Here is a 72089-nt window from a genome sequence, read left to right as displayed (position 1 = left end):
GCAGCTTGGTTTTATACATTTTAGGAAGGTATGAGACATCAATCAAACACAATTAAGAAATACATTGGTTTGGTCCAAAAAGGCGGGACAACTCGAAGCGAGGGAGGGGGAAGGGGGAAGAGGGATAAGGGGAAAGGCGAGGGGGACTTCCAGGCTATAGGCAAATTTAAACATTTTCTGTATGACAATAGGTTGAGTTTGTCTAAAGACCTGGAATCAATAGAAAGAAAATATTCAGGGTGAGATGAAAGATTGTGGAGACCAAGGTTCTTTTGAAGTCTCACAGTGGCTGCCCTTAGAGACAATAGATGACAAATGTTTCCTATTCAGACCTTTAAAAGGTGCTAGACTCTGAGTTAATCTCTTCAGGATAGGGAGGGCCTAGAGAAAAAGATCTAGCTATGTTAGAGATTCTTTACAGATGCAAATTTTCCCCCTCAAAGGACAGCTTCACAGGGCGGTTTCGAAATATGCCAAATAAACATGTTTTGGGGTAAAATATTTTGATTTTCTTCTTTATCACGTAATGTTATGCCAGAGTCAGACTGGAAAGTAAGTCATGATATATAGGGTTAAATAAAACTCATGTGATGAGAATTTATGGTTTGTAAGACATGACTCCCCAGACCCCTTAGGAATTTGGGCAAGATTTTTTTTTCATCAGAGCTTAGTCCTCAAAAGCAGTATCTAGGACTGGGTAATCACAAAAAATAAAGGTTCTATTTGGGTCATGATTCTGATTTCCGGAAAAGTTAGGTATTGGGCATCTACCTATATCTGTGATGGTCACAGAATGCTTCCACTCATCAGGGATGGTGATAGGGAGCTGGTGTGTGCAGAGGTCGCCTGGCAAGAGAGAAAGCAAGACAGAGAGGCAGGAGGTGCCAGGCTCTTTATAACAACCAGCTCTCTGTGAACTAATAGAGGCAGAGCTCACTTACCTCCCCTCACCAGGGAAGACATCTATCTATTCAGCAGGGACCCACCCCCATGACCCAAACACTTAGCATTATCCACCCCCATGACCCAAACACCACCTCCAACATTTGGGATCAAATTTCAACAAGAGGCTTGGAGGGGACAAATATGCAAACTAGCACCTACCCTGGCATAGTCTTTTCATGGCGAACATCCGGGATACAAACAGACAAGCAGAAACATGCAAAGCCCCTTGAGGACCCACACCTGCCACAAGCACTCACCTCCCGTTGTCCAAATGCAGTATCAATGGGGAGGGAAATATACAACCCTCATGCCAGTGGAAAGTGCTTAGAATCATATGGCAAACGATGTGGATGACTAATTCTAACTCAGGGAGAACTGGAAGAACTGCAATCCATGATTCCGTCTTCCATAGATAACCCTTGCCTTTTGGAATCATCTGTTTTCTCACAAGCAGTTTGCACATCATGGTTTTGTAAAGAAGCTTTACACAGTGGCTCATGCCTGTAATCCTCAAACTATGGGAGCCCAAGACAGATGGATCGCTTGAGCCCTGAGCCCAAGTGTTTGAGACCAGCTTGGGTAATGTAGCGAGACTTCATCTCTACCCCAAAAAAAGTACAAAAATTAGCTGGGCATGGTGATGTGCATCTGTAGTCCCAGCTACTCTGGAGGCTGAGTTGGAAGGATGGCTTGAGCCCAGGAGGCGGAGGCTGAAGTGAGTCAAGATTGCACCACTGTACCACTCGGCCTGGGAAACAGAACAAGACCTCTGTCTCCAAAACAAAGCTTCTCTGGTGCATGATTTTGTTCTTTCCTCCATAAGCATACAATAAATGCCTGTGAAATGTCCTGCTGTTCACCCTGAGGGCTAAGATGTAGGGGACTCCTCTAAGGAAAAATGCTGGTGTGCTGGCACACACCTGTAATCCCAGCTACTCCCGAGGCTGAGGCAGGAGAATCACTTGAACCCAGGAGGTGGAGGTTGCAGTTAGCTGAGATCATGCCACTGCACTCCAGCCTCAATGACAGAGCAAGACTCCGTCCCCCGCAAAAAAAGAAAAATATAGTAATGGAAATAACTCACACCAACATACTTGGTACTGTTGGTTGATAATACAAAGAAGCATATGATTAAGAGCCAGCATGAGGATGGAAAGGTAGGATTTTGATAGGTATGAACAGAGCATTTTCAAAAGGAGAAGTACATCTCAGGATAGAAAAGTCTCACATGGGAATGACATAACCTCAGACGTATGTCATCCTTTTACCAAAAAAAGAAAAGTGAAAAATGGATAATTATGTTTAACAAGTCAGCACGCTGGTTATATTTTGGCCCTGTTTCTATACTCCTAATTTTTAACTAATGAGCTTTCCACTATTTGGGTTTTTTAGATAATAATAATAATAAGGCCTAGCATAGTGGCTTACACCTATAATCCCAGCACTTTGGGAGGCCAAAGTGGGAGGATTGCTTGAGCCCAGGAGTTCAAGACCAGCCTGGGCAACATAGCCAGACCTTGTCCCTACTCAGTATCAAAAAAATTAGCAGAGTGACACAACAAGACCCTGTCTCAAGAAAAAAAAAAATAAGCCAGGCATGGTGGAGCATGCCTGTGGTCCCAGCTACTCAGGAGGCTGAATTGGGAGGATCACTTGAGCCCAAGAGATTGAGGCTGCAATGAGCTATGATAGCACCACTGCATTCCAGCTTGGGCAACAGAGCAAGACCCTGTCTCAATAATAATAATAGTAATAATAATAATAATAACAAATATAGAATAGCACAAATGGAGGTATTCTTCAGAATTCATTTGTAATGCAAATATTCATAGCCCTAGTTGATTTATTTTATAGATTTAGATTTCTTTCCTTAAAACCAGAAATGCCTTTCTACTGAGACTTTTATTCATACGTAAAAAAAATAACACCTAAGGAAACAGTGACTGAAAGATTTCATTCCAGGCAGCCTGGCAGGAAGAGACCTCGGTCACTCAGTTCTGTGATTCCCTGGCAGTGCTGGTGCATGAAGAAATTGCACTTTTATCTGTTTCAACTGCAGAATGAAAGAAGAGACATTTGAGCTCTGTACAGGTTCGGATTCAGTTCCAAAGCTTGCTTCCTGGACTCAGAAACTAGCCATTGGTCTGAATTAGACTCTGAGAACTGGCAGGTCATTGAGCCTTCCTTCATTTTTCAGAAGATGAAAGAAAAATTGGGAGTTCAATAAAACTGGGATTAAAATCCAGGTCTCCTGATTTTCCAAGTGAAGGCAAGATTCTGCCAGTCACCTCCTGCGTCCCTTTTACATTCCTAGAGCATTTGCTATAAGCCGTCTCCTCTCCAGCTTCTGTGAAACTGACCCTCCAGAACAGCCTTGACCCGAGACGGAAGAACTTGATTCATATCACAGCTCCCACTTATTAGCTGGGTGTCCACGGGCAAATTGCGCGCTCTCTCTCTGTTTCCATTCAGTCCTCTGCAAAATGAGGCTGATGATGTCTAATGTACAGTGGAGGCAGTGGAATAATCTATTGTACCGTGCCTGACACACAGGAGCAGAGTGACAAACAGCCATGACGATGGTGACAATGAGGAAAAATGAGCATGGTGGACTTAAACACATGTCCAGAAATAGACCTGCACAGAGAACTCAGAGAAGAGATGTGACATGAACTTGCCTGAGACCCACATGCGGCATCTGTGGCTTTTCTGCCCTGGGATAGTAGAAGCAATCGTTTCCCTGTCCTAGGTGTTGTCATGAATTTAATGAGTTACTGTTGGATCAATGCACCTTTGGGGTTGGATAGGGGAAAGTAGTAATGGATCTTGAGATTCTGAGATTTCCCTGAGGATAGGGAGATATTAAGTTGGTGCAAAACTAATTGCGGTTTTTGCCATTACTTTTAATGGCATTACTCTTTTTTTTTTTTTTTTTTTTTTTGAGAGAGAGTCTCGCTCCATCACCCAACCTGGAGTGCAGTGGCACAATCTCAGCTCACTGCAATCTCCACCCCCCAGGTTCAAGTGATTCTCCTGCCTCCACCTTCCGAATAGCTGGGATTATAGGTGTGTACCACCATGCCTGGCTAATTTTTGTATTTTCAGTAGAGACAGGTTTCACCATGTTGGCCAGGCTCATCTCGAACCCCTGACCTCAAGTGATCCGCCTGCCTCGGCCTCCCAAAGTGCTGGGATTACAGGCATGAGATACCATGCCCAGCCAAATGGCATTACTTTTAACGGCAAAAACCAGAATTAGTTTTGCACCGACCTAATAGATTTCCCAAAAGGAAAATGTAGATACACTTCATGAAGATTGGAAGAATGAGACAGTTGATGGAAAAAGAATCCCTGAAGGTAGAGAACAGCAGGGAAAAAAGAATGTGCCACAAGGGACCCCTGTGGAGAGTTTATCTTCCCAGGGGCCTTCCTGGTGAGCTATGGGGAAATTATCCTTGACAGTTTTAAGATTTTCCCTCCAATGTTGCAAGTCCTCACATCCACAGCCTAATCCAAGCTTGAGGGGTAATATGACAGAGGACAAAGTGCAGGAGAATAATGAGAAGCGGGACCTGCCTGTACCATTCTGGAGTTGAAAGTTGAACTATACAAACTCAAACTACGCCACTCCCAAGGGCAAACACTCATTGTCAGTGATAGCACCGCTGACGTGCAGAAGGAAGACAGATCTGTTTTCCTGTCTCGCCTCATAACTTGAGAGGTTCTTCTCTTGCACAGTGGAGACCATCCTCTACTTTATGACAATGACACAGAGCCCTTGTAGGTCCTAGCCTTCATCCTCTCTTCTGAAATGGCCCTTGTGTGTGGCCCACTGGAACTGAGAGAGGGGAGTGTTGCTTGGCCACATGCCTCCCAGTGACCACACAGAGACCGGAGGGAAGCCCAGAATTACTGCCTGTTGGGATATCATGACTCTCTCTTAAGGACAGGTTACCATAAGTCTCAGTTTCTCCAGCTGCAAAATGGAAAGAGTAGGTCCCACCTTATATGAGTATCACATCACCTCACCGAGCAGCTCCAGTTTTATTAAGGCATCCTCTGCAGTGCTCGGCACGTGGTAAAGACTCACATGCCAAGCACGTTGTTAGTTTCTCTCCTCCACCTCTTAGTAACTCTCACCGAAGTCAACTCTCCCAGTTTTTCTGGAAAAAATCAATGCTTCCAATAGCACTGTGGCAGGACCTTAAAGTTGGAGACCCAAAAAAAGGCTTTGCACAAGGAGACGTACTGAGCCTCTTCAGAAAGCCTACTCTTCCAAGAAATTGTTTATAGGAATATGATCTAGCATTATTTTCAGGAAGAAAAAGTGACTCATTGGAAAATGTGATTAGACATTGTTCAAAGCTCCCCCTCCCCTTCCAAACTGGGTTCATTTCTCCCTAGGTGCAAGGGGCTGGTTAAAATAGACTAAAAGAGGCTTTAAGGGAAAGGAAGTTCCAATACGTCAATCTGAGGGTTGTGCAGACAGAGAAAGTGCAGTTCACCATTGGGGCTTGGTGATGAAGGGGTGGGGAGGGCCTTGGGGGTCTCATGGGAGGCCTCCGCCTTCTAGGTTGAAGCAATTCTCCTGCCTCAACCTCCTGAGTGGCTGGGTTTACAGGCTCCTGCCACCATGCTTGGCTGATTTTTGTATTTTCAGTAGAGTTGGGGTTTCACCATGTTGGCCAGGCTGTGTTGAGCTCCTGACCGCAGGTGATCGACCCACCTCAGCTTCCCAAAGTGCTGGGATTACAGGTGTGAGCCCATGTGCCCGGTCAGGTGTTCTTTTTTTTTAGAGACAGGGTCTCTGTCACCCAGGCTGGAGTACAGTGGTGCAATCACAACTTACTGCAGCCCCCCAACTCTTGGGCTCAAGTGATCCTCCTGTCTCAGCCTCCTGAGTAGCTTGAATTACAGGTGTTCACCACCACACCTGGCTACTTATTATTATTATTATTTTAGAGATGGGAGTCTTACTATATTGTCCAGGCTGGTCTCAATCTCCTGGGCTCAAGTGATCCTCCCACCTCAGCCTCCCAAAGTGTTGGGATTATAGGCATGAGCCACTGTGCCCAGCAACTCAAGTGTTCTTTATAAAAACCATTTGTAGTGACGTCGGTCTCTTCAACTTCAATGATTCCTGACCAGACGCCAGTGGGTCAGGAACTCAGGATGATTACCTCACTTCCAGGCCACCCAGGGCTGCCAAGGTGGACAAGAGGTTCCAGATTCCTAGGGATTCAGCCTTCAGGTATCTCCTTTCTGGAATGACTACTGCCAGGTTCCCTCGTGGAAGACAGCATGCTGTCCCCCATCCTCCCTCCTGGTAGGTCTCTGTAGATTGTCGAAACACCAGCTGGTCCTCCTCGGCTGCTACATCTAGGAGAGGAAAGAGCAGAGGAGTTACGGACATGGTTTTGAGGGTTTTTTCATCAACTAAGGGTTCAATATTTAGAGCAATATTGATTCGATTTATCTAGTGTTGTAATGTTCCATTGGTTGCTAGGCAACGGAGTTCTTTCTGCCGTGTACTCTGGGTGGCTCATGGGAGTCTGACTACCAAAGAGATTACTTTGTGTATGTGGGACTAAATGGACCATAGGTGCCATATATAAGTTGGGGCAGGGGGATTCTGTTTTACTGGGCAGTGTTAAGACCAGGTTTCCTATCACATTTCAGTAATTGCAATTCAGCCTTCAGAACAATACGGCCATTCATATTCACATTCCCCTACAAGATACCCTTTGAGAACAATTTAACACAAAGTTGTGCTGATGCATAAAACCCTGTGTTGTGTGCTTACCATTCCATCCTCATAAACTTCAAACCTGCACTGGTGCAAGGATGGATTTATTCCTCCCCTTTCCATCCTCCACAAGCCCATTCATAACCAAAAATAGCAATGTGGATTACAAAAGGACACATCCTGGTTGTGCTTCAATCCTAGTATGGCAGGGTCTTTCTTCATTTCTCTTATCCCACCTTCTCCCCTGCTCACCCCAAAATTGCCTTCTCTGTTTTTTTTTGAGGCCTTTTTGTAAGTCCTTGACAATGATGCTTGCTGTGACTTTAAAATCCCAAGTCAGAACAGCAGGTAATGAGGCACTGTCAGCTTGGGCTATATGGTTCAGTGACTTGGCATTGATGATGTTTATTTTGGAAGCTGCATGATGGCCTGACCTATTTTAGGATCTCTGCTTTCACCATACCTCCCTCCTCCAATTTTCCAATTAGAAGTAAAGATAAAGGGGATTTGGGGGAGACTGGAGAGGGAGGGAGAGAAGAACCTGGAAAGTGATTCCCCGGGAGTAACACGTGAAGCTGCCCACATTGCCCGTAACATTGGAACCACTGTCATAAAGACAATTTCAAGTCCTACTGGAAAGGCAAGAACTAGAGGCTGTGTCCGCAAAATGGGAAGGAACTCCAGAGGCAATTCTCTGCCTGGCTGCCCGGTGCAGCCACAGTTGGTATTGTTCAGCACTTTTCTCTGAGGGAAGACCTGTTCAGGAGAGAAATGATCCCATTCTTCCTAAGAGAAAAGCTATCTAGAGGAGAGAAAGGAAGGGGAGGGGGCAGGGAGAGGCAAGTGCAGGCAAGTGGCCAGCAACACACATTTACAGGGAATAGAAAGGGAAAACAGATGTTAGGCAAGAGTATAAACCATTGCCCTAGGAGCACCATCATCAGCCTCTGGAGAATAGAGTTTTTCAGATCCAGGCAAATCACACAGTAAGTGGTTGGGAGCTGCAGATTCATTGTAAGCAGCTCTAAGCAACACCCTCCTGGGCTGCCTGGTGCCCTGTCTCAACATCTTTCTAGTGGCTGTGCAGTAGCCAGCATTCCTCTGATAACCACTGAGTTTTTCTTGAGTTGTCCACAGTATAGCTGCCCTGGATCGTGGACCACTGACTTTGACTTCCTTCTTTGCTCCAAGAGCACTACAACTCCTCTGTTAGATTCTCTGAATAGTGGCCTTGGTCCTTTTGCGTCCTTGTAACGCCTACTCTCTTGGAACAAATTCCACTGGGGCCACTAGAAAATGGCTTACAGAGCCACCATGTCCCTCTTGGAGGCTTAGGTCTTGCTGTTCCTGCAAGGTAAGAAGCTCTGCTGTAGATGAGAACACCTCATTGCTAGTTAAAGAGACAAGAACATCTATTCAGAGGAATGCTGGCTACACAGAAGACTCAGAGAAGGAAAGAAAGAGTGACTAGAAAAAGGATGACTTCTGATTTTGTTAATCTATATAGCAGCTCATAGAAGTTGTTGATTTAAATTATCTATTATAAGACTTTGTGACTGGGCATGGTGGCTCACACCTGTAATCCCAGCACTTTGGGAGGCCAAGGCGGGTGGATCACTTGAGGTCAGGAGTTCAAGACCAGCCTGGCCAACATGGTGAAGCCCCCATCTCTACTAAAAATACAAAAATTAGCCGGGTATGGTGGCAGGCGCCTGTAATCCCAGCTACTCAGGAGACTGAGGCAGGAGAATCACTTGAACCTGGGAGGCAGAGGTTGCAGTGAGTCGAGATTGCACCACTGCACTCCAGCCTGGGCAACAGAGCAAGACTCCATAATCAAAAACAAAACACACGAAAAAAAAAAAAAAAGACTTTGTGGGCTCTGTCTTCAGGAAACAGTTTGCTAGCTGGACTTATCACTACATTCAATTTTATTATTTATTTATTTATTTATTTATTGGTAGAAACATAGTCAAGTGATTCTACTGCCTTGGTCTTCCAAAGCACTGGGATTATAAGCATGAGCCACTGCATCTGGCCATTATGTTCAATTTAGTGACTTGCCAGAGTGGACACATTTCTTATGTGTATTTCTCTGCTTATGACTTGCCTGGGCCCTTTATATTCTTGGGACCCATCGGTAGCACTGTGCTTTGTCTGTTCTAATTGACTTGCTTCCTGGGCTCCAACCTGGTCAGAGAAGACAGTTATACCTCTAGCTTTCTACCTCCCAGAATGCTGGCACCCCACACCTTTTACATTCTTTATTCGGTCTCTTTAACTGGGAATGAGGTGTTCTCATGTACTCCAGAGCTTCTTACCTTGCAGGAGCAGAACGGCCTGGACCTCTGAGAGAGATGGTGGCTCCTTGAGCCTTTTTTCTAGCAGCCCTGATGGAATTTTTTCCAGGACAGTGGGGTTATAAGAAAGCAAAAGGATCAGGGCCTCTCTTTGGAGAGTCTAACAAAGGAGTTGCAGCATTCCTGGAGCAAAGAAGGAAGTCAAGGTCAGTGGTCCACAACGCAGGGCAGCTCCATTATGGACAGCTCAAGAAAACGTCCATGACTATCAAGAAGTGTCTATGCTTGAACCACCCGGGACCTGCCAAGGGGAAGAAAGGAATGTAAAAGGTGTGAGTCTTCAGCATTCCGGGAGGTAGAAAGTCAGAGGTATACCTGTCTTCTCTGACCAGGTTGTGGCCTAGGACACATGCCCATTATAGCAGGGATCCCCAACCCTTGCGCTACAGGCCGGCACCAGTACCGGTCTGTGGCCTGTTAGGAATGGGGCTGCACAGCAGGAGGTGAGCCACGGGCAGGCGAGCAAAGCTTCACCTCTATTTACACCCGTTCTCCATCACGAGCATTCCCGCCTGAGCTCCGCCTCCTGTCAGATCAGTGGCCAGTGGTGGAGTTCAATTCTCATGGGAGCGGGAGCCCCTTGTGAACTGTGCATGTGCGGGATCTAGTTTGCTTGCGTCTTATGAGAATCTAATGCCTGATGACCTGTCACTGTCTCCCATCACCTCCAGATGGGACCGTCTAGTTGCAGGAAAGCCAGCTCAGGGTTCCCACTGATTCAACTTGATTCTACAATTATTTTGTTATATATTACAATGTCAGAATAATAGAAATAAAGTGCACAATAAATGAAATGTATCTGAATCATCCTGAAACCACTCCCCCCCACCCCCGCTGTCCATGAAAAAATTGTTTTCCACAAAACTGGTCCCTGGTGCCAAAAAGGTTGGGGACTGTTGCATTAGACCAGACAGAACACAGCTCTGCTGAGGGGTCCCAAGAACATAAAGGGCCCAGGCAAGTCATAAGCAGAGAAATAAAAGTAAGAAATGAATGTCCACTGTGACAAGTCACTAAAATTGAACATAGTGGCTGGGTGCCGTGGCTCACGCCTATAATCCCAGCACTTTCAGAGGCTGAGGCAGGACTCCTTCTTGAGGTCAGGAGTTTGAGGCCAGACTGGACAACATGGCAAGACCTTGTCTCTAAAAAAAAAAAAAAGCCCTGAAAATTTTAAATTGATAAGTCAAGTCAGCAAACTGTCTCCTGCCAACTGAGCCCACAAAGTCTTGTCATAGATTATTTAAATCAACAACTTGTATGAGTTGAAAAATAGATTGACAAAATCAGAAGTTGTCCTTTATCTAGTCATTCTTCTTTGCCTTCTCTGAGTCTTCTTTTAGAATTTCACATGGCAGGTAGGCATCGCAATATTTTGGGTCCAAAAATATTTTTCAGGAAAGCAGCCTCAAAATATCAACCTGTCAGACTTTGTCTCAGGTTATTAGCCTGTCTGGTGTCTGCCTTGCAGAAGCTGGCTAGAAATCTGACCAGGTGTGTTTTTCCCCCCTCTTTCTCTATATATTTCCTTTCTTTACCCAGCATATTTTCCTAGGATTATGATTCACATATTTAAAATTAGAGCAGAAAAAGGGGGGAAAGAGGTGATTCATGTTCTTTCCCTATTCCTAGCAATGCTTAGCCTCTGGAATCTAGATTAACAATGTGATGTGCTGAAAGTCTGAAGGAAAATGAAAGAGAGAGGAGGAAGAAAAGGAGGAGGATGAATTGGAGAAGATGGAGCTCACTGCAAATTATATTTCCAGTTCCCAGACTTAGAAGGACATTGCAACTGAAATTGCTTGTGCTTGTAAAATTCTCTCATGCTCAAAGAACCTCTTTTTATAGATGAAATCAGGTTTAAGAGAGGAATATTGTGCCTTAAATTAATTAGAAGAAATTAGTTCCCTAATGAAATATACCATCAAGCATGAAAAAAAAAAAAAAACCTAAAGGGTAAGAAGTATTAATGTGTCGATTAAGAGGAATGATGATAAGTATGTCAGTTTATAGAAAGTAATGCTGTGTCTATATACACAGATGGCTTTGAAAGACATCGACTCTTCCAACTGTTGGATCACAACAAACCAGTTACAAACTGCTTGGTTGCTTGACTGAATTCAGCTGGTTTGTTTTGAAAATAACCCACACTCTGCCTAACATCATCACTTTCCAAAGCACTTTGCTGGGTGCTAGCTTCACATGTCTGCCTTCAAACTGTTGATGGATGACACTTGGGAATTGGCTTAAGAAGAGAGTTAACAGAACGTCCTGAAATCAGGAGAGACCCAAACAAGAGCTGCTGGCAGAAAGCCAACTTCAATCGAGGAGCGATACCAAACCGAGAGAGTGGAAGTGCCTGAGAGAAAACCGGGCAATTCTAGAAAATTCCATCCTAAAACATGTCAAGGGAGCCTAGTTTTTCCTAGGCACCAGTGCTCAGGAGACAATCCTTGAAAACAGGAAGAAGGAAGCAGCTCGGTGATCCAGTCTTTCCATATAGGAATTTAGTGAGGTGGGAGTATTAGTCAATGACACGTTGGCACTCTCCCACACATGGAATATCATTCCTATTTTCATAATTCAGAAGTTTTTAAGAACAGAACTGTTGATGTACTGCTCAACTGACCTTTAGTTAATTCCAAGAGAAAGATGGAGAAGTCCACAGAGAGCCGGCTCTTATTCTAAACAGCTGGGATGGAGTTGGAATGACACAAATGTAGACATTCATTTCTAGCACCTCGCAGTAGTCACACAGCTCCAGAGAAAGGCAGGGGCACTGATTCCTTTCTAATTAGTCACAGAAGCTTTCGATAAGAGCCCCAAGAGATCCATGCCCCCAAATATCACTTGACACCTGAGCACATGAGTCCGCTAAATGCATCCTGGATGAGATGGACAGGTGGTGCCAAGTCCTAAATCTCCTATGGGGTTTCCCTTGACAGCCCACTCTCATGATTTAGGGCACCATCGGTGGCCCTGGTTTGATTCATCACTTGGTAATTCATCTGCCCCAACAAGCTATGGTTCCTGTTTCGTAACGCCCTTCCATTCTTCTCCTTTGAAGAGAGAGAGAAACAGTGATAAAAGCCAGGCTTTGGAACAGAATTCTAGCTTTTTCCTTCCAGAATTAGCCCTCGGCAGAAACAATCAGACAATGAGATCAACTTAAAGAAAAACTGTACCCGTGGATGAAACAATGACCATTTACACATCAAATATGTCACCTATACCATTTCACATGTTTGTAGAAGTCCCCAGATCAGCCATAGCAACATATGAACAAGTGAGTGGATTTTTCCATCTGAACATTCTATTTAAAAGTTAAAAAACATATGGTTTTGGGGTTTTGTTTGTTTGTTTGGTTGGTTGGTTTTATTTTTGAGATAGAGTATCACTCTCTCCCAGGCTGGAGTGCAGTGGTACCATCTCGGCTCACTGCAACCTCCAGGTTCAAGGAATTCTCCTACCTCAGCCTCCCAAGTAGCTGGGACTACAGGCGTGCGCCACCATGTCCAGCTAAATTTTTTTTAAAATTATTTTAGTAGAGATGGGGTTTTGCCATGTTGCCCAGTGTGGTCTCGAACTCTTGAGCTCAGGCAATCTGCCTGCCTCAGCCTCCCAACATATGGGTTTTTAAAGAAAAATTATATTTTGACTCTTATGTATATAAATTTGTTAACATATTACGTCTCACAATTCTGTCCTACAAGTTATTACTGCCTTTTTTTTTTTTGAGACAAGGTGTGGCTCCATCGCCCTGGTTGGAGTGCAGTGGCATGATCTCTGCTCACTCCAGCCTGGCCTCCTGAGCTCAAGTGATCCTCCCACCTCAGCCTCCCCAGTAGCTGGCACTGTAGGTGCGCACCACCACATCTGGCTAATTTTTGTATTTTTTGTAGAGACAGGATTTTGCCATGTTGCTCAAGCTGAGCAACAAACTCCTGAGTTCAAGCGATTCTCCCACTTTGGCCTCCCAAAGTGCTGAAATTACAGGTGTGAGCCACTACGCCAGGCATTACTGCCTTTTGAATTTTGTTATGAATTATATGCTTTGGCAATTGTAAGTTTAAGTCCCTACACTTCTTGCTTTTACATTTGTAAGCAGTACTTACTGTGCTTTTGTTATAGAAGCAATGCATATGCATTATAGTGAACTTAGAAAAATGACATTTCAGGCTAATATAAAGAAAAAATATTTAGTATACTACTATTACTATATACTAGAAATAATTATCATTCATAACTTGTTCAATTTTGTATATTTACATTTAACATACATATTAGATAAAACATATAAATATTAGGGTCATCTAATCTAAGGGTAACATAGTATCATGCTGCTTTTCTCTGTAAAATACTCTCATCCTAGTTAGCCCTAATCAGCCTGTAATAAATTCTCTCTATCAGTCTTAAGGGAGTTTATTATGGAAAGGAAGCATAATAAGGAAACTGAAGTAAAATTCAGCTTTTGAAATCCAAAAATGGGATCCTGCATCAGACAATACCTTGCAATCCCAGGTATGTTCTTAAGAAAGCTTTGTCTGAATCTCATAATCTCCCCTGCCCTAAAACCCAAGTCAACTATTTTTATCATTTAGATTGCAGGTTTTTATTTAAGAGACATACAGATAGAAAGAGGAAAGGGGAAATCTCAACCTCTAATATAGATGTGCCAATTTCCCCCCTCCAGCCTGAGAAGGACAGCTTTACAGATGAATGAAGGTGTTACAGGAGGCAGATATACGGATAAATGAAGGTATTACAGAATGCAAAGGAGACCCCAGACTCCATTTGTCATCCACAACTCTACTGAGTCTTGCGTCTCATATTTCCCCAGCTCCATCTTGGGGTGCAGTCACATGAATCTGGCTGCAGAGCATCAGTCAGACAGAGAGACACCCTGAGACTTGGCTCTCCTGAGCTGTCCTGGGATCCCGGGTAACAAGGATAGGCAGTAGAGAACCAGATGGGCTTCCCAGGGGTATGACAGAGCACGGTGGGTGTATTAGTCTGTTCTCATGTTGCTATGAGGACATACCTGAGACCGGGTAATTTATAAAAAAAAGAGGTTTAATTGACTCACAGTGCCACATGACTGGGGAGGCCTAAGATGTTTAGATCCACGGATTTTAAACTTGCCTGAATTTTTATTTGTGGTTGAAGGTAGAAGCAAAATATTCTAGAAAATGTAAGGATCTAGGAAATTTACCAACTACTCTCACTTTGTGGGAAAAAATGGTTTTGGAAGACATTGTCTAATGACCTAGAGCTAAATCAGTATTATGAACTCATAAAAGTCGGTGCTCTGACACACATTGTATATAAAAATGAAACTTACAATCACGGCAGAAGGCATCTCTTCACAGGGCAGCAGGAGAGAGAATGGGTGCTGAGCAAACACGTAAGTCCCTTATAAAACCATCAGATCTCATGAGAACTCACTCACTATCACGAGAACAGCATCCGGAAATCCGCCCCCGTGATTCAATTATCTCCACCTGGTCTTGCCCTTGACACGTGGGGATTATTATAATCCAAGGTGGGATTTAGGTGGAAACACAGGGCCAAACCGTATCAGTGGGCCTTCTGCAGAGCTGAGATGCGCCCCTAGGCCAGCAACTGATGGAGGAGGAGGCAGAAGCTCCAGGATCATTTTTTTCTTGAGACAGGATCTCACTGTGTTGCCCAGGCTAGAGTGCAGTAGTGCAATCATAGCTCACTACAGCCTCAAAGTCCTAGGCTAAAACAATTCTCCTACCTCAGCCTCCAGGTAGCTGTGACTACAGGCACACACCATCATGCTGGGCTAATTTTAATTCTTTTGGAGGGACAGGGGTCTTGCTATGTTTCGCCATCTGGTCTCTAACTTCTGGCCTCAAGCAATCCTCTCACTTCAGCCTCCCAAAGTTCTGGGATTACAGGAATGAGCCACTGCACCTGGCTAGGGATCATTTTTTATACAAAGGGTATCAGAGCACTGACTTTCATGAGTTCATAATATTGATTTAGCTCTAGGTCAATTAGACAACGTCTTCCAAAACAATTTTTTTTCCCACAAAGAGCAAGTAGTTGGTAAATTTCCCAGATCCTTAAATTTTCTAGAATATTTTGCTTCTACCTTCAACCACAAATAAAAATTCAGGCAAGTTTAAAATCCATGGATCTAAACATCTTTTCTGTAAAACCTGGGGGACATTATTCCATCATCTTTCAGAATTTCATGTTAAAGAGTAGAAGTCTGAAGCCAACCTGATATTTTGTTGCCCTGTGGTGAAACTGATTGTTTTCCTGCCTAGATATCTGCCAAATCTTGTATGATTTTTTTCTTTTCTTTTCTTTTCTTTCTTTCTTTTTTTTTTTTTTTTTTTTGAGACAGGGCCTCACTCTGTCACCATGGCTGGAACAGAGTGAGCAATGTCACAGACATAGCTCATTTCAGCCTCCAAATCCTGGGCTTAAGTGTTCCTCTGCCTCAGCCTCCTGAGTAGCTGGGACTACCAAGCACGTGCCACCATGCCTGGTTAATTTTTTAATTTTTTGTAGAGATGGGGGTCTCACCATGTTACCCAGGCTGGTCTCCACCTTCTGGGCTCAAGCTATACTACTGCCTCAGCCTCCCAAAATGCTGGGATTACAGACAAAAGCCACTGTACTGGGACTGTGTGACTTATTTTAATACTTAGAATTCTTTTAATTGCTAGAATATGAGTGAGAGAGACAGAGAGAGTGTTTTAACCTGTAATATAACAAACCATTTCAATCTTTAAATTCAGATTCTTTTCCAGATTCATATAGATTCCTTAAACATATATTTTTTACATTTTGTTCCATTTGTCCTGTTTCTTTCCTTAGAAATCTCTGGGCCGGACGCGGTGGCTCAAGCCTGTAATCCCAGCACTTTAGGAGGCCGAGGCGGGTGGATCACGAGGTCAAGAGATCAACACCATACTGGTCAACATGGTGAAACGCCGACTCTACTAAAAATACAAAAATTAGCTGGGCATGGTGGCGCGTTCCTATAATCCCAGCTACTCAGGAGGCTGAGGCAGGAGAATTGCCTGAACCCAGGAGGCAGAGGTTGCGGTGAGCCGAGATCGCGCCATTGCACTCCAGCCTGGGTAACAAGAGCGAAACTCCGCTTCAAAAAAAAAAAAAAAAAGAAATCTCTGTCATTCTTAAGTTTTCTCTGTATCTAATCCGTATCTGTCTAATTCTTGGGGCTTTTATCTATTAGTTTTTTCTCCTGAACTCCGAGAGCTTCTCAAGTTTGTCTTCCATGTCATTATGACTTTTTTCATCTTAATACTGTATATTAGTTTCCTTGATTCCTCCTGTTAATTTCTTCCTGTTTGTCTTGGCTGGCTAAATCTGAATCTCATCCTGTTAAACCCTTCACCTCTTCTGTTTCCTTTTTATGATTTTGCTTCCTCTCTCATCAAGGCAGTCTTCCTGCAACGATTGTGGTCACCACACAGTTTTCTAAGAGGGTTTCTTTGTTCTTTCAGTAAATATTTCCAGAACTATCTTTTTCTCTTAGTATACCAAGAGCTTCTGCCCTTTCCTTATTCTTCAGCATTTTTTTCCACCTAGTCTATGTGAATTATTTTTTAATGTTCTCATCCTGAAAATAGGAAAGTATGCCTATATTTGGGGGTTCTCAAGCAATTTCATGAACTTCTTTGGGATCTACTCACAAGCCCCATAAGTGCCAGGATGTCCCCTTCTCTCTAGATCAGAATTATCTAAATGAGGTTCCCTTAATCAGTGGCTACTTTTTTTTTTTTTTGAGATGGAGTCTCACTCTGTTGCCCAGGCTGGAGTTCAGTGGTGCAATCTCAGCTCACTGCAACCTCTGCCTCCCAGGTTCAAGCGATTCTCCTGCCTCAGCCTTCCAAGTAGCTGGGACCACAGTCGCCCACCACCATGCCCAGCTAATTTTTTGTATTTTTAGTAAAGACAGAATTTCACCATGTTGGTCAGGATGGTCTCGATCTCTTGACCTTGTGATCCACCCACCTCGCCTCCCAAAGTGCTGGGATTACAGGCATGAGCCACCATACCTGGCCAATCAGTGGTTACTTTTACATCATTTAGCCTATTGATTTAATATATTGAGCCCCAGAAAAATGCAAAACATGTTGGAAGCTACTTTAGGTTATAGTTCTTAAGAATAATTATAACATTAGTAGTAAGAAGACTCTCTCTTACAACGCCTCTTGACATCATCTTAGGTCATCTTTACTTAGGTTTAGATCAGAGAAGGTGACATCCTGGCCCTCATGGGGCTTGTGAGTGCCTAAATGATCCCAGCTCATTCTTAAGGATCTTACATGCATTAATCTAGTCCTAATTGTCTGTTTTCTCTCATCCCCACAGCTTAGTCCTCTACCCTTAAGAAATAATGGAGGCCCAGTGCACTGGGTCATGCCTGTAATCCCAGTATTTTCGGAGGCCAAGGCGGGTGGATCACTTGAGGACAGGAGTTCGAGACCAGCCTGGCCAACATGGCGAAACCCCATTTCTACTAAAAATACAAAAATTGTCCAGGAATGGTGATGCACACTTGTAATTCCAGCTACTTGGGATGCTGAGTTAGGAGAATAATCACTTTGAACCCGGAAGTGGAGGTTGCAGTAAGCAGAGATTATGCCACTGAACTCCAGACTGGGTAACAGGGCAAGACTCCATCTCAAAGAATAAGAAGGAGGAGGAGGAGGAGGAAAAATTAACCCAAATAGTTTACAATGGATCAAATACAGCAGACGTATATTTCCAGTTTGTGTAAGAGTTCAAGAGCTACCGAACGAGAAGCAGCTCTCCTCCATGTGGTGATTCAGGGACTCGGGCTCTTCGAGTCTCCATCCAGAAGATGGAGGAAAGGAAAGAGAACAAGGAGGAGACACACCTCCTCTCAAAAGTCTTGGCCTAGAATGAGCACAAATCACTTCCACTCATATTTCACTGAAAATGACTAAATCATGACCATATTTAGCTTTGAGAGAACTCTAGCTGTGTGTTCAGGAAAAAGAAAAGAATACTGATATGGGTGAACAAGTCTGCCACAACCCTAAAAACTATCATTACCAGTACATACTGCTATGCAGAATTTTCCTGCCTTCTACCCTTGTCAACATTGCTTTTCTTGGTTGTAAAAAATACAACTCCCAAATTCATCTACTGTGACTCCTCTGGCTTCTTCTCCTGGTTATTTTGAGTAAGATGATCCATCCATCCCAGCCTCAGCCCCTGGGATGAGAATTCCATAACCAGCCCAAGGAGCCTCAGATCATACTAGAAATTAATCAGAGGAAATAACAAGGAGAGAAGGAAGTGCCTAAATGATCCCAGCTTATTCTTAAGGATCTTACATACATTGATCTAGTCCTAATTTTCTGTTTTCTGTTTCTGTGTGCTAATTCTTCTTCTCTACTTGTTTCAGAAGACTCCTATTTTCTCTGGCAACAGAGGCAAAACAGAGCAAGCCAACACACTCTCAAATCAACAGTTCTCAAAGTGTGGTCCTCAGGTCAGAGCCTTAGCATCACCTGTGTACTTATTAGAAATGCAAATTTTTCAGCGTCCACTCCCGACCTGCTGAATTAGAAACTCGGGAATAAAGACTAGTAATCTGGTTGAACACGCCCTTCAGGTGATTCTATTATACACAAAAGTTGGAGAACCACTGCTCTAAACAAAACAAGGCTGTCACCTGGGCCCTAGCTAAGACTCCCCCTCACCACCGATGTGAACTAGTAGCAGTTTATTTTCATTGTAAGCAAAACATACAAGAGAAATGAAATTCTAATCTTATGAAACTGAAAGTATAGAATGATCATGGTAAAACTAAAAGCTCTATTCCGACTTACGAGGGAAACTTTTAAAATTAAAGTCTTCATTAAATAGGAAGATTTCATCACTCACAAATGGTTGCTTGTTTGTCTTCTTTAGGCTAATTATCTCATTCCCTGTGCTAAATTAACGTGACCATTGGTGATAAACACAAAGACATAAAATATCTGATGTGAAAGGAATTTCAGTGACCATCAAGTCAATCAACTTTATTTTATTTATGCATTTTTATTTATTTATTTATTTATTTATTTATTTATTTTATTTATTTATTTATTTGAGATGGAGTCTCACGATCTCTCCCAGAATGGAGTGTGATCTCGGCCACTGCAACCTCCACCTCCCAGGTTCAAACGATTCTCCTGCCTCAGCCTCCCAAGAAACTGGGATTACAGGCATGAGCCACCATGGCCAGCTAATTTTTGAATTTTTAGTAGAGACAGGGTTTCACTATGTTGGCCAGGCTGGTCTCAATCTCCTGACCTCAAGTAATCCACCCGCCTTGGCCTCCCAAAGTGCTGAGATTACAGGCATGAGCCACCACCCCCGGCTAGATCCCTTTTATTTTAGAAACTTGAAAACTGAGGTCCAGGAAGAACAAGTGGATCTGCCAAGGTCCCACCCCTTGGGTGCAGGGATAGCCAGAACTAGTGCCCACAACTCCTGATTCTGGACCCAAACATTCATTCTGCCTACATCATCTCATGCAATCATGTTTGTGAAACCCTCTGAAACATACAAAGTGCAAAGCGGTTGTATTCTGTTAATATTGAATGGGGTTCAGATAATTTGAATTCCAAATCTTAAAGAGCCAAAGTTAAACGTGTGTGCAAATTTGTTCTCTAAGCCCTGTCCAAACGCAAATAAAAAATGAATGAACAGTACCGTCATAGAATTATAGAGCACTTTGGGGCATTCATGTTGATATTAAGAAATGTAATGGAAGAGCATCAGGCAGCACGCTCTGATATCTCTGTTTAATGTTTTCTTCTAAAATGCCTGTGGTATCATAGAGCTGTCAGAGAAATTTCCACTAACAGACCAACAGGCCTGAATGGGGAACAGTAATCTGTGGGTTCCATAGACCTCACTTCACAAGGAGAAAATCCTAGGCATTGTGAAAGAACGTGGGAAACGTGATTTTTCTCTGTCCCAAGAAACTAGAGCAAAAGCAACAAGAAATCTGGACCGCACAGATAGGACACAAAACACTCTTTCCTGCTACTTTTCCCTGCCTTGTCCTTCCCATATCATTTCAACAACCCTTCAGAAACAGCGCCTGCTAAGAACCCACTGGCTGACCTGGTCAGAGATGTTCAGTTTCCGAAAGCAGTAAGAGCCAGAGCTGTGCACTGTGGCAGAGCCAGAACATGTCAGAGACGGAGAGCAAGCGAGGCAGTAATGGGCTCGTGTCCCAGGTCATGGATAAATGGAGTTGGGTGACCCTGAGTTGGTTTTATGGGTGGTCTTGCTGTCTAGTTCCCGGTTGGCTCAGACGGAGCTGGAATAGCCGTGGGAGCCCTGTTTACCCTGCAGTTGCCTTTCCAAAGAGCGATGTTCCTTCCTGTTTATTTTTTAGAGTGTGAGCTAAAATAGTTGTCTCTCTGCCTTAACTTTGTAACTGGCTGAACTGGGTCTTTGACTTGGGAATCATTTTTTAATAACTTTATGTATAATAAATTCTAGTCTCTTGGTAGGATATATTTTCATAGGGAAGAAATCCCATCAGAACCATTTTCCATAACAATTAAGGCTTTTTCAGCCCTAGGTTCTGAATCAGAGACAAGCCTATTTCCCCTCTTCTAAATTCCATTATCTCCTTTTCTGCCTTGTAAAACATCACCTTTCGCCTTTTATCATCAGATCTATGTTTAGGGTTATTCTCTTTGCCTATAGTCCACAGGAGAAAGACTTCATAAGAAGTCCTCTGAGATGGCTGCCAGCCCTAAAGGTTCTGTAGCATCTTATTCAGAGACGTGGAATGATTCCACCATTAAAACATTGTCTGCGGCTTTCCTATCAGTGGTCCCCACAGAAAGTGAGGCTGGGTAAACCCAGTAGAAATGCTGGCCACGTAGACTCATGCTGGGTGGATCTGGAACTACAGGAAGCCAGGGTCTTGGCTACAGGTCTCTGTAGCCAGAGAGGGTCACGTGTTTGCTAACAGGAATAATATCACGAGAAACGGAGATTCCCACCAGAGCAGGGAATGAGTAAGAATTCAGAAGGCAAAGAGATCAGTCAGAGGCTGGAAATGGAAAGAAACGTAAGATGAGTTAGGCCTGTGGATGAATCAAGGTAACTGAAGTCTTAGTTATGTTGTGTCTTTGTCTCTTGCTAAAAGGCCGAATTGTCTAACAACCTAAATGTCCATGAGCTGTGACAAATTAAACTATGGTAAATCCATACAATGGGTAAATCCACATTATCTGTTCTTTAAACAGTAGTAGATATTCAAGGTATAGTATTCAGTAAAACAGATACACCATGAATATAATGTCATTCATGTAAAAATGTATGTGTATGTATATACGTGTATGCAATTATGTGTGTATATGTGCACTTGTGTATATAATTTATGTCTCTAAGTATAAATGCACATAAAGAGATTGCTGGCAGCTTGAATGAATATTTACCAAAATTAAAATTGCTTTCAGCATAAGAGAATTTTCTGGTAATTTTTTACTTTTCATTTAGCTCTTTTTATATTATTTTGCCATTATCCTTTCCTTAAAACTTACTAAATGCTCAAAATCTAGTCTACTTTAAGAAAATGCTATTAACCATTTACTATTTGCTAGTGACATGCATTATCTTATCAGAACTTTACAGCAATTCTCAGAAGGAAAATACTATTATTTTTTGAATGAGCAAACAGGACTTTAGAATGTTGAGAAATTGACCCACAGTCACATAGCAAGCAAATGACAGAGCTGGAACAGTAATGTCAGACTGTCTAACTCCACAGTAGTTACCCTCAATCCCTGTACCGTGCTGCTATAAAGAATGCAAGAAATACAGGCCTTCTCTAGTAAGGACCATTACAATCCATGAGCATAATTTCCCTTGTTGCTTCTTCTCCAGGGACACAGTGAGCAGATCGTTATGAACTCGAATCAGCCTTGACAAGGAAGGTTCAGCACTCACAAACCTATTCAAAACTGAGTGACTTAATTGTCTTCATATACCAATGTGATTATTACTTTTATGTGTCACCTTGAGTGAGCCAAGGGTTGCCCAGATGGCTGGTAAAGCATTATTTCTGGGTGCATCTATGAAGATGTTTCTGGAAGAGATTAGCATTTGAATCAGCAGACTGAGTAAAGAAGATTGGCCCTCACCAATATGGAAGGACATCATCCAATGCACTGAGGGCCCGAATGCTACAGAAAGGTAGAGATTGCGCAAATTAACTCTTTCTTCTTGGGCTGAGATATGCATCTTTGGCTCTCAGACATCAGAACTCTGAGTTCTTGGGCCTTTGAATTCTAGGACTTACATCAGCGGCAACCCCAGTTCTCAGGCCTTCAGATTTAAACTAGGAGTTAACATCATCAGCTCCCCTGATTCTCAGGTCTTCAGACAGACTGAGCTATACCACAGGCTTCCCTGGGTCCCCAGATTGCATGTGGAGGATGGTGGAACTTCTCAGGCTCCATAATCATGTGAGCCAATTCCCATGATAAATATCCTCTTATATATAAATATACACATATATTATATATACATTATATATAATATATATTCCAGGTGTGGTGGCTCACGCCTGTAATCCCAGCACTTTGGGAGGCCGAGGCAGGCGCAGCATGAGGTCAGGAGATCAAGACCATCCTGGCCAACATGGTGAAACCTCATCTCTACTAAAAATACAAAAAACTAGCTGGGTATGGTGGTGCATGCCTGTAGTCCCAGCTGCTCGGGAGGCTGAGACAGGACAATCACTTGAACCAGGGACGGGGGGAGGTTGCAGTGAGCCAAGATCGTGCCACTATACTCCAGCCTGGCGACAGAGCGAGACTCCATCTCAAAAAATATATATGTATTATGTCTATTACAATTACATATTATATACTATATCTATTATAATTACATATTACATATTATATATAATAATTATATATTATATAATATATAAGTACATATTATATAATATATGCATTATATATTCTATATAATATATATACATACATTATATATAATATACATTATATATACACAGTATATGTTATATATACTTTATATATGTTATGTATATATAATATAGCTAACATAGATATATCTATAGATATACTATATTAGGTTGGTGCAAAAGTAATTGCAGTTTTTAACATTAAAAGTAATGGCAAAACCACAATAAACTTTGCACCAACCTAATATATAATATGATATGATATAACATAATATACAGACATATATACAGACTGGAGTTCAAAGTCCTTGAGCCCTGGAGCCCCAAACCACCTAGGGCCACCCTGATTGAAGATGCTTAGGGTATGTGGAGGTTCCCTCATTGAATATCAGAGTCAACTGCCACACTTGAATGAAGACATCTCTGTATGACTTTAGCCTCCAGATGACAAACCACCCCCAGCTACTGTGTCTCTCCAGCTGAGGCCGAGACACCATGGGTTAAGGTCAAGCTATCCCTGTCTAATTCCTAACCCACAGAATCCATGAGCATGATACAATGGTTGTTTTATGTCACCAAGTTTTGGAGGATCCATTGTACAGCAATAGTAAACCAGAACAGATAAGCATGTCTCCAGCTCCAACTCCATCTCCTTCCTTCAAGAACTGTCCATTTCGCTGAATTCTTCCTAGTTGAATTTCAGCCTTGGGGGTTTTTTGGATAGGAGTTATTGACTGTAATCTCTTTCTCCATAAAGCTCAGACAAGTTGCAAGCTCCCTGAAGGCAGGAATGAGTTTGTCATTTTGACTATTATAGCTCAACACCAGCCACGCTGCCTAGAGCATAAGAGTAGGCCATTTCAGTTATCTATCACATTCTTGAAGCCATCCCAAAGCTTATTGACTTAACACGGGGGTCAGCAAATTATTGTCCACAGGCAAGTCCAGCCTGCCAGCTCTGTTTCTAAATAAAGTTTGATGGGAACACAGCCACATTCATTCATTTACATATTGTCTCTAGCTGCTTTCACTCTACAGTGGCAGAAGTGAGGAGTTACGACAGAAACCATAAAGCCCTCTTGCGTCGCCTAAAATATTTATTATCTGGCCCTTTACAGAAAATGTTTATGGGTCCCTAGCTCAACACAACAATAATTTATTATTTTTACAACTTATGTGGTTGGCTGGGCTCAGCTGAGCAAGCTTTTCCCCTCTGCACGGTCGCTAATGAGACTGCATTTGTCTGAGAGCTTGGCTGGTGCTAAGACATTCAGGGTGGTCTCCCTCATATGACTGGGGCCTTGGTGCTGTTGTCTGGGTAATCTTGCTGGGGCATCTCAAATCTCTTCCACTTATCCTTCCATTCTCTGTCTCTCTCTCTCTCTCTGTGTCACTCACCTCTCATTATTCATTAACTCATCTCAAGTTTTTCTATTAAAGCTTCCAAGAAAGAAAGCAAAAGCAGAAGCTACCAGCCCTCTTTAGATCATGCCCAGAATTGCTTGAGGATCGCTTGAGCCCAGGAGCTCAAGACCAGCCTGGGTAACATAGCAAGACTCCATTGATACAAAAAATTTAAAAAAAAATTTAGCCAGGCATAGTGGTGCACGCCTGTAGTCCCAGCTATTTGGGAAGCTGAGGTAGGAGGATTGCTTGAGCCCAGGAGTTGAAGCATCACTTCCACTGTATTCTATCAGTCACAGCAAGTCACAGGGTGAGCCAAGATTGAAGGGGGGTGACCGCCCACTCCTGGCTGGGTGGAGCAGCATGGCTACACAGAGAAGGTAGGAACCGTTGGGTTTCTTTGCATCTTTGGATGCAATCTACCACATAGAGCACATGGTCACTATTTGCTGGGTGAATGCAGGAGAGCTCACAACGGCATACAAGTAGAAAGAAAAGTCAGCGAGAGAAAGGCAATGCCCTGAATGATACATCCTAGCTTATCACATAGAAGGCCAAGTCTGCACAAGCTTCCTCAATAGGAAGGGCCCAGTGGAGCCAAAGAAGAGAACAGCTTCCCACTGAGTATGGAAAGGACATGAAACAAATCATATGGTCAATGAAACCATCTGGGGAGGGGAAGAGTTGCAGGGGTGAGGTGGAGGGGAAATTAGACTGGATCTATACAGCAAGAAACTCCAACTCTCTCCAAAAAAGTGCAACAACCAGACTTTAGGTATACCAGCTTTTTCTTTTAAGAATTGTCTAGAAGATTTTCCAGCTTTCACCCAAACCCTCCTCTTTCTCTCTCTCTCTCTCTTTCTCTCTCTCTCTCTCTCTCACACACACACACACACACACACACACACACACACACACACACACAGAGAGAGAGAGAAATAGACTTCATAGGTCAATGGCAGATAAGAGCTAATAAGAATTGAGAGGGAGGCAAAGCAATGAACTGTTGTGAGAGTCTGCAGCTTCTGGATGAGTGTATTCAATGGCCTTCTACAGTACTGGTCATGTGTCAGACCAGATAGCTGATCTCAGTGGATATGACTTCTCAGGCTGTGAGTTCTGTTATGACAGCATCTGACCCAGGCTGGTTAGTTTATAGGCTTCCAAGTACTTGTTACAATCCAAGGCAGGAATGTGGTAGTCTTCAACAATATTGGAGCATTATCCAATGCTGTTGGATATTATCTTCCAATAGTATACGTAGATTGCAATGAACAAAGCCAGCAACTCAGCAAGTGAAATGACTAGAAGAAAATGATTCCTACTTATTATTTCATTGAATCCTGTGAAGAAGTTAAAATTTGCCCATTTCATAGAAGAGAAAACTGATCATTCATGGTGGCTTACACCTATAATCTCAGCGCTTTGGGAGGCCAAGGTGGGAGGACTGCTTGAGGCTAGCACTTGAGACCAGCCTGGGCAACATAGTGAGACCCCCCAGCTCCACAAAATGTACACTATTGGGGTGATGGGTACACTAAAAGCTCAGACTTCACTATACAATGCGTCCTTGTCACACAATTGCACTTGTGTCCCTAATTCCATAAAAATATAAAATTAAATACTTTTTTTTTTTTTTGAGACGGAGTTTCACTGTTGCTACCCAGGCTGGAGTGCAGTGGCGTGATCTCGGCTCACCGCAACCTCCGCCTCCTGGGTTCAAGCAATTCTCCTGCCTCAGCCTCCCGAGTAAAATTAAATACTTTTTTAAAAGAACACTTTCTTTGGAACGTCTAGCTCCAGGCTTGACTTCTCACAGAAACTCCAAGCCTTCATTTGGTGGCCACACGTACATCTCAAAATTAATAGGGTTGAACAAAACTTTTGACTCCCCTACAAGTTTGCTATTCGCATTTTTCCCATCTCGGTAAATGGCACTGCTATTCACGCAGCCGCTCAAAGCTCATATTCCTGTGAATCCTCAATTTTATCTTGCCCTTTCTATCCAGCAGCCCCACAGTGCTTTCCCATATCAGTGAATACATATGTAACAAGATGGAGAAAGTGAAATGTTCACCAGGAATCCTCTTGGGGTCAGCAGACCATGTGTTAGGAAGAAATAGCTAATGGCACATTTAGAGTAGTTTAAAACTCGAAAGGTAAGTTCAAGGAATTAAAGATGATTTCTCAACTATCTTTGAATAATGGATCCTGTTAAATGGCGATTTTTTTCAAAGGTTCTTCTTGAATATGAGAACACAGTTCAGGGTCAGAAACTGTGACAGCTCTGCTTAAGCTGGTGAGGATGGGGAGAAATGGGAATATTTGTACGCTGTTGTGATAATAAATTAGCACAACCTCTATGGAATACAGTGTGGAGATTTCTCAAAAAGCTACAAATAGAACTACTGTTCAATCCAGCAATCCCACTACTGGGTACCTATCCAAAGGAAAGGAAATCATTATATTAAACACGCACCTGCACTCACATGTTTACCACAGCACTATTCACAAAAACAAAGTCATGGAATAAACCTAGATGTCTATCAACAATGATTAGATAGAGAAGATGCGGGACATATATATCATGGAATACTACTCAGCCATAAAAAGAATAAAATTATGTGTTTGGCAGTAACATAGATGGAACTGGAGGCCATTATCCTAAGTAAAACAACTCAGAAACGGAAAGTCAACCTCCATGTGTTCTCATTATACCCAGGAAAAATGGAAATAAATTCATATACCTTCGGGATCAAGAAACCAGTAAAAACAACCATCTTTCAACAGGATAGTGTGACCAGAACACCACCATTGCTATAGCAACCATTGTTATAGCTACCATTAGACACCTCCACAGATGTTCTAAGCATGAATTCCAGTTGGTTCTTATCTCTGCTTCACTTGTTTTTACAATCAAAGACCCAGGAGGAGGCTTCCAATTGGTTGAGCACAGGCCATATGCCACAACGTGGCCACCAAGGGGCCCAAATAGAAGGTCTCCATTTTCTGTAGGTAGGTGCACATTCATTCCCTGACATTTCACTCAGTGAAAGAGTTCTCCAAGACAGGAAATGGGGCTAGATTTCAGAACTCAAAAATAAGTATGACAAAGTCCTCTACAAAAGGATAACATAGATTTGCTTTGACCTTGACCCTGTCCCTCTCTCATTCACACTCTATTTTTTCATAGTTGGACTTCTCAGATGTGGATTCTCTACCATAGGGTTTTTCTTAAACGGCCCTTGTGGCTGATGGGAGAATTCTGTATTCACAGTCTACTAAGGCAGCCACACAGAAGATCTCTTGACCAACAGTTTCATGACCTACCTTAAGGAAGCATTGGAGATGTTCATATAGTTACAACTATGCAAACAGACACATGCCTTCTTCCTATGAAAGGAACGCCCAGGGAATCACTATATACTCAAGCCCTCCAACTGCAGGCCAAGTGACTTTGAGCAAGTCAGCTTTCTAAGACCTGGATTTTTGCAACTATAAAGTGAGGTTAACAATCTCTGTCTTATAGGATTGTTATGAGAAGTAAATGCAATAACACGCAAAAGGGTCTGGCAAACTGCCTGGCACAGAGGAAATTCTCAGATATAAGAGTTGGTCATCTTTAAAAGTTTATAAGATAGTTAGAAAGACCAAATGTATCCTTTCTGTGAGTCGAAGAGTTTTGAAAACCATGCTATCCAGGAATTTTCAAAATGGATTGAGCTGCCCAATTCCTGTTTGCAAATTCATGGAGCTCCCAAATATAAAACAAATAAAGCTGAGCTGTTTTGGCTGGAGCTTTGCGGAGCTTGGAACCTGGCCTGCTCAAGTGCCCCATCCCTTCACGTTTTTCTTTCTGCCTCCATACAGGACTTACGTATATCAGAAACTCTCAGACCCCTCTGCAGAACTGGAGCACTCCAGAAAATACAACAGAAAACCACCATCGACTCCAATCACTTATTCTACAGAGTGGAAATTTGAGGTTCAGGGAGAAGTAATGTTCTCAAAGGCTTTGTAAGAAGTTCCTTCTCTATTGAAAGTCAGTCATTCCTCATACTTAAAACTTATCTTCAGGATGAATAGATAAGTAATAAAGCAAGCAGAACAAGATGTTAACGGTAGAATCTAGGTGAGAGATGTATGCGTGTTCGCTGTACCATTCTTCTAAATTGGCTGTATATTTGGAAATTTCTGTAATAAAATGTTGAGGAACATTTGGAAGAGAAATCTAAACTTTGCGGTCAGAGGCCAATGAGGTTTCTTAAAAAAATTAAATGATCTCAGGTTTACAATTTATCAACTTAAAGCTATTTAAAGAAGTATTTCCCTGAATTGTGTGATTATGTCAAGGGGTAAGTTTAAGATTCTTTTTCTTCTCAGGATATCCAAGACCACAGTAAAACATGCGCTGGCTGTGGATTTCTCTTGGACCAAAATTACCAAAAAAAAAAAAACCATGGAAACACTTTTATGTTATTTATTTATTTATTATTTTTCAGACAGGGCCTCTCTCTGTTGCCTAGGCTAGAGTGCAGTGGCCTGATCATAGTTCACTGTTGCCTTGACCTCCTGAGCTCTAAGTGATTCTCTCCCCTCAGTCTCCCAGGTGGCTGGAATTATAGGCACACACCACCATGTCTGGCTAATGTTTTAATTTTTTTTGTAGAGAAGGGCTCTCACTATGTTTCCCAGGCTGGTTTCGAACACCTGGCCTCAAGTGATCCCCCCAACTAGGCCTTCCAAAGTGCTGAGGTGACAGGCACTAGATGACATCCAGCCAGAAACCCTTTCGAGAGAGCGAATCTATAGAAGATATCATGTGCAATTTAGAAAAGTTACAATTCCTGGACGAAAGAACCAACTATACCACTTCCATGCTATTGCAATTACTGTAGCTTTGTGTTAGATCACACAACATATACGTATATCAAAACATCATGTAGCACACCATATATTATATACATACATATATAATTTTTGTGAATTAAAAATATTTTAAACCCAACTATAGAATCTAGAAATAAAACTTTTATTTGAAAAAAAGGAAAATTGTTCATAGATTTGTGTTGATAATTTTATCTGAGGTGTAATCTTCCTATATGCTCACACACAGTATACACACAAGTGAACACCCCCAGGAGTTAGTCAGAAGTGACTGAGAGCAGAGGTCCAGGTTCTCAGGCCATGCCGTGGGTGCAAAAGAGAATAATGAATGCAAAGGAGAAAGAATCCGCTAATGCTTAAAACAACAACAACAACAAAAAAAACAAATAATTGTTTCCATGTCAAAAGAACAGCTTTCAACAAACAGCTCTCTATTTTTCAAAGAGAAAAGAAAAGTGATGGTCCTAAAAATAGACCAAGATTATCCAAACCGAATAACACGGGTCCCAGGAGGAATAGAAAAGGTAAGTAACCTTGAAATCATAATTAAGGAAATAATTGGGGAAACATTTCCCAGATCTATAAAGAGAGCTCAGCAGACAAATGGAAGAAATACTCAGAATTCTGGCCAGACGTGTCCCTAAAAGAAAAGCCCCAATGCCATGTAATTACCAACAGTAAAAACAGAAAGATACGCAAAGAAAACAGAATGCCAAGAATAAATGATAATTAATTGGGAAGAGAGTTAAGGGAGCCGGCAAATTGTACAGAGGGGAGAGACCTGGATTTGGACTTAGCAGATTCAAATAGGATCTGGCTCTGTCACTTTGTGGACATGGGGCTTATTCACCATGTTGTCTTGGCCAGCTGACACCATCTTGTTAGTTACCTCATCTATGAATGGGGGTGGTTATATCGCCTCATATGGTAGTCATGGGGATTGGGTGAGATAACCTACATTTATGGTTTCCAAACATACCCAGGCTGCCAAGGGAGGTGACGAGCTGAAAGGAGCTAGGCAGGGAGAGGGGCACCTCCCTTCCCTGGCCCCCATCTGCCACTCCATCACATTACTTCAAATACATCTGGTTTGCATTATTAGTCTTCTTTGTGAGACTTTGTTTGCAGAGAATGTTCTATAGTAGAATAATTTTATTATAGCCAGATGCCTATTGAATCTGCTAACTCCAAATCCAGGTCTCTCCCCTCTGTACAACTTGCTGGGTCCCTTAACTCTCTTCCCAATTAATTATCCTAACTACTAACCAGAGTGAGGATCTTTTTTTTTTTTTTTTTTTTTTTTTTTTTTTGAGACAGAGTTTCATTCTTGTTGCCCAGGCTGGAGTGCCATGGCGGGATCTCGGCTCCCTGCAACATCTGCCTCCTGGGTTCAAGAGATTCTCCTGCCTCAGTGTCATGAGTAGCTGGGATTACAGGCATGCGCCACCCAAGCCCAGCTAATTCTGTATTTTTAGTAGAGACAGGGTTTTCCCATGTTGGCCAGGCTGGTCTCAAACTCCCAACCTCAGGTGATCCACCTGCCTTGGCCTCCCAAAGTGCTGGGATTACAGGCGTGAGCTATCACACCTGGTCGTGAGGGTCTTTAATGACCTGGGAAGAGCAAAACTAATGTATTATGATAAATTCATTCATACATTCATCAAATACGGATTTTACCTGGAGCTGTTCTAAGTACTAAAGATTATAGCCATGCAGCCAGGTGCAGTGGCTCATGACTACAATCCCATCACTTTAAGAGGTCAAGGCAGGAGGATGACTTGAGCCCAAGAGTTCGAGGCTACAGTGAGCTATGACTGCAACATTGCACTCCACACCTAGTGACAGAGCAAGACCCTGTCTTTAAAAAATAAATAGATAAAGCAGTGATCACAAATTATGGGGAAGACAGACGGTCAACATATTAATAAATATATAACATGTCAAGTGCCATGAAGAAACAAAGTGAGGTCAAACAAGTAGATGACTGATGGTGTTATTTAGCAGGGTGGTTAGGAAAAACACTTTCCTGATGAAATGGTATTTGAACACACATAAAGGAAAGAGGGGCTGAACCATACAGACATCTGGTGGAAGAACATTCCAACAGAAGGAAGGCAGAGAGGGAGAAGAGAGGAGATGCATGGGCAAGATCTCATAAGACCTTGCTAGCACAGATTTTGTTCTGAATGCACTTTTTGTTTCTTCTATGAGGCCAATGAGATGAGGAAGGACTAGAGTGTTTGGAACAGAGGAAGTACATGATCTCCTTTGCATTTTAGATGAATCATTCTGAATGCTGTGGGGAGACCAGAATCCAAGGAGTCAAGAGTGTAAATAAGAAACCCATTTAGGAGGTGAGGATAGCAACAGAAGTAGAGAAGTAGGGGAGGAGGTGGTGAGCAGGGCACAGATTCAGGAGGAACTCAGAGATCAGAGCTGGCAGCATTTGTGGATGGGTTGAATTTGATGTAAGAGAGAAGAGTCTAGGGTGGCTCTCTAGAGTTCTGGGCTAGACAACTGGTAGAATGGGGCTACTGAGATAAGATGGGACGTGTAAATTTGGAGGAATTTTAGCAGGAAAAGAAGAATCAAGAATTTTGTTTTTGGTACCTTTAAACGTGAGATGCCCCTTTGACTTGGACGAAGAGATAACCAGACAGTTGGAAATGCAAGCCTGGGGTTAGGGAAGAGATTGAGTTAGAGCTCAACCCATAGGTTTGTCTTTGTCTATTCTGTGTTGCTATAAAGGAATATCAGATGCTTGGTAATTTATAAAGAAAAGAGGTTTATTTGGCTCATGGTTCTGCAGACTGTACAAGAAGCATGGCACCGGCTGGGCAAGGTAACTCACCGCTGTCATCCCAGCACTTTAGGAGGCCAAGGCAGGCAGACCACCTGAGGTCAGGAGTTCGAGACCAGCCTGGTCAACATGGTGAAACCCCATGTCTATTAAAAAATATCAAAATTAGCTGGGCATGGTGGCACAAACCTGCAGTCCCAGCTACTTGGGAGGCTGAGGCAGGAGGATTACTTGAACCCAGGAGGTGGAGGTTGCAGTGAGCCAAGAGCGTGCCACTGTACTCCAGCCTGGGCAACAGAGTAAGACTCTGTCTCAAAAAAAAAAAAAAAAAAAAAAAAAGAAGCATGGTGCCAACATCTACTTGGCTTGGCTTCTGGTGAGGCCTTTTGTACTGTGTCAATGTATAGCTGAGCAGGTCAAAGGGGAAGACAGATCAAACCCAAGGAGGGTCCTAGTTTTAAAACAACACACACTCTCAGGAATGAATCCATTCCCCCAAGAACCAACCGCAAAAACTCGCGCACTATGCAGAGAACAGCACCAAGCCATTCATGAAGGATTTGTCCCCATGAGCCAAACACTTCCCTCTAGGCTTCACTTCCCAATACCACTAACTGCGGAATTAAATTTCAACATGAGATTCGGTGGAGACACACAATCCGTATCCAAACCATAGCATGACTTACCTTGCATGAAGGCTTCTGAGTACAGGGAGCCTGGGGAAGCCTCTAGAAATGGGGACAAATGGAAAAGAGGTCTGTTAACATCATTTATCAAGGACCACTTTTTTTTTTTTGAGATGGAGTCTTGCTCTGCCACTCAGGCTTGAGTGCAGTGGCATAATCTCAGCTCACTGCAACCTCCCCTTCCTGGGTTCAAGTGATTCTCATATGTCAGCCGTCCCCATAGCTGGGACTACAGGCGTGCACCACCACACCCAGCTAAGTTTTGTATTTTTAGTAGAGGCGGAGGTTCCCCATGTTGGCCAGGCTGGTCTGGAACTCCTGACCTCAAGTGATCCACCCGCCTCAGTCTCCTAAAGTGCTGGGATTACAGGTGTGGGCCATTGCGCCCCACCAAAATCAGGGGCTCTTTTTTCAACATTCAGTCGGAACCTGCCATTCTTAAAACATAACGAACCCAAGTAGATGGCCTGGACTGGTAGGAGTCCGGGGGTAGGATGCACCTTGAAAGGTGAAACCCTAAGAAAGGGTTATTATTTCATTCATTTTTTTATGAGTAATGAGTAAAGATGACCTTTTGTGCACTCTATTCTGGAAGCTGTGGGTAAGGTTTCACTTCCTACACTTCTTAGAACCTCAAGCTTTGGGAGTGAAAGATATATTCTCTGTAGCAGAACCTCCCTAGAGTAAACTCACCACATATTGAGAAACAGTTATTTTTTTTTGAGATGGAGTTTCCCTCTTGTCTCCCAGGCTGGAATGCATTGGCATGATCTCAGCTTACTGCAACCTTTGCCGTCCGGGTTCAAGCGATTCTCTTGCCTCAGTCTCCTGAGTAGTGGGGATCATAGGCACATGGCACCACGACCAGCACATTTTTGTATTTTTAGTAGAGACGGGGTTTCACTATGTGGGCTGGGCTTGTCTCGAACTCCTGACCTTAGGTGATCTACCCACCTCTGCCTCCCAAAGTGCTGGGATTACAGGAGGGGGCCACGGCACCTAGCCAAGAATTGGTCTTAAAAGCCGCATTCACTGAAGCTCTGAGAAGGGTATTTGACCCAGTGCATAAGTAAACACCACAGGCAATACACATAGTCCAACCATTGGTAAGTACTGTGACTAAACATATCTCCCTCCTGTCAAGGACAAGGAAAGAGACCCCACCACCATGACCACCACATGCAAAATGTGTAAATAACAGGTCAGGTAAGGTGGCTTATGCCTGTAATACCCGTGCTTTGGGAGGCTGAGGTGGGAGGATCACTCAAGGCGAGGAGTTTGAGACCAGCCTGGGAAACATAGAGACCCTATCTCTACAAAAACGTTTAACAATCAGCCTGGGTTGGTGGCACACGCCTGTAGTTCTAGCTGCTCAGGAGGCTGAGGTGGGAAGCTGAGCCCAGGAGTTGAAGAGTGCAGTGAGCTATGACTGCACCCCATCTTGGCCAGCAGAGTACGACTTTGTCTCATGAATAAATAAGTAAAATAATAACAGAAGACCTGATGAAACAAAAATGCATAGTAAGTGGGAAAGGATTTCACTACCTAGATAAAAAGGAGGAACAATAAAAGAGGAAATTTTACTTTATTGTATTTCTTGGGACAGAATCTCACTCTGTTGCCAAGGCTGGAGCACGGTGGCACAATTTCAGATCACTGCAACCTCCGCCTCCCAGGCTCAACCATCCTCCCATCTCAGCCTCCCAAGTAGCTGGAACTCCAGGTTTGGACCACCTCACCCAGCCAATTTTTTTTTTTTTTTTTTTTTTTGAGATGGAGTCTCGCTCTGTCACCAATCTGAAGTGCACAGTGACATGATCTTAGCTCACTGCAATCTCCACCTCCTGGTTCAAGTAATTCTCCTGCCTTAGCCTCCCTAGTAGCTGGAACTACATGTGCATACCACCATGCCTGGCTAATTTTTGTATTTTTAGGAAAGACGGGGTTTCACCATGTCGGCCAGGATGGTCTCAAACTCCTGACCTCATGATCTGCAGACCTGGACCTCTCAAAGTGCTGGGATTACAGGTGTGAGCCACCATGCCCAGCCTAATTTTTGTATTTTTTGTAGAGACAGGGTCTTGCTATGTTGCCCAGGCTGATCTTGATCTCCTGGGCTCAAGAGATTCACCTGCCTCAGCCTCCCAAAGTGTTGGGATTACAGGTGTGAGCCACTGAGTTCAGCCTAGAAAACTTATTCTTGATGGGCAATCTCTAATCTCTATGATCTAGGAATGCAAAGCCAAAAGAGAAGAAGCTGAGATGAAAACACAACAAAATAAGGAGGAAACTAAGCAAGATAAGAAAAACTTGCTGAGAAATTTAAAATAGCATTGGGCAAAGAGAGTGACCATCTTGTTAATGAGTATTATATTGCCAAGGCCTAACACATAATCTACAGGGTACCAACCTGTATTCCAAAAATTTGCCTAGGCAAAGCACAAAAGGGTCATCACTTCATATCGTAAACATTAGCATAAGCTGGGCTCTGGAAAAATTGTCCTTTATTAGTAGGTTAATATATCTTGATTTTTCTGATACTCTGATAATCTAATCACAAGCTATTAGATTATGATTTGCCTTATTAATAACCAACAATTCACATTGCTGATACATTGGATGTCGTTGGGGAAAATAGGAACAGCTAAAGTTTATTAGATCAAAACAGAATAAAGTTTATTAGAGCAAGGGTCCCCAAACCCTGGGCCAAGGGATGGTACCAGTCTGTGGCCTGTTAGGAATTAGGTTACACAGCAGGAAGTGAGCAGTAGCGCAGTGAGCATCACCGTTTCAGCTCCACCCCCTGCCCGATCAACGATAGCATTTGATTCTCATAGGAGCATTGATACGGGAGCAGGGACAGAGAAGTGCTGGGTAGAGAGGGGTGGGGTCCCTGGTGAGGGCTCCACCCTTGGTCCTGTGCCCACTGACCTAGCTGAGGGCAGGCATTCCTGTTTTACTGCCCAAATGTTGCATTTTCAGAGACCACTCTGGCCCACCACACTCCCACATCCTGTGCCTATAAAAACCCTGAGAGCCCAGCAGGCACACACACAAGCAGCTGGACATCAAGAGGAATACACTGGAATAAAAATATGCTGACAGATGCTGGCAGGCCATCGATGATGGAACGACACAGATGCCAAGGCGAATTTGGCAGAGGGAAGTCAGTCAGAGGACAGCCTGACCACTGAGCAGCCCAACTCCAGGGGAAGACCACCTTCCCACTCCATCCCCCTTCTAGCTCCCCCTCCATCTGCTGAGAGCTACTTCCACCACTCAATAAAGCCTTTTACTCATCCTCCAAGGCCACTTGTGATGCAGTTTTTCCAGTACACTAGGGCAAGAATCTGAGATACAGAAAGCCTTCTGTCCTTGCGATAAGGCAGAGGGTCTAATTGAGCTGATTAACACAAAGCTGCCTATGGACGGCTAAGCTGAAAGAGCACATGGTAACACATGCCCACTGGGGCTTCAGGAGCTGTAAACACTCACCCTAGACTTGCCCATCTGCACGCTCCCCCTAGGGGTTTGAACAGCAGGTCACTGAAGAAGTGAGCCACATCCACACTGCACACCCTGTGAGGGAGATAAGGGAAAACATTTCCCGTTTCAGTGTGAACCATATTGTCAAAAGTACAAAGTTCCTCTTCACTTTCTCTTCTTGTTAAAGAATAATCATAAATGTTAGAAATAAAGTTTCTTTTAAAGACAAACTTACTTCAAAGCCTTCTTGTTTTTGCTAGTAACTCTTTGTTAAGTCTTATTCTATGTAGCTGTTAGATGTAAAGGAATGAGTACATTCTATGACCTTGGGCTTTAACCAAGATATTTATGCTATTACTTTTCTAAGTCCTGTAGCAAGAACTTCCTCTTCCTTCCTTATTTAAACTTCCTCTTTTCCTTTTGTTCTCCATTGCTTTTACCTATTTAGGAAAGTTTTAAGTTGTTAGTCAATCAGATTCAGTTTAGATTGTGAGGTCTCCAACCAACGGAGATCAAACACAACAATAAAGACCCAATACGTAAGGAATAAATATGCCTGCCTTTCCTTTGTTCAGTGTGCTTTTGTAGCAAGATTGCCGACAGACAGCACCCTTTCTGCAGAAAGTAAAATTGCCTTGCTGAGAAAACTTTTTTGTCTGAATGCCATTTTTTCCTTTCAGTACCTAGGAACAAGCATTCTGTCTCTAACACCTGTTGTAAACTGTGCACGTGAGGGATCTACGTTGTATGCTCCTTATGAGAATCTAATGCCTGATGATCTGAGGTGGAACAGTTTCATCCCACTACATCCCCTCACTCCCAGTTCCCACCCCCACCCCCCATCTGTGGAAAAATTGCCTTCCATGAAACCAGCCCCTGGTGCCAAAAAGGTTGGGGACTGCTGCACTAGATCCTATGGAGATAACTCTGTGACTCTGACCTTAATAGGGATATGCACTGAAGAGCTAATAAGCTAATGGCATTCCTCCAAAATCAGAGAATCATTAAAAGCCATTTAAAACCATTAGGATCAGTACCTCTTTGGGTTTGGACATATACATACATGTCTTCCTCTTATTCAAGATAACTCCCTACACTATCAATACCTCTCCATCATACTGGTTAAAGGATGTAATAATTGAGCAATACTTCATCCTGTTCAAAGTGTTCTCACATCCATCATGTCATCAGAGCCTCACAGCAACTCTGAAAGGAAATAGATCAGGTGTCTGCCTGTGTCCATGCTGGAGAAGTCAGTGCAGAAAGAAAGAGATTACGGCAGCTTCCCAAGACAGGCAGAGGAAAGGATGATAGACTTGTGTCTCTCATCATAAACCTTTGCTCCCTTTCCAGCCACTATGAAACCTCAGGACACAGTGCCCAAATCTAATACCTGAGTTACAGAAACCTTAGTCTACAAGCACACCCAGGACTTCCTCACAAGGAACTGGCTGAGAAACTGCTCAAATAACAGTTTGCAAAGATCCTTAAAAACAAATCAACAAAGCCAGGCATGGCGGTTCATGCCTGTAATCCCAGCACTTTCGGAGGCCTAGGTGGGCAGATCACTTGAGGTCAGGAGTTCCAGACCAGCCTGGCCAACATGGTGAAATGCCATCTCTACTAAAAATACAGAAAAATTAGCCAGGTGTGGTGGCACACACCTGTAATCCCAGCTACTCAGGAGGCTGAGGCAGAAGAATCACTTGAACCCGGGAGGTGGAGTTTGCAGTGAGCCAAGATGGTGCCACTGCACTCCAGCCTGGGCGACAAGAGTGAGACTCCTCTGTCTCAAACCAAAAACAAAGACAAATCAATGAAAACACAGTTGATCTCAGGTACTTTGGGGAATGGAGGTATAGGAGGGGTATGGAAGTGTGGTTCTAGATTGTTGATGAGTTGCATTTCTTGAGCTGAATATTGGCACGTGGATGTGCTCCAATTGTGACAGTTCATTGAGCTGTGTCCTTATAATTTATGCACATTTCTGTGTCAAGGTTATGCTTCCATAAAAGTAGAGTTTTTTTAAAGGCACAGATATCTTGCTAATTCCATGCCTGCCTTTGCCTCTTTTTGTCTCTCGGTTTTTGCATTCTTCTCGCCCCTCCCAGGGTGAATCACCCTACTTGTTAAAATTGTACTACAGCAAATGTTAGTAAATTATGTGCCTTGTGGTGGTGATTAAGTCAAATCAAACACATTTGTCACTGAAGAGATGGCCTCCAGCTGTTTATCTAGGAAATATAATTGAATACTAATGGGATAAACACTAGAAGTTGCCAGTTTTATTTTTACTATAGGTGCGGGCTAAAATATGAGAAAGTGAATTTCTCCGAGTTTAAAAAATAAACAGAATTTTAAAAATACACCATAGTTCTTCCAAATAATTTAACACAGGTGATTTCAAAATCAATTCCTCTCACTCTATCCGTAAAGAAACACAGAAGATGCCCTTATTTACATAGTACAACTGGGACTTTATTTTAAGCCCAAACTTACTATGTTCACTACTTATATATGAACTTATCCCTGCATTTCACATTGCATTTGCTCCATTTGCACTTTCCAAAAATACTTATTATATTGCTTACCTTTGAACCACACCTGCTGCCAAATAGAAGTTTTAAAGATTTCAACAAAAATGACCTGGGCACAGTGGCTCCTACCTGTAATCCCAGTGCTTTTGGAGGCTGAGGCTGGAGACTCACTTGAGGCCAGGAGTTTGAGATCAGCCTGGGTAGCATAGTGAGATCCTGTCTCTACCAAAAAAGATTTGTTTTAATTAACTGAGCCACCTCACACCTGTAGTCCCAGTTACTCAGAAAGCTACAGTAGGAGAATCACTTGAGTCCCGGAGTTCAAGGTTACAGTGAGCTATGATTAAGCCAATGCACTCCAGCCTAGTTGACAGAATAAGACCCTGTCTCAAAAAAAATACCTATATTCAACAAAAGTGATAATGAGCTTTGAAAATATTTAAGCAACTGAAAAAATGGATTTATGATTTAGAAGACAATGATATTGCAAATAGAAGTGAAATGTTTGCATAAAATTTAACAAATCTTAAAAATGTCTGGTGATATTCTGTAATACCTCTGAAACATCCTGTATACTCTCCAGATTGAACGACAAACTTGGGTCCCATTCTGAGGACGCCTGCCATCCTAGAGAGGTGAAATGCAGCAAACACGGACCCAATAAAGACACCAAGACGTGGCCGGGTGCAGTAGCTCACACCTGTAATCTCAGCACTTTGGGAGGCCAAGGCAGGCGGATCATGAGGTCAGGAGATCAAGACCATCCTGGCTAACAGGGTGAAACCCCGTCTCTATGAAAAATACAAAAATTTAGCTGGGTGTGGTGGCACATGCCTGTAGTCCCAGCTACTCGGGAGACTGAGGCAGGAGAATCACTTGAACCTGGAAGACGGAGGTTGCAGTGAGCTGAGATGGCACCACTGAATTCCAGCCTGGGTGACAGAGCGAGACTTGGGCTCAAAAAAATAAAAAGCCACCAAGACGTTAGTGCAGTTCATTGTTATCAAGCATCTTTTGACTTTTGGTTTACCTAGTTGCACAGGTGCGAGGTCCAGCTTCCACGACCCCTTCTTTGGACAAAGCCACTAACACAGAGAGAAGTTAGGCAACATGTCCAAGCTCCCAGGACTGAAACCCAGGTTCCCAGGACTGTTGTGACTGTTCATTAAGATAGAAATCACAGTTTCGGCCGGGCATGGTGGTTCACGCCCATAATCACAGCACTATCAGGAGGCCGAAGCAGGTAAATCACCTGAGGTCAGGAGTTTGAGACCAGCCTGGCCAACATGGCGAAACCATGTCTCTACTAAAAATACAAAAATTAGCTGGGTGTGGTGTCCCACGCCTGTAATCCCAGCTACTTGGGTGACTGAGGTACGAGAATCACTTGAACCTGAGAGGCAGAGGTTGCAGTGAGCCGAGATTGCGCCACTGTGCTTAAGTCTTGGAGACAGTGTCTCAAAAAAAGGAAAGAAAAGAAATCACACAGATGAAGCATTCATGAATTACAGTGATAGTGTAACAGGAGGCAAAATATGTACTGTGGATGCTGTCATAGACATGAACTGAATGCTGGGGGTGCCCCTGACCGAGACCCAGGACCAAACCGATCACCGATGGTAGGAGTAGTCGGAAGGAGATGCAGTACAGTAGGCAACAGGCAGTCTATGTCGGGGGACAGTCAGTATTTGCAAAGCCTGACACTAGGCTATTATTATCAGAAGTCTTGTAGAAAGGCAGGGCCCTGGATCAGAAAAGTCTACCATGATGCAGGCAATAGGGGCTAACTTCCAGGAGCTACAAGTGTTCTGCACTAGGCTGAGTACTGGAATCAGGAGACCTTGCAGGGTTCCAAGACCATTCCCAGTCAAAACTCCAACAGATTACATTACAGGCATGTATTAAGGTGTTCACTTTTCTTTTCTTTTGAGATGGAGTTTTGTTCTTGTTGCCCAGGCTGGAGTGCAATGGCGCAATCTTGGCTCACTGCAACCTCCGTTCCCCCCACCCAAGTTGAAGCAATTCTCCTGCCTCAACCTCCCAAGTAGCTGGGATTACAGGTGGCTGCCACCACAGCCGGCTAATTTTTGTATTTTTAGTAGAGACGGGGTTTCACCACGTTGGCCAGGCTGGTCTCGAACTCCTGACCTCAGGTAATCCACCTGCCTCAGCTTCCCAAAGTGCTGGGATTACAGATGTGAGCCACTGCACCCAGCAAAATGTTCACTTTTCTAACTTCTCCTGTATATGTGTGTGTGTATATATGTGTGTGTGTGTGTATATATACAAATATATACATGATGCTGCGCGCGCACACATGCACACGCACACACACATATTTGAGACAAGGTCTCTGTTGCCCAAGCTCTGGCATGCAGTGACACAATCACAGCTCAGCTCACTGCAGCCTTGACCTTCCAGGCTCAAATGATCCTCCCACTTCAGTCTCCCAAGTAGCTGGGACTGCAGGTATGTGCCACCACACCTGGCTAATTTTGTACTTTTTGTAGAGACAGGGTTTTGCCAGGCTGGTCTTGAACTCCTGAGCTCAAGTGATCCTCGGGCCCCAGCCTCCCAAAGTGCTGGGATCACAGCATGAGCCACCACACCCAGTCCTCTTTCCCATACAGTTTTGCATTTAACCCATCACCTCCCACTGCTGAGAAAGGCTTGTCCAAACAAGTCAACACCAGGAAGGGAGAGAGAGAGAGGAGACAAGACATCAGTTCTTTACCCCGCCATCTGTCCCTGATGACTGCTTGCCTCTTTCTCTCTGGTTAACATGAGCCTGTTCACTGAGCCATAATTTTTAGAAAAATTCAATCTCCTTGAATTAGAACCAGAGAAACACATTGTTCATCAATATTTTTTGCTCCATCAAATCAGCCTTACCTTTCCCCTTCAACCATCTTTCCATTCAAAATTCTTTAAAAATACACACAAAGGGGAAAAGGCAAGCCAGCATGCATGCTAATTACATTGTGTTCATTTCTCCTCAAACACAGCCTGCTAACAGAATCATGTTACACGTTTGTTTCACTCTCTGTTCTATTCTGTAATGCACAGTTGTTAGACTCTCGCTTGGCAGACACAGCAGAACCAAAGGGATTATACACTTCGCATCTGGAAATATTCCACAATCATTATAGACCAAAAATCTGTGCTGGGTTTCTTCCCTCCTATGCCAACCAGGTAAAACAAGAAAGAGAGAAGGATACATTCGCTCACCCAGAGAAGCCCCATCAGAGAAACCGGCAGGATAATGGGAATCACATGTTCTCAGAGCCGGTGACTTATTCTGGATGGGAAACCCACACGTGGCAAGTAAGCAAAGAGAAGACTTGGAAAGGCTTAGGTGATAGGCTTTTAATGCTGTCAAGGGAAACATTCAAATCCTCCAATTCGTGAATACTATGCCAGCACACTTTTTCCTCCAAAAACTGGAGCACAACTCCAGACCCTTAATGAGACAGAGTCATCGACTCACCAACCAACACTCAAATTTGGAGAAGTCGGCTGGGCTTACTGGTATGGCCATTCTCACCACAGGTCTCACATAGGGCAGGTTTCTGATTCCCACCTCTGCACAGATTTCTGCAATACCAGGAGGTATGGGGCCACTGGAGGATAATGAAACTCACAAAAGTGAAATTGTCGCAAGGAAGAACTTAGCATCGTTGGTGCTCAGCCTTTGACGTGCATCAGAACGGCTCTGCAAATGTCCAGCTGCAAACCTACCAGTCAGAATCTCTGAGGATGGAATCCAGGTGTGCCTGATTGTAAATGACGGCAGGCATGAGTTGGCTGTGCCCACCTCTGAACCGTGTTCAGAACAATGGTTTCTCAAAAAATATTGATATGCAGTTTCATTTAGTTTTATATCTTACTCTACCATCTGTGATAATGAGTGATTTCTTCTTTGGAAAGGATTTCATCACAGAAATATTCCATGGGAGGACATCTTACTGTAAATTAAAACCAAGTGAAATATGCAAGGGTCATATCTCCATGCTGAATCCATTAGCTCTTATTCCCAGGCCTTTCTCACCTCTTCTTGACCCCAGTTGACTCACAGCCAATATAGAAAGGTCAATAGATTTACCAAACCTAGTGTCCACTTCTCAGGTATTCAAATACACAGAATTTTCCCTACCGAAAAGGAGCCAAGATTGTACAATCCTTTTAAAATATGTGCACATGGACCCAAGCCAGATGCAAATAATTACCTGGCCCCCTGTTTGGAGAGCTGGCTGTGGCGCAGGGGAAATAGTCCAAGCCCAGGAGGTCAAAGACCCAAAGCCATTTCTGTTTTCACCACTTAATAGCTTCGGAGCTCTGGGCAAAGTGACCTCCTCTCAAAGCCTCAGCATCTTCAACTTGAAACAGGGTTGTAATAAAGTATTAGCTTTCCATATAAAGAGGGGGTCTTTCTGTGTTGCCCAGACTGGTCTCAAACTCCTGACCTTCAGTTAATACTCATGCACTCATCTTCTTTCCATATCTTCACCTTCTAATCTGCTCCATCCTCAGACCAGGAGCCTCACCAGGAGCACTGGAAGAACTTGTGGATGAGATGGAGCTTCACCCTTGGTTGGTGCTGCTTTGCTCTTAACTGTTCCTTGACCCAGTTTCGTGACATTACGTCTGCGCTCTACGGCAAGCCTTGCTGGCTCTGACCATGGCCACCTCTATTTGATCCCCCTCCTGACAATCCCAGAACGTAACTGGTACAGGAAGGAGAACTAACTCCCTCCACGCCTTGCTCTGACATTCAGCCTCAGTTTCCCATCGCCTTGGTGCCTCTGCCTCCACTTCTCAGGAGCAGATTCTGATACCTAGACTTGCCCCTTGTTCCCCCAAAGCGGGATCTACCTGGAGTCCCACCTTTTCATTTGTTTTCTGTTTTAGTCCAGCTCCTAGTCACCCATTCAGCATTCTCATTCTCATCTTGGACTGAAGCCCTAAACTTCAGTCCCAACCCAGTCAGTGAATGACTCAGCCTGTTTCCTATGGAGAAGACTTTTCAAACATTTTTTTCTTTTATAGACAGAGTCCTACTCTGTCACTCAGGCTAGAATTCAGTACAGCACTCAGGCTAGGTACAATCTTAGCTCACTGCAGCATCCACCTCCTGGGCTCAAGTGAGCCTCCTACCTCAGCCTCCTGAGTAACTGAAACCACAGGCATGTGCCACCATGCCCAACTAATTTTTTTTTTTTAAGAGACAGGATTTTGCAATGTTGCCTAGGCTGGTCTCCAATTCCTGGCCTCAAGTGATCCTCCTGTCTTGACCTCTCAAAGTGCTGGGATTACAGTCATGATCCACCATACCCAGCCCCAGAGAGGTCTTCTTAACGCCAAGAGTCTGCAGGACTGTCCAGCTAGACATACCCCACCCCCTTCCCAGGTGCTCCATTTCTGTGCACTGCCCACCTGCCAATCCTACTCAAGCAGCAATGAGAGACTGCCTCACTTTTCTTCCATCTGCCGCTGCAGTCCCTGAAACTAAGCTGACAGACCCTGACTCTGGCTCACCCCAGGAGGCAGGCTTGGTGCCAAGACCCAACCCCTTCCAGCCTGGCTCACCCTTCCCATCCCTTATCAATGAAGTCCCACCCCTTACTCTGAGCCTTGCCCTCACAACCTGTTGTCTCCACCCTACTTTTAAAAAATGCGTACCCCACCTTGACTTAGAGTAACACCCCATCTGCTGCCACCCATATGCCTGGGGCGTTGAACCCTGCCGATCAGTCTCTCCTTCTTTGAATGGTTTGATACTCCCTTGTGAGTATATTCCTTTGCTTTTGTGGCTGTAACAAGTCACCACCAACTTAGTGATTTAAAGGATGCTATTGTACTATCTTTATTCATAAAGAAAGGGTGGTTATGTGAGCCATGAAGAGTGGCTGTAAATACAGACAAAGCTTTGCATGCCCACTGGCCACTGACCTCCTGCTGTGCAGCCCAGTTCCTAACAGGCCACAGACTGGTACCTTCCTTCCTTCCATCCTTCCTTCCTTTCATCCATCCTTCATTTTTTTCATCCATCCTTCACTCCTTCCTTCCCTCTTTCCTTCTTCCTTCCATCCTTCCTTCCTTTCATCTATCCTTCATTCCTTCATCCTTCCCTCCTTCCTTCCTTCCATCCTTCCTTCTTTCCTTAGGTGAGGCAACAGTTTTTCCATGCATGATTTTCTTTAACTTGCATAACAAATAGTTGCTATTCCTGGCTGCATATATCCAAAGGTGTTCCTCCAGATCCAATGGATGAAAAAGCAAGGTTTAGCCATACTATGAATTTACCCATGAATACAAGAATTGGTCAAGGACCTCCTATGTGCTAGCAAGTAAAAGATGAGACCAGTGCTCTAGGTGAGAATAAATGACACCTGGTTGACCTGTTCATGGCTTTCTTAGGTGATAACATAAATAGGCAAGTATTTCCTCCTGCTGTGCAGTCAGTTCCTAACAGTCAAGGACTGGTACCAGTACCATCTGTGACCCAGGGGTTGGGGACCCCTGAAGGGGGCGGACATCTTTGGGGGCCACTATTCTGCCTGCCACAGAGATGGGGACATTTATCTCTCCTAGTTCTCCCTTCTTTGCTTTCTGACCACTCTGCCTCATTTCCCTTCATTGGTTTTTTATTCATCTGTGATCTCTGTTTTTTTCAAGGCAAGGTCTTGCTCTGTTGTCCAGGCTGGGATGCCATGGTACAATTTCAGGTCACTGCAACCTTCACCTCCTGGGCTCAAGCAATTCTCCCACCTCAGTCTCCCAGGGAGCTGGGACTACGGGCATAGGCCACCCTGTCTTGCTAATTTTTGTATTTTTTGGTAGAGACAGGGTCTCGCCATGTTGCCCAGGCTGGTTTCAAGTTCCTGGGCTCAAGCAATCTGCCTGCCTTGGCCTCTCAAAGTGCTGAGATTACAGGTGTGAGCCACTGCACCCAGCCCCAGTGAGCTCTTAAATGTTGCCCGACGACCACCATGATTTCACCGTGGCTCTGTTTCTGCTATAAATCTCCCTATGCACTCCTGCCAATATGGCGTAGGTCACACACTGATGAATTCCTGAGTAGCTATCTCCAGCCTAATCCTTCCTCCAAAGCTTCAGACCTATACGTCCAGTGGTCAGACCTCTCTGCCTGGGTAGATGGCAAAACCAGTGTTCCCAGGGGGTGGTGTGCCCCAAGACAAAATTTAAAAAAAGCTAATGTCAGAGCCTCAACAAGGGGACCTCTGGGCATGGTTTTGTCCCTTCTGGGTGCAATGAGCAAAAACAGGTAAGTTCACTCTTGCAGGAGAAATCAACTTGGACAAGCAGAAGGAATAAACATGTATTACTTTTTTACAAATCTTCCTTTTTTGATATGTAAATAGCCCCATTTTCCCACATCTTGCTTTCCTAGTGCCTTCTCCATGAGAGAAAAAAAAAATACTTAAATGTAATACAAGGAAGAAAATTACAGAGGATAAGAATGTAAACGGCTATCCCTTACTGAGAACTTAACAGGAATTTTGTAAAGCACAGTAAGTGAAATATTTTATCCCATTTAATCCCCACGAAGAGCCAGTGAAGTAAAGTATTTTTAAAATCAAATGAAGAAAGTGCGGCCTTGGAGGTTAAGTAACTCACCACGTTCATAACCACTGTAAAAGAGTCTGAGCCCAGACTTGAACTAATGTCTCCCTGACAACGATGTCCATCCATCTTGACATAAGACAGAAGGCAAATGTTCAAGAATAGACAGCATGTAAAAGCAAACAGACAAGAGCTTCTCTTCTTTCAGAAGGCAACACTCATACTATCTGGTGTCTTTTAAATTTTTTTTTTTTTTTTTAGATGGAGTCTCACTCTGTTATCCAGGTTGGAATGCAGTGGCTCCATCTTGGCTCACTGCAACCTCTGCCTCCCAGGTTCAAGCAATTCTCCTGCCTCAGCCTCCCAAGTAGCTGGGATTACAGGTGCCCACCACCACGTCTGGCCAATTTTTATTTTTTCATATTTTTAGTAGAGACGGGATTTTACCATGTTGGCCAGGCTGCTCTCAAACTCCTGACCTTATGATCCACCCACCTCAGCCTCCCAAAGTGCTGAGATTACAGGTATGAGCCACTACGCCCAGCCCAATTGTTCTAATGTTTGGCTCCCATAATCGAATGAGAACATATGAAGTTTGACTTTCTCTGCCTGGTTTATTTCGCTTAAGATAATGACCTCCAGCTTCATTCATGCCACTGCAAATAACAGGATCTCATTCTTTTTTAGAGCCTAATAGTACTCCATTATGTATGTGTACCCCCCACCCCCACTTTTATTTTTTTATTTTTTAAGATGGAGTTTTGCTCTTGTCACCCAGGCTGGAGTGCAATGTCACAGTCTTGGCTCACTGCAACCTCCACCTCCTGGGTTCAAGCAATTCTCCTGACTCAGCCTCCCATGTAGTTGGGACTATAGGCACCTGCCACCACGTCCAGCTAATTTTTGTATTTTTAGTAGAGACGGGTTTCACCACGGTGGCCAGGCTGGCCTCAAACTCCTAACCTCAGGTGATCCGCCTGCCTTAGCCAAGTGCTGGGATTACAGGCTTGAGCCACCACACTCAGCCCCATTTTCTTTATTCATTCACTTGTTGATGGACACTTGGGCTGCTTCCAAATCTTGGCCATTGTGAACAGTGTTGCAAAAAGCATAGGGTGCAGATGTCTCTTCCACACACTGATTTCCTTGCATTTAGGGTAGATACCCAGCAGTAGGGTTGCTGGGTCTGATGGTAGCTCTATTTTAAGTTTTTTGAGGAATCTCCATATCATTCTCCATAGTATCTCTGTACTAGTTTACACTTGCTTTTATTTTGTTTCTTTTTCCACAATTACTCCAGGATTCTGCAGCCTAGAGATAAGAATCTCTGGCTCCCTGTTCACTCACACACTTGCCATCATACCCCTGGCTCTGGAGTCAGATTACCCAGCCTGCCAGCCCCCAAGAGGGCTCCAATGATGAAAGTGTCTGAAGGACAGATTGCCTGGGAACTGCCAGTCAGTCACCACCAGCCCCACCATGCCCCTGGATCATTTCCTCCAGTTGGTGGAAATTGTGGCTGGCTATTTATTCTAGAAGATTCCAAGGCAAAAGGAACAATTACAGTCCAGTATTCATGCAAAAGGGGAGAACTGCCATAGCTCCTGCACTCCTTCGAGGGCAACAGGTGGTGTACAGAGACACACTGGTCTCCTTGGGTTTGCTCCTGGGTCCCAGGGTGTGGTCATCGCCTAGGAGCCCAGGGTTCCTCCTCACTTAGGTGCTTATCCTAGAGGATGCAGTCTGAGCTTTCCACAACGGTGGGACAATGGTATTTCCCAGACAAAACCCTGCAAAGCACAATGAAGGCAGGTAGTTCCATCTGTAATCCCCCAACAGGTAACAGACGAGCAGGTTCCAACCTCCCCTGCCCCACCTCTCTCCACCCCTCCCCTCCCTTTCTTCCTACCCATTACTTTTGTCAACTGAAAAAAAAAATCACAGTTTATAAATGTGGAACATACTTTCTTTTTTTCTTTTTTATTTTTTTTAAGAGAGTCTCACTCTGTCACCCTGGCTGGAGTGAAGTGGTATGATCATAGTTCACTGCAGCCCCAAACTTCTGGGTTCAAGCAATCCTCCCACCTCAGCTTCCTCAGTAGATGGGACTACAGGTAGGTACGTGCTACCACATCTGGATTTTTTTTTTTTTTTTAGTAGAGACAAGATATTGCTATGTTGCCCAGGCTGGTCTCAAACTCCTGGGCTCAAGCAATCCTCCTGCCTCAGCCTCCTAGTGCTGAAATGAGATTACAGGCATGAAGACTCTATTTCTGGTAAAGGGTAACAGCCTGAGAGGTGGTCATCCAGCAGTTTGTGCAGTCTGGGAAGCACAGTCTCCAGCCAAGACCAGAAAAAGGTACACTGAAGGAGGAAGGGCTGGGGCAGGACCTTTATGCTGAACAGTTTGGCTAAACATATATATTCAACAGATTACAGGAGGAGCTATGAATATTCATGAAGGTGGTCCTGATGCATGTATATTGAACAAACCACATGTAACATAACGACTCACTTTGGGGTGGAAACTGAAAATTTTAATGTATGAGAGGCCAAGTATGTCAAAAGATCTTTTAAGGACACAAAAGCACTCAATGTGCAGCCTCTGCAAACTGGCCAGAACCAGTCCATGATCGGTGGCCTTCTTATCAGGAGAAAGTTACTGAAATCAGGCACTTGTCCAGTCAAAGCTGAAGTTATAACTGGTGGAACAGGGGTTCAGTTAGTTAGTGTCTGTGAGCTGGATGAGTTGCAATTGTTTAAATATCGCTTATCTTTAGGGCAGTGATTGTTCAGCTGCTAGAGAAAAAGAAAAATCTTATGGCAGTGAGAACATGATTTATTCTTCCAGTGTAGGGGTACGTGACTTAATCCTCACCTGACATGACCTTTGATCTTGTTTATAATTTGGTATCTTATTGCCACAAAGAGTCTGTTCTGCTAGTCTCGTGGTCTCTATTTTATTTTATTTTTTTTTAAGATGGAGTTTCGCTCGTTGCCCAGGCTGGAGTGCAATGGAGTGATCTCGGCTCACCACAACCTCTGCCTCCCAGGTTCAAGCGATTCTCCTGCCTCAATCTCCCCAGTAGCTGGGATTACAGACATGTGCCACTACACCCAGCTAAATTTTTTTGTATTTTTAGTAGAGACGGGATTTGTCCATGTTGATCAGGCTGGTCTAGAACTCCTGATCTCAGGTGATCCACCCACCTCAGCCTCCCAAAGTGCTGGGATTACAGGTGTGAGCTACCTTGCCCAGCTGGTCTTTATTTTAACATTAATGCCAGTCACCTGTTGTGTCTAAACTGCAAAAGAACAGGGGTATTACGAGGCATGCCTGATCTCCTGTCATGGCTGGAAACTCAGTTTTTAAAATATGTCTGCCGTCCCCATGGCAAAGAAGAGGTCTGTTCAGTTAACAGTGAGCAGGAATTTAGGAATTTTTTAGTTTACATTTTCATTTTTGTTTTGTTTTGTTTTTGAGATAGAGTCTGCTGTGTCACCCAGGCTGGAGTGCAGTGGTGTGATCTTGGCTCACTATAACCTTTACCTCCCTCGTTCAAGTGATTCTCATGCCTCAGCCTCCGGAGCAGCTGGAATTACAGAGATGGGGTTTCACCATGTTGGTCAGGCTAGTCTCAAACTCCTGACCTCAAGTGATCTGCCTGCCTTGGCCTCCCAAAGTGCTGGAATTACAGACGTCAGCCACCACACCTGGCCAGTTTACACTTTCTTTTCACAAATGTTAAATTAGATGTTTCACTACTATTTGGGCTGCTGTAACAAAATGCCGTAAACTGGGTGGCTTATAAATAACAGAAATTTGTTTCATACATTTCTAGTTCTGGAGGCCAGAAGTCCAAGTTCAAGGTGCTGGCAGATTCAGTGCTGTCTTTTCCCCCAACTTCAAAAGGCAGAAGCAATGAGGGATCATTTTGGGGGTTTTTAATGAGGGCACTAACTTCATTCTTGAAGTCTCCACCCTAATGACCTAATCACCTCCCAAAGGCCTCACTTCCAATACCATCACCTTGGCTGTTAGTATTTCAGCTTATGGTGCGGGGGAGACATAAACATTCAGTCCATTGCCATTCTGTGCCAGAAGTTATTTCTAGGAAAATAAAGAAGGAACGACAGAGACAGAAAGAAAAAAGGAAGAAAAGAAGGAAGCAAAGAGAAAAGGAACTCCCCCACATTCTGCTTTGGAATAACATTTTGTTCATTTGCTTACTAATTTAAAATTAATTTAGCATATAGGCCGGTTGTGGTGGCTCATGCCTGTAATCCCAGCACTTTGGGAGGCCAAGGTGAGTGGATCACTTGGGGTCAGGAGTTCAAGACCAGCCTGGCCAACATGGTGAAACCCCGTCTCCACTAAAAATACAAAAAAATTTAACCAGGCATGGTGGTGTGAGCCTGTAATCCCAGCTACTCAGGAAGCTGAAGCAGGAGAATTGCTTGAACCCAGGAAGTAGAGGTTGCAGTGAGCTGACATCGCACCACTGCACTCCAGCCTGGGTGACAGAGCAAACTCTGTCTCAAAAACAACCACAAAAAAAAACAAAATAACTGAAATCAATTTAGCATATGTATTCATTAAGCATACATTCATTCATAGAGTTTTCAGATTAAATTTCCATATGATTAACTCTGCTCTCAAACTTAAATTCCTTCATACATTGTATACTATGTTTACAAATATTTACCTTCAAACTTCAAGTACCTAGAGGAAGATTTACAAATCTAACAGGAAATGTCACTAGGCCCTTGAATGGTTCATAAATTCAATCACTCAAAGCTTTAAATATAATAATTCAGAATCTTAAACATTTGATACAGTTTATAAACACCCTTGTTCTCTTAAATTGTTTATGTTAACATCACAAGTATAATTGCTTTTGTAAATTGACAAATAATAACTGTATATATTTACGGGGTACAATGTTTTGATGTCTTGATAGATGTGTACATTGTGAAATGATTAGATCAAGCCAATTAACATATCACCTCACATACTTAACACTTTTTGTGGTGACAACATTTGAAATCTACTTTCTGCTCTTTTGAAATCTACAATACATTATTATTAACTATAGTCCCCATACTGTGCAGCAGATCTCCGAAATGTATAGAATCACATTTTAAAATTATTCCACTGCCCACTGAAGTCTCTGAGTGCCTTGTAACCTGCAATGCATTATCACAACGGTCCCCAAGCTTTCTCGCACCAGGGCTGGTTTCCTGGAAGACAATTTTTCTGTGGACCAAGGGGAGCGGGGGTGGTTTCCGGATGATTCAAGAACATTACATTATCGTGCACTTTATTTCTATTATTCTGACATTGTAATATATAAAAAAAATAATTGTACAACTCACCACCATGTAGAATCAGTGGGAGCCCTGAGCTTGCTTTCCAGCAACTAGATGGTCCCATCTGGGGGTGATGGGAGACACTGACAGATCATCAGGCATTAGATTCTCATAAGGAGCGTGCAACCTAGATCCCGCACATGCGCAGTTCACAGTACGGTTTGCGCTCCTATGAGAATCTAATGGCACTGCTGACCTGACAGGAGGTGGAACTTAGGCAGTAATTTGAGCAATGGGGAGTGGCTGTGAATACAGATGAAGCTTTGCTCACTCACCTGCTGCTCGCCTCCTGCTGTGCAGCCTGGTTCCTAACCTGGTTCCTTCCTTTCTTCCTTCCTTCCCTTTCCTTCCCTTCTTTCCCTTTCCTTCCCTTTCCTTTTCTTCTTCCTTCCATCCTTCCTTCCTTTATCCATCCTTCCTTCCATTCTTCCTTTTATCCATCCTTTTTTCCCCATCTTTCCTTCCTTTTATCCATTCTTTTTTCCTTTCATCTATCCTTCCTTCCTTTCATCCATCCTCCCTCCATCCTTCCTTCTTTTCATCCATTCTTCCTTCCTTTCTTCCATCCTTCCACCTTTCCTTCTTTCCTTAGGTGAGGCAACATTTTTTGCATGCATAATTTTCTTTAATTTGCATAATAGCTGCTATTCCTGGCTGCATATATCCAAATGTATTCCTCCAGATCCAACAGCTGAAAAAGCAAGGTTTAACCATACTACAAATTTATCCATGAATACAAGAATTAGTCAAGCACCTCTTGTATGCTAGTGAGGAAAAGATGAGACCAGTGCTCTAGATAAGAATGAATGTCACCATGTTGATCTGTTCATGGCCTTCATAGGTGATGACATAAATAGGCAAGAACTTCTGCTTCATGTCAGATCCATGGCCCTTCCAGCCCATGTTTCAGCTCTGAAAGTGGCACCAAGGAACATTTGAGGACGCAAAGGGGGTAATCACAAACACTACCTTTAACTTCCTAAATAACCTGGTGCCACCAGGCTGTTGCACCTGGCGCACAGTAGGTACTCACTAAAAAAACTGTCAGGCATGAAAGACAGAGGTCAGGCATGGAGAGGCTACTGTGTGGGTTTGCTTATTTTTTTTTTATTTTTATTTTTTGAGACAGGGTCTTGCTCTGTCACCTAGGCTGCAGTGCAGTGGTGCCATCTTGGCTCACTGCAACCTCTGTCTCCCGGGCTCAAGTAATTTTCCCACCTCAGCCTCCCAAGTAGCTGGGACTACAGGCACATGCCACCAAGCCTGGCTATTTTTTTTTTCTGTACATTTTTAGTAGAGACAGGGTCTTGTCATGTTGCCCAGGCTGGTCTCGAACTCCTGAGCTCAAGCAATCCACCCCGCTCTGCCTCTCGAAGTGCTGAGATTACAGGTGTGAGCCACCACACCCAACCACAAGTTGATTCTTGATTACCTGCACACCACTTGGAGAAGAAAAACTAAGAGTTAGTGAACAATGATCCTATGCCAGGCATTGTGAGATATACTTTACAAAATAACTCATGAGATGGGTCATTTTACAAGCAAGTGGGCACAGGAAGTGAAGGGACTCACCATGTTCTCTGATGCTGTCCTGCTCCCAGAGCTTCCACTTGACTTTACAGAGAGCCAGGGCCTGCTGGAGAACCATGCAGCCAAGTCCTAAGAGAGAGAGAAGCACACAGGTGGCACCTATGCCTGCTCTTGGGAAATCCTTGAGTGCACATCAACGATGAGAATTTAGGAGTGATTTTTCATACAAACCAATGGCAGTCAGATCTACTTTGCCTCAACATTCTATCCAGCCGGGGGCCCAAACGATTCTTGAAATTCCCTTAACAGCCAATTTGGGTCAGTTAATTGTCATTGTCATGATCTAGCCTCTTTGGTATATTCAGAGAATCTCCTTTTTACCCAAGAGGACACAATTCTTGAGGGACTGTTACAACACCAAAGGCCTCCGGTTTTTATTTGTTTGTTTCTTTGTTTTAGTACAGTTGTATATTTATCTTCTTCTCTTTTTCTAGACAGAGGTTCTCACTCTGTTGCTCAGTCTGGAGTGCAGTGGAGTGATCACAGCTCACTACAGCCTCTACCTCCTAGGTTCAAGCAATCCTCCCACCTCAGCCTCCTGAGTAGCTACGACTACAGATGCATACCACGACACTCAGCTGATTGATTGTGTTTATTTTTTGTAGACACAGAATCTCACGTTTCCCAGGTTGATCTCAAACTCCTGGCCTCAAGGGATCCTCCCACCTCAGTCTCCCAAAGTATTAGGATTACAGGCATAAGCCACTGTGCCCAGCCAAGTCCAGTTACTGAATAATTTTTTATTAAAAGTCTACCATGACCAGGGCAGTGCCAGGCACTACAGATACCGTGATGAGTAGGACAGAAATGCTCTCTACTCCAACAGTTTAAAATCCTCTAATCATTCGATTTCAATGGGGACACTGGCAATCTAGAAAGTGGTCAGGGGAAGGCAGATAGAAACAAGGTCAAGAAACCAAATGATGAGATTAGCAAAAATACTGGTAATTTCTGCCACTGGGTGATGGGGATGGGTAGATGGGTCATTATAGATTTTTTTCCATTTTGAGGTGTTTTTGGAAACTTACATAAGTCATGTGGCATTGTCATGCTGGAATGAGGTAAGCATGGTGAGTGTGACCCGAAAGAACAATGATACCCCTTAAATTTTTAGCACTTTCCAAACCAATGTGGTCACAACCAATGCTAACAGGAGTGGTGTGAAGTAGGCAGGGGAGGTAATAACTATGCTTGTTTTATGAATGAGGAAAAGACTAAATTAGACTCATAGAGGCTTGGAGTTAGAAGGGACTTAAGAAGACTGCTGTCAGTTTTCCAGTTTTTAACTTGAACGATTCCAGCCAGCACAACACATTCCATCAAAAGTTATAGGGAGGGCCAGGCGCAGTGGCTCATGCCTGTAATCTCAACATTTTAGGAGGCATAGGCAGGTGGATCACTTGAGACCAGGAGTTTGAGACCAGCCTGGCCAACATGGTGAAATCCTGTCTTTACTAAAAATTCAAATATTAGCTTGCCATGGTAGCAGGCACCTGTAGTCCCAGCTACTCAGGAGGCTGAGGTAGGAGAATTACTTGAACCTGGGAGGCAGAGATTGCAGTGAGCCAAGATGGTGCCACTGCACTCCAGCCTGTGCAACAGGGGGAGACTCCATCAAAAGAAAAAAAGAAAAGAAAAAGAAAAAAGTTATAGGGAGTTAGATGTGAACCCAATATGAAACAAGAACTTTTTAAAATCTGAAAATGGTCCAGGCATCTTTGAAAAGTACTGAGTTTCTGGCCCTAGCAAAATTGAGGAAAAGGCAGAAGCTTCTCCCATTAGGAATGACATGGAAAGATTTTTGATGTCAGTGGGATTTAAAAAGTATCAAAGGAGGCCAGGTGCAGTGGCTCACACCTATAATCCCAACGCTTTGGGAGGCCTAGGCAGGAGGATCACTTGAGCCCAGGAGTTCAAGACCAGCCTGAGCAATATAGTAAAACCATGTCTCTACAAAAAAAAAAAAGGAAAAGAAAAAAAAATAGGAATAATAATTAGGTGGGTGCAGTGGTGCATGCCTGTGGTCTTAGCTACTTGGGAGGCTGAAGCAGGAGGATCACTTGAGATCAAGAGCTGGAGGCTTCCATGAGCTATAATCACACCACTGCACTTCAACCTGAGTGACAAAGCAAGACCCAGTCTCGAGAAAGAAAAAAAAAAAAAAAAAACTTGAACAGATTTTTGCTGCAGTTGGGATTAAAAAGCATCAAGGGGGCCAGGTGCGGTGGCTCACACCTGTAATTTCAGCACTTTGGGAGGCCTAGGCAGGTGGATCGCATAAGGTCAGGAGTTTGAAAACAGCCTGACCAACATAGCAAAACCCTGTCTTTACTAAAAACGCACACACACACACACAAATAGCCAGGCATGGTGGCGCACACCTGTAATCCCAGGTACTTGGGAGGCCGAGACAGGAGAATCGTTTGAACCTGGGAGGCAGAGGTTGCAGTGAGTTGAGATGGCGCCACTGCACTCCAGCCTAGGTGACAGAGCAAGACTCCATCTCAAAAAAAATAAAAACAAAATTAAAAAAGCATCAAGGGGGTCCTCCAACTACTGATTTTCCCAGGTGCTGAAGATTTCAGAAGGCGTGTGTGTGTGTGTGTGTGTGTGTGTGTGTGTGTGTGTTTTAATGGATTCCCTCCTGAAGTAGACAGGGGTAGGGGTACCATCCAGACAGGACTTTGGTCCTGTCTTATAGTGATGGAAGAACGAACACTGAAATAACAACAGCTTCCTTTTAATGAGCAGGGAGGCTCCTCCTTGCATTTGCTGAGGGTGTCTATGCCTTATCTCACCTAACCCTCCCATGAACTTAGTAGGCAGGTACCAACAGGATCCCAAAGTCACAGAGAAATCAAGTGACTTACCCAGCTGACAAAAGGATCTCAAGAGTAACCTTCAGTTTCTTTCTTATTCCCCAAGTTTCCCCTCTTTTCCTTGTTTTGAATTCTCCAGCACCCAGGGAGGCCAGCCAGAGACTGACAAAGGCACTTAGGGAGTGGAAATGAAAAACAAAGGCACCTGCAGAGCCAATTACTGAGTTGAAATTCAACTCCCAAACCTAAGGTTGGTTCCTTGAGCTACAGCAGAGAGCTTTGATCACAGTTACTAACTCATGAACAGCATGGACTGACCTCGGTTCCCTGCAAGGAAAGGTAAACATTCCTGTGGAAATGCAAACATATCACTAATGGTCTAAAATGGCCCATAATGGAGGCATAATTTCTTTTGGAAACAAGCCCCCCATCGACGTAAAGGCAGTGGTATTGTTGTTACCCTCTCTGGGGATGATCTTTCCAATTCCAGCCAGCGGCTTTTCTCTAGTAGTGAGGGCACCCGCAGGGGAGATGAAGAATGAAGTACTAATTTCCCAACCCCAAAATCTGCCTTGATCTGCTTGAAAAGTCAGCACCTCCTCTACTTGGGAGGTGAATGTCACTCAGTATAGTTCTCCTCTGAAAAGGAGGTGGGTAGGTGAGGTTGAGAAGGTATAATTACAGGTGGATCCGGAACATCTCAGACCCTGATAACAGGCGAGGCTTTCTCTGCCATGTGCACCCACGAAAGAACCTTTCCCGACACCATTATCAAAACAGCTGTCAGGAAGGCACCCCTGTTATTAAATGTCGCTGTGCACGTCTGCACGGGAGGCGTAATCACAGGTGGTCGACCTGGAGGGGAAGCTGTTCAAGGAGAGGAAAACAAGAAAACACAACAGTAAGCGGCCTAAACACACATAAATGAGGTGCAAAAATTCAATCAGAGCTCTAGGAACAGTGAGACTAAATGGGAAGGTCAGGAACGGGGGAGGTGCTCTGAAGGTTTCTTTAGCTCTTTGGTGAATTGATCTGTTTTGGGGTTTGATTTGTTTGTTGTTTCTTGGTTTTCGTTGTGGGTTTTTTGTTTGTTTGTTTGTTTGTTTTGAGATGGAGTTTCTCTCTTTCGCCCAGGCTGGAGTGCAGTGGAGAGATTTTAGCTCACTGCAATCTCCGCCTCCCGGGTTCAAGAGATTCTCCTGCCTCAGCCTCCCGAGTAGCTGGGATTACAGGCACCCACCACCATGCCTGGCTAATTTTTGCATTTTTAGTAGAGATGGGGTTTTACCATGTTGGCCAGGCTGGTCTCAAACTCCTGACCTCAAGTGATCCACCCACCTTGGCCTCCCAAAATGCTGGGATTACAGGTGTGAGCCATTGCGCCTGGCCCCTTTTTGTTTTTCAATCCATGGAGCAGAGGGAGAGGTTCTAGAAAGGTGACAAATGGGTGACAAAAGGTGATAAACAAGTGACAACTGCAGTCCTGGCATAGCTGTGTCCCCCCAGCCCACCCACCGCTTCCTTCCATGAAATAACAGAGGCTTGGATCAATAAACTAGAAAGCTATTGGCGGTGTGTCTGACCTGGCCTTTGTCGGGTCACCAAAAACACAAATGATGATCAAAGACCACTCAGCAGGCACTGCTGAGTGAGGGGAAGGGGTAGGTCTGCCTCCCAAGATTCAGGCACAAGGAAATTAAGTAGGATTGTTATCCCCAGAGTCATCCCCATGATGGGCCAGTGAACTAAAAACAATTGCTAGGTGTATGAGTGTCAGTCACCCATTAATACAATTGTCCTGGAGCTGTGGCTAGCAAATCCAGGTGAACATTAGAATCACTGGAGGGAGGAGGTGGTTTCGAAAGAATTCAATGAGCTGCGCACGTTGGCTCTTGCCTGTAATCCCAGTGCCTCGGGAGGCCAAGGCAGGAGGATCTCTTGAGGCCAGGAGTTCAAGACTAGCCTGAACAATATAAGAAGACCCTGTCTTCACAAACAACCACCACCAAAAAAAAAAACCCCGCAGTTCAATGCTAAGTCTCATTCCAGGACAGTTAAAGTAGAATTTCTGGAAGTAGGGGTCAAGCAGCCCCTTGTCTTTTTTTTTTTTTTAAAAAGAGACAGGGTCTTGCTCTGTCGTCCAGTCTGGAGTGCAGTGGTACAGCCATAGCTCATTGCAGCCTTCAACTCCTGGGCTCAAGCCTCTTACCTTAGCCTCCTGCATAGCTGGGACTGCAGGTGTGTACAACCATACCTGGCTAATTTTAAAAAGTTTTTTGTGTGTAGAGACATTATCTTGCTATGTTACCCAGGCTGGTCTCAAACTCCTGGGCTTAAGTGAGCCTCTTGCCTCAGCCTCCAAAAGTGCTAGAATTACAGGCATGAGTGGTCTCACCTGGCCCTCATGTCTTTTTTTTTTTTCAGATGGAATCTTGCTCTGTCACCCAGGCTGGAGTGCAGTGGCGTGATGTCAGCTCACTGCAACATCCACCTCCTGGGTTCCAGTGATTCTCCTGCTCAGCCTCCTGAGTAGCTGGGACTACAGGCATGCTAATTTTTGTGTTTTTAGTAGAGATGGGGTTTCACCATGTTAGCCAGGATGGTCTTGATCTTTTGACCTTGTGATCCACCCGCCTCGGCCTCCCAAAGTGCTGGGAATACAGGCCTGAGCCACTGCACCCAGCCTTGGCCCCCAAGTCTTTTAAAGCTCCCCAAGATGATTCTAACCTCCAGTCATGATGGAATTGCCACCTGGAAGGAAGCAGGGCTTGTACCATATCTCCCGGGAATACCCATCCACACTAATCTAAATCCTCCCAACCTCAAAGGCACAGCTCACATGTCACCCCTAAAAAACAACCACTACTAAGCCCTTAGAAGGTGCAAGATAATGAGCTACACGCTCTCGAGGACACAAATAAGAACAAGACAGTCTCTGCCCAGTCAGTTTATAAATGCAGGGAGGGAGAAAGCAAGTGTCTCATACAGAGGGAGAGCTCAATAAATATTTATGAAACAAAAGAATGAATGAATAAATAAGCGAATGACTTTACAATAATAACACAGCAAATTAAATACACAAAAACAGAGAAGCAACTACTATGCACAGAGGAAGGGATGATCTATGGGGCAGGGGCGGAGGGAGACGGTAAAGGTGGTAGCATTGGAATTGGGCTTTGATGGATGGGTAGTAATAACATGTAACATTTGTTCAGAGCTTTAAAGTTGACAAGTGTTTTACATGCATTAGCCCATTTAGTGCCTTTCTGTAGTGCTTGAGGTTGGCATTGGTTGGTATTTTAGTACCTACTTTAGAAATGAGGAGACATCGAATGAGTTAACCAAGATCATGTAACTGGTGAGGAAGGGAGCCCAGGTCTCGAATCTGGAGTCCACTGCCCCTCCATAACATCGATGTAGACTCAGGAAGTTTTTTGGGGGGAACAACATTACAAGCCAGGAAAACAGCGTAAGAGAGACGTGGATGTGTCGTTTTGAGCGAGTGGTTTATACATGGAAGGGTGATTTTTTTTTAAGAAGCCTCCCTTTTAGGAAGATAATTGTGAATGCCAAGAAGGGCTGACTGGCATAAAAATGAATGAAACCATGTCCTTTACAGCAACATGGATGGAGCTGGAGGCCACTATCCCAACAGAAAGCTGATCTCACTTATAAGTCGGAGGCAAACATTTGGTACACGTGGACAGAAAGATGGAAAATAATAGATACTGGTGATTCCCAAAGTGGCCAGGGAGGGAGAGGTTGAAAAACTACCTATGGGGAATAATGTTCAATACTTAGGTGACACATTTACTAGAAGCCTAATCCTTACCGTTATGTAATATACTCACGTAATAGACATGCACATGTACCCCCTGAATCTAAATTTTTAAGGGGTCAAGTGCAGTGGCTCATGTTTGCAATCCCAGCACTTTGAGAGGCCGAGGCAGGAGGAAGGCTTGAAGCTACAAGTTTGAGATCAGCCTGGATAGCATAGCAAGATCTTGTCTCTACAAAAATAAAAATAAAAATTACCCAGGTGTGGTGGCATGCACCTGTCGTCCCAGCTACTTGGGAGGCTGAGTGAGAGGATTGCTGAGCCCACGTTACAGTGAGCTATGATTCCCCCACTTCACTCCAGCCTGGGTGATAGAGCATGGACCCTGTCTCTAAAAGAAAAAAAAAGAAGGCTGGCTGGGAGAGCTGAGATGTTGGGGAAAGTGTCCCCAGGGACCCCTGAATCCCCAAAATCATTGTTAACATTTCTCTCGAGACTCTTGTCACGCCCAGGCATCCTTGTTGGATGAATCTGTCTCATTTCTCCTCCTATATGATAAACTTCTTGGCCAGTCACTGGCCACATCTATATTTAAATTTCTCTAAAACCCAGCCAGGGTGATGTAGGTTTTGTGAATTCTGTAGTTTATACAATTTGAAAAGCCTTCTTTAAGATTCAATACAAAGTGAGTATTTATTTAGAATAAAGGAAGAGCACACTGCCAGTTAAAAAATTTAAAACAGACAAATATAACAAAACCAGGAAAAGAACAGATATGTTTATTTCTTAACCACTTGACACCCCTTTGTAATACATTTTTAACCTCCAATTTTTTTGGCCACATAAACCTTGATTGCCTTTTGAAATGATTTTTAAATTTGTAATATCATTTTTGGTAGCAAGTGTGGTTGACTAAAACTAGTTTTGGATTATTGAGGGTTTGCAAATGTTTATTTGAGCATCATAACTTGTTAATAAAGACGTTATGTTTATAAAGTTATTTTCTTTGATAGCTGTAAGATTTGGAGACATTTCTTGCACAGGGACAAATCTCAAATACTCTGTCTTCATGACTCTGACAGATAGGAAAAAAGGAAAATCACACATCATTTAACACAACACTTCTGACATGAGATGTGTAGGATATGGAGGAGGGTGTTTCTCCCACACACCAACCAAGCAATTCTCCAACAGACACCAACTGGATGTCCTATAATTCAATTCAATCCTGACACTATCTGGAGATAGTATCAGATCCTACAGGTTAAAGACTCAGTCCAAAGACTGCCCCCCACTTCAGATGCCAATCACAAGCCTTAGGTTGTAAATTGTGCTTCTGACCAACGGACTATAAATCAGGGGTTCTCACAACCCCCTCCTTGGGTTCGATTAATTTGCCAGAACAGCTCACAGAACTCAGGGAAATGCTTATATTCACCTATTTATTGCAAAGGACATCACAAAGGATAGAGATGCACAGCCAGATGGGAGACCGGCACGAGGCCAGGCATGTGGGAAGGGACGGGAGCTTCTGCACTCTCTCTGGGCTCACCACCCTCCAGGAACCTCAATGTGTTCAGTTATCCAGAAGCCCCCTGAACCCTATCCTTTTAGGTTTTCATGGAGGCTTCATTACATAGGCATGATAGATTACATCACTGGCCACTGATGATCAACTCAACCGTCAACCCCTCTCCCCTGTCTGGAGATTAGCGTTGGGCTGAAAGTTCTAACCCTCTAAACACATGGTTGTTTCTCCTGGCAACCAGCCCCATCCTGAGGCTGTGCAGGAACCAGCAGCCACAGTCATCTTATTAGCCATAAAAAAGACACATCGTGGCCGGGCGCAGTGGCTCATGCCTGTAATCTCAGCATTCTGGGAGGCTAAGACAGGTGGATCATCTGAGGTCAGGAGTTCAAGACTAGCCTGGCCAACATGGTGAAACCCCATCTCTGCTAAACATACAAAACGATTAGCCGAGTGTGGTGGTGGGCACCTTTAATCTCAGCTACTCGGGAGGCTGAGACAGGAGAATTGCTTGAATCCAGGAGACGGAGGTTGCAGTGAGCTGAGATGGCACCATTGCACTCCAGCCTGGGCAACAAGAGCGAACCTTGTCTAAAAAAAAGACACGTCACTTTGGATATTACAAAGGCTTTTAGGAGCCACATGTGGCGAAATGGGGGAATATAGTATGTATGTCTTATTATACATCACAATTTTACAATGACCCTCATTTACCAATGTGTCATAGATGTTCTCATTGCAGTGGTAGTGTATCTTTCATGTTATCCTTTTTTTTTTTTTTTTGAGACGGGGTCTTGCTGTGTCACACAGGCTGGAGTGCAGTGGAGTGATCTTGGCTCACTGTAACCTCTGCCTCCTGGGTTCAAGCAATTCTCCTGCCTCAGCCTCCTGAATAGGTGGGATTACAGGTGAGCACCAACACACTGGCTAATTTTTTGTGTTTTTAGTAGAGACAGGGTTTCACCATGTTGGCCAGGCTGGTCTCAAACTCCTGACCTCAAGTGATCCCCTCTGCCTTGGGCCTCCCAAAGTGCTGGGATTATAGGCATGAGCCACCGCACCCAGCCACCTGCCAAAGGAAAACCTTGAGTTCCTTCGAGAGAAATTCTAGGCACCTAGCCAGCTCTGAGAGGTAAATGAGCAACTTGGTAAGCAAGAAGGTAATAGTGTTAAAATGACAGCCAAGGAAGTTAAGAGTGAAGAGATGCTTGGTTCCCTATAGAAACTAAAGATAACATCTTCACATATGACCCCACGTTGCTTTTCAGAAACCCTGACCCTCACCAAATAAATCTGTTGACACAGAGACCTCAGATAAGGGGAAGCTGAGAACTGAACCCTGACCCTTGTTGTTTGTTCTAAATTTCTTCCTGTGGGACCTGGGGGAAGCCATGCTCACAGACCAGAGCTAACATTCTTTTCTACTGAACCCTGATTTTTAGACAAAGCTTTTCCTCCTTAATCAATCTCAAATCAGAAAACCTCTGAATCCACCTATGACCTGTGTCCCCACACCCCCATTTTTAGATGTTCCACCTTTTTAGGTCAAACCAATGTAGAGCTTCCATGTACTGATTTACAGCTTTGCCTATAACCTCTGCCTTCCCGTCTTTAAAAACCCTTACGTGCAAGCCAGCAGAGAGTTCAGGTCTTATGCATGAGCTGCCTGATTCTCCTTGCTTCACATTCTGCAATAACTGCTTCACTTTTTCTTCCTAAAAATCTCCGAATCAGTGTTTGGCTTTGCTATGTTGGGCAGGGGAACCCAAGCTCGGTTCAGTATCAATGACAGTTATAAGGTATGTGAAGTTGAAAAGCTCCTCTTCAAAGTTTACTTTCCTGTTAAAGAATAGTCACAAACAGCCGGGCGCGGTGGCTCAAGCCTGTAATCCCAGCACTTTGGGAGGCCGAGGCAGGTGGATCACGAGATCAAGAGATCGAGACCATCCTGGTCAACATGGTGAAACCCCGTCTCTACTAATACAAAAAATTAGCTGGGCATGGTGGCGCGTGCCTGTAATCCCAGCTACTCAGGAGGTTGAGGCAGGAGAATTGCCTGAACCCAGGAGGCGGAGGTTGCGGTGAGCCGAGATCGCGCCATTGCACTCCAGCCTGGGTAACAAGAGCGAAACTCCATCTCGGGGGAAAAAAAAAAAAAAAAAGAATAGTCACAAACGTTAGAAACAATAGTTTGTTTTAAACCCTTTCTTCAAAGCCTTCTTGCTTTTTTGCTAGCAGTTCTTTGTTAAAAGCCCTATCCTTAACAAAGCAAGTAGCTGTTAGACATGTTACAGGCACGTAGTACATTCTACACTTTAACTTAAATATCTGTGCTAGACGTGCTCACAGGCATGTCCCAGCTCGCAGTCCATGCCCCTTCCTTATTTAGACTTCCTTTTTGTTCTCCATTGCTTTTACCTGTTTGGAAAAGTTTTAAGTTGTTAGCCAATCAAATTTTAGTTTAGATTGTGAGGTCTAGCTCCAACCCATGGAGATCTGACACAGCAGTAAGGACGACCCCAAATGCATAAAAGATAAATACGTCTGCTTTTCCTTTGTTCGTTATACTCTCATGGTCAGATTGCTGGTGAAGGTACCCTTTCTGCAAGAAGTAAAGATTGCCTTGCTGAGAGATCCTTTGTCCCAGTGCTGATGTTTCTTTGCAGCACTGAACATTTACATATAATATAATGTTATTAGGTTTATGAATTTCACAAAAACATGACCATACAAACACATTGCTGAGGCTCATCCAACACCTTGGGAGAATAACTGATGCAAGAAAGGGGTCTGAAGCTTCAGTTTCATCTGCTTCAATGTAGATTCACCTTTGAACACATCCCAGTGCTTTTGAGAGAATAAGTGCTGAATGAATGAATGAATGAATGAACAAACGAATGCCTTTTTCTCATAATGTGGAAGCCTAGGCTGGGAGCTGAAATTACAGAACACTCCAAACAAGGGACCTGCAGGAGCTCTCTCCCTGATATGCGTCCCAGATTGGTGGGTCCAGCCCACAATTGAGCACAGTATTCCAGGTGTGATCTGGCTCTGCAACGTGGGCAGAGTGCACATGTTGCCTTGCTCATTCCAGACCATTTCCAGTGTGTCATCCAGCATGATGACGATGGCTATCCTTTTTAGAACATCCAAGTCACTGATTCCAAGGTATCAGATGTGGCTCTGAGTGGAGCCCTCAATCTCATTCCCCTAAACTTCCACTCTGGCCTGACATTAATCCATCCATCAATATCTTTTTAGTCTAGATGTTTAATCTATTTTGAATCCACGTGGTTGTTATGCCATACAACCCAAATTTCAAACTTAAGAAATCAAATGCCTTGGTAGAATCTATGTATGTTCCATAGTTCCACCATCCAGCAGTACAGATACTCCTTTTAAAAAATTAAATGGGCCGTGCACAGTGGCTCACATCTGTAATCTCAGCACTTTGGGAGGCGGAGGTGGGAGGATCGCCTGAGGTCAGGAGTTTGAGACCAGCCTGGCCAGCATGGTGAAACCCCATCTCTACTAAAAACACAAAATTAGCTGGGTGTGGTGGTGTGTGCCTGTAATCCCAGCTGCCCTGGAGGCTGAGACAGGAGAATTACTTGAACTGGGGAGGCAGAGGCTAAAGTGAGCTGAGATTATGCCACTGCACTCCAGCCTGGGCAACAGAGAGAGACTCTATCTTAAAAAGAAAAACATTAAATGCAGTTGGTAGAAGATGCCTTTTTCTTAGTGTGTCTATTCTATGCGGTTGGTAGAAGATGCCTTTTTTCTTAGTGCATCTGTTCTTTTCCTGTTGGCCATCTCTTCTTCTCTTTTTTACAAGCACATGACACTAGCTTAACAGCATCTGATGTGGTGTGGCTCTGTGTCCCTGCCCAAATCTCAAGACCAACTGTAATCCTTAGTGTTGAATAAGGGGCCTAGTGGGAGGGGATTAGATCATGGGAGTGGATTTCCCTTTGCTGTTCTCATGATACGAGTGAGTTCTCATGAGATCTGGTTGTTTAGAAGTGTGTAGCACCTCCCCCTTCACTCTCTTTCTCCTGCTCTGGCCATGTGAAAGATGTGCCGGCTTCCCTTCACCTTCCACTGTGATCAAGTTTCCTGAGGCCTCCTCAATCATTCTTCCTGTACAGCCTGTGGAACCATGAGCCAATTAAACTTCTTTTCTTTGTAAATTACCCATTCTCAGGTAGTTCTTTATACCAGTGCAAGAAGAGACTAGTGCATCTCACCAGCTCATCTGACTCATGACTCTCTCCAGGAAGAACTCTTTGCAGTAGGTAAGAATACATCTTCCCATGTCCTTCGAAGTCAACAATTCCAGAATGTATTCATATTCAATTATTAATGTCATATTAATACTTTGAGGCTGTCCAGTTTACAAGGCTCTGTCTTATACAATCTCATTTAACAAAAAGCTACCTGGGAAAAAATACAAGAATTCTACTTTATGAGAAAGAGTAATGAACTCTAATTACTAATGCCCTGTCCAGCCCCAGGACATGTGACTCCAAAAGTCAGTGAAATTGTACTTCCCAATTGATCATTCTGAAATCCAGGTAACATGATACCAAGATTCTAAAAGTCTTCATCTCCATGTCAGTCTTCATTAGAGCAAGAAGAGAGTTCCACAAAACACTGATTTCCAAACTGCATGGGCAGCCTCCATTAGGACATAGAATGTATCTACACTGTCTTTTCCCAAAGACCAATAGTTTGCATTCGAATAATAGTATCAGATTGGAGACAGGATGAGGTGTTAAACAGGAAACCAAGTTCAGAAAGTGGACAAGTTGCATGTTTTACAATAGGGATAAAGCTCTTTAATCTTGAATTTGACTTCTTATTGACTACCTGGAGTTCCATGTAGATTATGAGGAGAATGGGTTAAATAAATGGAGAGACCTGGAAAACGTGGACTTCTTCAGAAGTTTAGAGCATAACCATTCCTGGCATGCTTCTCCTTCAAATGGGAAGGAAGCCAGATAGAGACAGAAAGCCTGGAATTGCAGTCAGAAAAAAGGAATTTAAATCCCCAGCTCTGTCACTTAGCGGTGGCCACTTTGGGCAAACCATTTAGTCCCATTTGCTCAGCATACATCCTTTCTGTAAAACAGAAATAATTCCCTCCTTGCTGGGCTTTTCTTGAGATGTCAGAGTGCCTGGCACCTAATCTAGGGGTTTTCAGACTTGGTCTCTAGACTGGCAGCATTGGCATCAACCTGGAACTGGTTAGAAATGCAGATTCTCAGGCCCTTTCCCAATTCTATTGAATCAGAAACTCTGGAGATGGGGTCCAAGAATCTATGTTTCAACAAGTTCTCCAGGGGATTCTGGTGTATGCTAACATTTGATAACCTGAGTTAATGGAATATCAGTAAACATTTATTTATTTTATTTTATTTTAGATTTAGGAGGTACATGTGCAGGTTTCTTCCACAGGAATATTGCATGATGTTGAAGTTTGGGCTTTTGTTGATCCAATCACCCAAAGACTGAATATAGTACACAACAGGGAGTTTTTCAACGCCTTCCCCTCTCTCTCCTTCTCCTCTTTTGGAGTCTCCAGCATCCATCATTCCCATCTTTGTGTCCATATGTACCCAACGAATAGCTCTCACTTATAAATGAGAAAAGGCAGCATTCAATTTTCTGTTTCTGCATTAATTCCTTTAGGATAATGGCCTTCAGCTGTATCTGTGTTGCTACAAAAGACACGATTTTATGCTTTTTTATGGCTGCATAGTATTCTATGGTTTATATGTATCACATTTTCTTCATGTAATCCACTGTTGATGAGCACCTACGTTGGTTCTAGGTCTTTGCTACTGTGAATATGGCTGTGAAGAACATACAGGTACAGGTGTCTTTTAGGAGAATAATTTATTCTCCTTTGGGCATATACCCAGTCATGGGATTGCTGGATCAAAGGGTACTTCTATTTTTACTCCTTTGAGTAATCTCCAAACTGCTTTCCACAGGGGTTGAACTAATTTACATTCCCACCAACAGTGTATAAGTGTTTTTTGTTTGTTGGTTTTGTTTTTCCTACACAACCTTGCCAATATCTGGTGGGTTTTTCTGACTTTTTATTAATAGCCATTCTTACTGATGTGAGGTGGTATCTCACTGTGGTTTTGATTTGCACTTCTCTAATGACTGATGATGTTGAGCATTTTCTCATGTTTGTTAGCCACTTGCATGTCTTCTTTTGAAAAGTGTCTGTTCATGTCTTTTGCCCCCTTTTTAATAGGGTTATCTGGGTTTTTTTTCTTGTTGATTTAAGTTTCTTATATAATCAGAATATTAGTCTTTTGTCAGATGCATAGTTTGCAAATATTGCCTTCCGTTCTGTTGGTTGTCTGTTTACTCTGTTGATAGTTTCTTGTGCTGCACAGAAGTTCTTTAGTTTAATTAGGTCCCAGTTGTCAAGTTGTGTTTTTGTCGCATTTGCTCTTGAGGTCAGCAAACATTTAGAGTCTGCAGATAAAGCACTGGATCATGCCTGTGGTCACTTTACCATGAGCACATAACTTGTGCTCTCTGCCACCGTGGATATAGGACTCTCCAAAGCTAGACTCTTACAGGAGGACCTGTCAGAATGACCCACATTCAGAGGCTGCTATTACTAAGCATACTAGTCGTTTACCTGGAAAGGCATGAGCAGAGTCATATACAAGCCCCCATCCAGGGAGGTGTGAAAGTAGCTGAATCAGCTCTGCATGGTTTGATTGTGCTGGGACCTTCTTCACCTCCACCAGCAATGTTGCAAAGCAGAATACACGCCAATCAACCACTTGTTCTATTACATATGGGCCCTACAAAAAGTATTCACTGTGCTGGGTCCCCAGCAGCCTACTTTCTGATATAGAGTGTGTCTGTCTAAATACTTTCCTCCTCACATCTGACCCTTTGAATCCAGGCAAAAAGTCAGGTAGAATAATTTATTTTCCTTTGGGCATATACCCAACCATCCCATTGCCCAGATCTGAGGGATTTCCCAGAAGTTTTCCCAGGGTTTTTCAGTGCTAAAACCAGGAACGTCCCAGGCAAAACAAAACAGGTGGCCAGGCCAGGCACAATGGCCCACGCCTATAATCCCAGCAGTTTGAGAGGCCGAGGCCCAGGCCCATGGATCACTTGAGGTCAGGAGTTCGAGACCAGCCTGGCCAACATGGTGAAACCTCATCTGTACTAAAAATACAAAAACTTAGCTGTGTGTGGTGGTGCATGCCTATAAATCCAACTACTCTGGAGGCTGAGGCAGGGGACTTGCTTGAACCCGGGAGGCGGAGGTTTGCAATGAGCAAATGTGGAACCACTGTACTCCAGCCTGGGTGACAGTGAGACCCTGTCTCAAAAACCAGAACGAAACAAAAAAAAAGTTGGCCAGGCTTTCATGAGATAGCGAGGTAGTACACACTGCAGACAGGCTTCTTGAGAGATGTTTACCACGCTCATCCCTGAGAAGGAGCAGGGGACCCTCTTAGAAGCCTACTGGGCCCCCCAAGCATGAAAATAAAGGAAAATCCTGAGTTCCTTTAAGGGAAATTCCAGGCGCCTAGCTAGCCCTGAGAAACAAATGAGCAACTTGGTAAGCAAGAAGAAACCCAGGCCCCACCAAACGGATCTGTGCCTTGTAGACCTCAGATAAGGGGGAACTGAGGACTGAACTTTTGCTGCTATTCTTTGTTCTAAATGTCTTCCTGCAGGGCCTGGAGGAAGTCAAACCCCAGGCCAGACCTTAACATTCCTTTCTGCTGACCCCAAGTTTTTAGACAAAGCTTCACTTCCTTAACCAATCACAAATCAGAGTCTTTGAATCCTGCAAGCCTCTCCACTTCAAAATATCCTGCCTTTTTTGACCAAACCAATGTATAACCTCCATGTATTGGTTTACACTTTTCCTGTAATTTCTACTTTCCTGAAATTTACCCCTGCCTTTAAAAATTCTTGCTTGCAAGCCATTGGGGAGGTCAGGTCTTAAGCATGAGCTGCCCAGTTCTCCTTGTTTGGTGCCCTGCAAATAAATGCCCTCCTTCCTCCTGCTGCAAAACCCTGGTGTGGATGTTTGGCTTTACTGCACTGGGTGAGTGGATCCCAGTTCCATTTGGTAACATCCTGAGTCCTCTCTGATCCAGACAGATTTACTGACCAGGGCCCTGTCTTAGTATTTGATTTCAAGCCTGTTTCTGTTAATAGTTTTCTGGACCTGATGAGTACTCTGTCTTACCGAGGTTTGACCATTGGTTTCCCCTACTACATTTTGAGAAGAAAGAGAAAGAAAAGAAAGAAAGAAAGAGAGAGAGAGGGAGATTAAGAGAGAGAGAGAGGAAGGGAAGGGAAGGGAATGGAAGGGAAGGGAGGGGAAGGGAGGGGAAGAGAGGGGAGGAGAGGGGAGAGGAGGGGAGGGAAAAAGAAAGGAAAGAAAGAGAGAGGGAAAGAAAGAAAGTAAGTTATATTTCCAGTCATTAGGCCAAGTATCCATCCTCACTCCCACACACCCACAGGGGGATAGCTTAGCACTCACAGATGCATTTGGCTGTCACAAAAGAGAAGTGATTTGATTCAGATTCCTTTAGAAGGAGATGCACTCATAATTGACTGTTTTGCCTTCCAATCAATAATAACATCAACAGTTTCTTGCCTACTCTACACCACCTCCTACAAGTTTGCATGGATAGACACTTATGCAAATGGACTCCTCAATTGTGAAATTTCCTTGGGCCTTGGGGTGGCCAGTATGTCAACTGCACAAGAATCATAAAACAGAATTCTAGAATCAGGATCCTCTCTACCCTCTGGGTTAGAGAATAGAAGCTAGCTGGATGTGGCCACTCACACCTGTAGTCCCAGCTACTCGGGAGGCTAAGGCAGGAGAGTCACTTGAGGCCGGGAGTTTAAGAGCAACCTGGGCAATATAGTAAGATCCCATCTCTAAAAAAAGTTTTTTTAATTAGCCAGGTGTGGTGGTGCACACCTGTAGTCCCAGCTACTTGGGAGGCAGAGGCAAGAGAACAGTCAGAGGCAAGGAGTTCAAGACAAACCTGGGCAATATAGGAAGGCCCCATCTCTAAATTTTTTTTTAACTAGCCAGGTGCAGTGGTACACATCTGCAGTCCCAGCTACTCAGGAGGCTGAGGCAGGAGAACTGCTTGAGGTCAGGAGTTGAAGACCAGCCTGGGCAATATGGTGAGACCCCACCTTAAAAAAAATGTTTTTAATTACCCAGGTGTGGTGGTGTTCACATCTGTAGTCCTAGCTACCTAGGAGACTAAGATGGGAGGATCACTTGAGTCTAGGAGGTCGGGGCTGCACTGAACTATGATCGCACCACAAAACTCCAGACTGGGTGACAGAAGGAAACCCTGTCTTTAAGAAAAATATTGTTTAAAAAAAAGAGAAAGATAACAAAGGAGTCAGCAAAGGAACCTGAGGACCAAAGATAGATGATACCAGAGTCTTCAGAAGCTGTGATCATATGAACAATCAGCATCTGTCACATTCAGAGTGCACACTGGGACACATTACATTTAAAAACTTTTTTTTGCCAGGCAGATTATGCCTGTAATCCCAGCACTTTGGGAGGTCAAGGCAGGTGGATCACCTGAGGTCAGGAGTTAAAGACTAGCCTGGCCAACATGGTGAAACCCCATCTCTTCTAAAAATACAAAAATTAGTCGGGCATGGTGGCACATGCCTGTAGTCCCAGCTACCTGGGAGACTGAGGCAGGAGACTTGCTTGAACCCAGGAAGCAAAGGTTACAGTGAGCTGAGATCATGCCACTGCACTCCAGCCTGGGCAGCAGAGCAAGATTTTGTCTCAAAAAAAACAAAAAATTTTTTTAAATCAAAATATTTTGTTTTGGTTTGGTTTGGTTTGGTTTTGAGACAGGGTCTCATTCTGTCTCCCAGGCTGGAGTACAGTGGTACAATCCTAGCTCACTGCACTCTCCAGCCCCTCAACACAAGCGATCCTCCTTTCCCAGCCTCCCGAGTAGTTGAGACAACAGGGGCATACCACTACGCCTGGCTACATCACATGTTTTGAGCCTACCCACTGTGCTCCATTTCTTAGCATTCTTAACTTATCAAACAACTTTCACACTTTATCTAAGTATGAACTCATGATAAATCTGATGCCAACCCTATGAAACAGAGAAAAAGGTACCATTGTCCTTTCTCTGATGAACCAACAGAGGCCAAGAAGGAACAAGTGACTTATGACCCCAACAGTTAAACCTGCCACGTAAGCTGCGCGTGATGTTATGGGTCAGAAAGTCTCAGCTGATGATGCATCTCTTGTCTACATGTCACAAGCTGGGCAGGCAAGGACTGCAGGGTCCGCCTCCAAGAGGGCTTCTTCACTCTCACATGTGGTGCCTCGGTAATCCTTAGCCTCCCTCATTCCACAAGTGTCACGTCTTCCAGGGCCTCTCCACATGGCTCCAACTTTTCACTACACAGAGACCTAATGGTGAACACACTTCTAAGGCAGATGGCTCCCAAGAGGCAGGAACTGGAAGCTGCCAGGCCAGCAAAGAGCTATGCCTGAACTGACCCAGAATCACTT

This window comes from Aotus nancymaae, unplaced genomic scaffold (genome assembly GCF_030222135.1).
Source record: "Aotus nancymaae isolate 86718 unplaced genomic scaffold, 86718_ANA_hifiasm-v0.15.2.pri h1tg000012l, whole genome shotgun sequence".
Classification (NCBI taxonomy): domain Eukaryota; kingdom Metazoa; phylum Chordata; class Mammalia; order Primates; family Aotidae; genus Aotus; species Aotus nancymaae.
The sequence above is the reverse complement of the archived record's forward strand: the minus strand, read 5'-3'. Positions refer to the sequence as shown.